This window comes from Dama dama, chromosome 11 (assembly GCF_033118175.1).
Source record: "Dama dama isolate Ldn47 chromosome 11, ASM3311817v1, whole genome shotgun sequence".
Lineage (NCBI taxonomy): Eukaryota > Metazoa > Chordata > Mammalia > Artiodactyla > Cervidae > Dama > Dama dama.
The window spans coordinates 17158045-17230133 of NC_083691.1; positions in this window are offsets into that span (position 1 = coordinate 17158045).

Consider the following 72089-nt stretch of genomic DNA (forward strand, 5'->3'; position numbering starts at 1 on the left):
CAGCCTCCGTCCTCCGGCCGCTCCCCGCCCAGGGCTTGTTTACTGGGGAGCGATGAGGAACCGCAGACCCCAGGCAGACTTCAGGAGGCACCTCGGAGCCGAGCATCAGGGCCGGCTCTGATACCAAATAAGGCCGCTCAGGCCCCTGCAGCTGGTCCACAAGGCCGCAGGCTTGAGCCCCGCGCTCCCTGGAGCGCGCATATCACTGGGCCCGTGGCTCAGTGCGCCCCCAGGAACGCCCCTGCGCTCTGGGATATCTCACCGCCGGGTCATCCATCACCGGCCCGGTGCTCCGACAGGACAGCTCTCTGGGATGCTCAGGAGGCACTCCTGTTTGCTGTCAGATAGCGGCGCCTCCCTGCTGGACTGCTTTCCTCCCTTGAGCGCCGCGATGTCCCCCTGGAACCGGCTACATCCGTGCGAAGGCGGATGGCGGGTGGGGGGCTCACCGCCCACGCCCGCAGCTGCCTCTGGACTTAGGGCGTGGGTTTTCCCTCTGTTCCCTGGGCAGGTAGAACGTGTTTATTGAATAAAATCAAGTCTGCTCGGAGTGATTTTAAAAGTGCCAAAAGCACCATACCACAAATACCTATCACACACACACATGCACATACACACCACATACAATATATGCATCACACACACACATAGGACTTCCCTGATGGCTCAGTGGTAAAGAATCTGGCTGCTGATGTAGGAGACTCAGGTCTGATCCCTGGGTCAGGAAGATCCCCTGGAGAAGGAAATGGCCACCCACTCCAGTATTCTTGCCTAGAGAATCCTATGGACAGAGGAGCGTGGTGAGCTATAGTCCATGGGGTCGAAAAGAGTGGAAGACAAATTAGCAACTGAACAACAAATCTCTCTCTCTCTCTCTCTCTCTCTCTCTCTCACACACACACACACACACACACACACAGAGGCATGGATAAGCACCTCCTTGCCCATCATCACCCCACACAAGGCAGGAGCAATGGAGCTCCAAGATTAGGAAGAGTACTCAGTTCAAAGGGAGAAGAATGTCCCCATGTTATATTTTACTCATGCATGTGCATCCTAAGGTGCATCAATCGTGTCTGACTCTTTGTGACCCTATGGACTGTAGCCCGCCAGGCTCCTCCATCAATGGGATTCTCCAGGCAAGAATACTGCAGTGGGTTGCCATTTCCTCTTCCAGGGGATCTTCCCCACCCAGGGATCGAACCTGTGTCTCCTGTGTCTCCTGCATTGGCAGGTGGATTCTTTACCACTAGCACCACCTGTGAAGCCCCATATTTACATCAGTGGGGCTCAACAACCAGCAGGAGGTGAGGAGCCCACTTGGTCAGAGCTGACCCCGAGATGGTGTCTGACTCTCAGATCACCTTGCCAATTGTCCCCGGATGGCATTTACTGTGAACTCTGCATCAGACAGCCTGCTCAGCAGTGTTCTTCGGTACGTATTGGGTTGGTTGTTGTCTATGTTAAACGGAAGGATGACTTGATGACCAGATGAGCAAATGACTGGATGAATACTTTTCAGGGAGAATAGTTAAGGAGAAGACGGAGCTTTGATCAGTTTGCCTGTCATTGTTTTCATTGGCTCAGGGAGAAAGCTACAGAACCCAACCAAATACCCTTGCAAGAAACATGGAGATCTCAAATTAATTCCCCGAAAAGCAAACCATCAATGACGTGTCAACTTTCAAGGCCAAAGGGAAGACACCTGCACAGAAACAGATGTGACCTTAACTTGGCGGTGGCTGGGTGAGGTGTGGTCCTGAGTCTGTCAGCTGTTTTTTTTTTTTGCTCAAAGATGGAGAAATAGACAGAAGGCCCATTGTGAAAAAGTGAGAAAAGTCAGCTGGATGACAAAAAGCTAAAACCTCAGATTGTGTACTAGTTTCCCTTATATATTGGTGTTGCTGCTGCTGCCAATGTACAAGACTACCTGTAAACATTTTGCATTTAGACATCACTCAAATTTAGCTTGCAAGGGAAAAATTAATTATGTCAGTGACATTTTTAAAGTGACAAAAAAAAAAAAAAAATGAAGAGCTGTGTAAGAGGATGAGGGAAAATGTGGTTACTGCCCAAAGGACTTGTGCTTTTTCTCTCAAATGCTATATTGAAAACAATAGAAAGAAACAGAGACTTGAAAGGTAGGGGAGAACTGAGATTTCCCATTAAAGCATCCTGGCAGCGGGTGAGAATGTTATTCCAGAGCACTCACTGTAGCCTGTCCATTTGCAATCGGATAGGTGAGCCAGCTCCTGCAGAGTCAACTGTCTTAAGAAATGAGCAGGAGCCAAGACTCCAGTCCCCCTGTCCCTGATCCAAGCCCCCTGATCCTCGAGCTCCTGGCCTCTGCCTTGGGAAGGTGGGGAGGGAGACTATTAGAGGTAGAAACCTGCTCACCTTGCAGCCCTTTTGCAGCATCCTCATTCCTCCTCCATAACAACTCCTTTCAGGTTATTCCAAAGTTTACTATGTCATAATTCATATCCTTTGGCCACCTGATGCAAAGATCTGACTCATTGGAAAAGACCCTGATGCTGGGAAAGATTGAAGGTGGGAGAAGAAGGGGTTGACAGAGGATGAGATGGTTGGATGGCATCACTGACTCAATGGACATGAGTTTGAGTAGACTCCAGGAATTGGCGATGGACAGGGAGGCCTGGTGTGCTGCAGTCCATGGAGTCGCAAAGGGTCAGACACAACTGAGTGACTAAACTGAACTGAACCGACGTCATATTGACATTTTACTAAGTTATGTATAACTCATAAAGAAAAATAATAGAATTGTTAGCTCTGTATGGTGCCAAGCATTGTATTGGAAACCACAGCCAGTGCCTTCACTGTGCACATCAATTCTGCTGTATCATTCTTGTTTTGTCATTCAGCCGCTCAGTTATATCCGACTCTTTGCGACCCCATAGGACTGTACACTGCCAGGCTCCTTTGTCCATGGAATTCTCCAGGTAAGAATACTGAAGTGGGTTGCCATTTCCTTCTCCAGAGGATCCTCCTGACCCAGGGATTGAACTCAAGGCTCTTGTGCCTCCTGCCTTGGCAGGCAGATTCTTAACCACAGTGCCACCTGGGAAGCCCTCAACTTTTATGACAGGCTTTAAATAAATCATAGACATTTATTTCACAGATGAAGTTCAGAGAGGCTGGTGGTCTTGCACAAGGTCATCTAACAGGAATTGACCCAGCCAGGATTTACACCTAAACCTGTTGAACTCCAAAGTTGATGTTTTCTCCACTTCCAGTGTGCTTTTTCTAAGAGTTAAACAGTTAGGACATCTCACTTACCCACCAGTATCTGAAAATGAGAAGTTTCCACACCATAGGAATTCTCTCTATAACTGAATTTTATAGTAACAAACACAATATACCTGAAATTTCATTTTGTTGATTTGTTTAGTGAAAAATACAAAGTGCTTCATTAACTACTAGGCTGTTTTTTTTCTTTTTATTTAGTAAACAATATTCTATATCATGTGCCATTCTAGGCATTTTACATACATCAGTGCCTTTTATCTCATTAACAGCTAAATAATATAAGCATTATCATTATTCCCATTTTATTATGAAGATATTGAGACCTAAAGAAACCTAGTAAATTATCTGAGAATGTACTGCTAGTAAGTTGTAGAACCAGAGTCTGGGCTTTTACCCATCAGCCCATAAACCCTTTGTCATTCTATAGAAATCTTAATAGCCTAGGGTAAACATAGCTTAGGGGCTTCCCTGGTGGCTACACCAGTAAAATATCTGCCTGCAATGCAGGAGACCTGGGTCAGGAAGATCCCCTGGAGAAGGGAATGGCAACCCACTCCAGTAGTCTTGCCTGGAGAATCCCATGGACAGAGGAGCCCAGTGGGCTACAGTCCATGAGGTTGCAAAGAGTCAAAAATGGCTGAGCCACTCACACTTTCACTTCCTCTCACTTTCCATAGCTTTGCCTAATTAAATTGAGAACGGTGGACCTTATTGAGCCTTCCCCCCTTTTAAAAACGTATTTATTTGTACTGCTCTGCCAGGTTCTGTTTACAGCATGCAGGATCCTCAGTTGCAGCTTGTGAAATCTAGTTTCCCAACCAGGGATTGGACCTGGGCTCCTGCATTGGAAACATAGAATCTTAGCCTCTGGACCACCAGGGAAGTCCTAAGCCTTCTCCTTAGCATTCCAGGTCATGTAATTGAACTTACAGTATACATCCATTAGAATATGCTTAGTAGTATCCCCAGAGAAAGTAAGTTGCAAAGAATAATCTCCCCCTAGACTGACCCAAAATCACTGCTCTACAAAGCTCTTTCTGATCTGTATTGCTCTCCTATTTATTTATCCTGCTATTTTCTGTCACTTCCTATGGCTATTAATGCATTGGAATATACTATTCATAACCTTGTTCTATACATAATCATCTGGTTGTATATCTCTGCAAGATTCTCTTTACACAGTAAAGCGCAAGAGTTTTGGGACCGAGATGTATCTCCTTTATTTATTTATTTTTGATAGCTTCAGTGGCAGATCTCAATGAGATGTGATGGTATGAGGACACAGCATCACTGAAGAATCTGCTACCCGGGGTCAGAGCCACCCTGACTCAGAGCCCTGGAGGAGAGAAACGGCAGCCTCCTGGTGGAGGAGGTTGCAGGGAGCTTTGCTGACAGAGGAAGTCGCCACACTCACAGACGCGGCATTGTGGCATCCTCCAGATCACAGTCATCTCATTATTGTGGAATGTCCCTCCCTGCCAAGCCCCAAACACTATAGCAGCTGAAATTTTCACATCAGGAGGAGCAAGGTCCCCCACAGAAGAGGGAGGCAGGGCCAGGGTTTGATGCAGGCTTTTGACACTTCAAATTGGGCAAAGGTTTTGGTTTCAGCAACACGGCTGAAAACCACATTTTCCACCGTCTGCCTGAACTTTGACTCAGAGCCTAAATAGCTGGCAGAGGTGTGGCTGGCTCTGAGGTTTCTCTTGGCAGCAGCTCCACTAACCACTGGGCCGGCAGCCTGTCATCCTTTTAGGTGTAGGGTTTCAGGCCTGGGGTGAAGAATCACCAGAAACCCCTCTCCTTTTCTCTGGGTCAGAGTACAGGGGTGGTTCTCAAAGTGGAGTCCCCTGACCAACTGGAGCAGAATCATGTGGGAATCTGTTCAAAATGCAAGTTCTCAGGTCCCATCCCAGACCCTATGAGCCAGAAACTCTGGTGATAGGCCCAGCAAGATGAGCTTTATCAAGTGCTGCAGGGGACTCGGAAGCACCCTGGACTTGAGAACCACTGCGTGCGTGCATGCTGAGTCACTTCAGTTGTGTCCCAACTCTTTGCGACCCCATGAACTGTAGCCCACCAGCCTCCTCTGTCCAAGCGATTCTCCAGGCAAGAATACTGGAGTGGGTAGTCGTGCCCTTCTCCAGGAGATCTTCCCAATCCAGGGATCGAACCTGAATTTCCTGAATTGCAGGCAGATTCTTTACCATCTGAGCCACCAGGGAAGCCCAAGCAGTTCAAGGCAAACCTCCCTTCATGCTGCTTCACTTTACTGTGCTTTGCAGATACTTCAGTGTTTTGCCAATTGAAAGTACAAATTGAACCCTGCATTGATGAAGTCTATAAGCACCATTTTCCAACAGCATTTGTTGACTTAGTATCTGTCACATTTTGATAATTCTCATAGTATTCCAAACTTCTTAAAATCCTTACTATACTAAAATGAACTGTGATCAGTGATCTTTGATGTTCCTGTTGTAGTTCTTCTGGGGTGTCATAAATTGAACCCATATGGTGAGCAGAATAAATGTGTGTGTTCTAACTGATCCCCTAACCAACCATTAACTCGCCTCTGGCTTTCTGTGCAAGCCTCACAATTTCCTCAGACACAATAATATTGAAATCAGGCCAGTTAATAACCCTACAGTGGCCTGTAAGCATTCACGTGAAACAAAGAATCACATTCCTCTCACTTTAAATCCAAAGTTAGAAATGATTAAGCTCAGTTGAGGAAGGCATGTAAAATCCTAGATGGGCCCAAATCAGGCCTCTTTCACCAGACAGTTAGCCAAGTTGTGAAAGCAAAGGAAAAGTTCTTGAATGAAACCAAAAGTGCTACTCCAGTGTACACTGAATAATCAGAAATCTAAACAGCCTTATTGCTGATACGGAGAAAGTTTGAGTGGTCCGGATAGATCAAACCAGCTAACACGTTCACTTAAGCCAAAAGTAATCCAGAGCAAGTCCCTAACTCTCTTCATTTCTATGAAGTCTAAGAGAGGTGAGGAAATTGCAGAGTGAAAACAAGAAGCTGTGTGTGCACGCTTAGCCGCTCAGTCATGTCCAACTCTTTGTGACCCCATGGACTGTAGTTTTTCAGGCTCCTCTGTCCTTGGGATTCTCCAGGAAAGAATACTGGAGTGGACTGCCATGTCCTCCTCCAGGGATCATGTCAATCCAGGGATCAAACCTGCCTGTCCTGGGGCTCCTGCTTTGCAGGCGGATTCTTTACCACTGAGTCACCAGGTAAGCCAAAATTATGAAGCTAAGAGAGATTAATTCATGAGGTTTAAGAACAGGGGTTGCCTCCATAACATAAACATACAAGGAGAAACAGTAAATGCTGATGTAGAAGCTGCAGCGAGTTATCCTGAAGATCTTGCTAAGATAATAATAATTTACAAAGGGGCCACACTAAACAACAGAATTTCAAAGTAGATGAAGCAGCATTTTATTGGAAGAAGATGTCATCTAGAAGTTTCATAGCTGGAGAGGAGAAGTCAGTCCCTGGCTTCAAACTTTAAATGATAGACTGACTCTCTTGTTAGGGGCTAATGCAGCTGGTGAATTGAAGTTGAAACCAATGTTTATTTACCATTCTGAAAATCCCATGGCCCTTAAGAATTATGTTAAATTTACTCTGTCTATGCTCTAGAAAGGGAACAAGAAAGTGTGCATGACAGCATATCCATTTATAATATAGTTTACTGACTAGTTTAAATCTACTGTTAATAGCTACTGCTATTAAGATCTTTCAAATATTGCTCATTGACTATATGTCTGGTCACTCGAGAACTCTGATGGAGAAGTACAAGATATTAATGTTGTTTTCATACCTGCTAACACAGCATCTATTGTACAGTCCATGGATCAAGGAGTAATTTCAAATTTCAACTCTTATTATTTAAGGAATACATTTTGTAAGGTTATAGCTGCCATGAAATTATAAAGAGAGGGGAAAACCAGATCACCTTACCTGCTTCCTGAGAAATCTATATGCAAGTCAAGAAACAACAGTTAGAACCAGACATGGAAAAAAGGACTGGTTCCAAATTGGGAAAGGAGTACGTCAAGGCTGTATATTGTCACCCTGTTTATTTAACTTATATGCAGAATACATCATGTGAAATGCTGGGCTGGATGAAGCACAAGCTGGAATCAAGATTGCCTGGAAAAATATCAATAGTCTCAGAGATGCAGATGACATCACCCTTATGGCTGAAAGCAGAGAAGAACTAAAGAACCTCTTGATAAAAGTGAAAGAAAAGATTTTAAAAGTTGGCTTAAAATTCAACATTCATAAAACTAAAATCATGGCATCCATTCCTATCACTTCATGCCAAATAAATGGGGAAACAATGGAAACAGTGAGGGACTTTATTTATGTATTTACTTTTGACTCCAATATCACTGCAGCCATGAAATTAAAAGACATTACTTCCTTGAACAAAAAGCTATGACCAACCTAGAGAGCATATTAAGAAACAGAGACATTACTTTGTTGATAAAGGTCCATCTAGTCAAAGCTATTGTTTTTCCATTAGTCATTTATGGGTGTGAGAGTTGGACCATAATGAAAGCTGAGTGCCGAAGAATTGATGCTTTTCAACTGTGGTATTGGAAAAGACTCTTGAGAGTCCCTTGGACTGAAGGAGATCAAACCTGTCAATCTTAAAGGAAATTAGTCCTAAAAAGACCCTGATGCTGGGAAAGACTGATGGCAAGAGGAGGGGTTGACAGAGGATGAGATAGTTGGGCATCACTGACTCGATGGATATGAATTTGAGCAAGCTCTGGGAGTTGGTGATGGACAGGGAAGCTTGGCGTGCTGCAGTCCATGGGGTCTCAAAGAGTCAGACAGGACTGAGTGATAGAACTGAACTGATAGCTGCCATAAACTGTGATTCTTCTGATGGATCTGATAAAGTCATCTGAAAACTTTCTGGAAAACATTCGCCATTCTAGATATAATTAAGGACTTTCATGAGTAATGGGAAGAGGTTAAAATATCCATATTAAAGGAATTTGGAAGAAGTTGATTCCAACCCTCATGGATGACTTGAGGGGTTCAAAACTTTTGTGGAGGAAGTGACTGCAGATGCCATAGAAATAGCAAAAGAACTAGACTTAATAGTGAAGCCTGATGTGATTGAACGGCTGCAATCTCATGGTAAAACTTTAATGGATGAATAGTTGACTCTTATTGATGAGTAAAGAAAGTTTTTGCTTTTGTTTTTTTTTAAGATGGAATCTTCTCCTGAGGAAACTGCCATGAAGATTGTTGAAATAACAAAGGATTTATAATATTACATAAATTGATGGCTAATCAAGGCAGGGCAGTCTCTGCTTTGTGTGTGTGTGTGTGTCTGTGTCTGTGTCTGTGTGTAAGTGCCCGTGTATGTATGTGAATTTTATTTTAATGAGGGAGATGTTAGAAAGTACACAAGAAAGAAATGCATCACAATGGTTATTCTGGTTGTCTTCAGGCCTTCCAACTGCAGGACTCATTTTTCTTGCATTTGCATATTTGAAAGTTTCCCTTTCAGAATTAGGAAAAGCAAATGTGATGTAAACTTTAAAATAAAAATGTATCCGGAGGGACTTGTCTTACAGCAGGCACAAAACCCACATCACTCTTGGCTGAATGTCCTCTTAGCAGGCACGAAGGTTCGTGTTCAGAGATAATTACATACTCGTAAGGCTAAATGCCTTTCTTTCATCCTGAACTCAGATATTCAGGAACAATAGCAGAGACTGAGGTTGCAAGGTCCTGCCCAGCTCAGCACATAGGCTCTTCAGGGCTTTCCTAGGATCTGTAACTGGGCAAGGCAGACTTTAGAATATGCTCACATTTTCTAAACCCTCCTGAGATGCCAAGCCCTAAGCTAAGTGTTTCACATATGATTTTCATTTAATTGTCACCGCAAACTAAAGGCTTCCCTAGTGACTAAGAAGGTAAAGAATCTGCCTGCAGAGCAGGAGACCCAGATTCAATCCCTGGGTCAGGAAGATCCCCTGGAAAAGGGAATGGCTACCCACTCCAGTATTCTTGCCTGGAGAACTCTATGGACAGAGCAGCCTTGTGGGCTGCAGTCTATGGGGTCGCAAAGTGTCAGACACAACTAAGCAACTAACACACAGACAAACTAAGGGGACAAATATCATAGTTTTCTTCCACTCAAAAGAAAACAGGTTCAGAAGGACAGAGTGATCTGGGGGATCTCACACAGTGGTCTAAATCCAGGTCTGTTTTGACCCAAACGGCCATCTCTCCCCTGGACTGACTTTATGGGGTAGGACACCTTCTTGCAGCCATTTTTGCATTGTCTTCATGGCCTGTCTCTCTGCAGAGCTTTGCGATAATGGGAGCACTTGTTTTAAATTAAGACAAGACTACTCCTCTAAGTACTTTCCTTGAGCATGAGGGTCGAGAGATTTACCGGATGGCTGGTTCTGTCTGTGTGGTTAGGAGTTCTGTCAGTGCATGGCTTAGAAGGATGCTGATGTTTTGCAGGTTTTATCTCTATTAAAGTCAACATGTTTGGCTCTTGTTTGAATTTTCATCCATGGTCAAATTTTCAAAAGGAGTTTTCAACTAGTAATAATTGGTAACCCTGCAAATCTGCTCTCCTGTGTTTTTGACTAAGACCCTGTCTTCACATTAGGCTCCTCGACCTGGAGCCTAATATGAAGACATGCCTCCCTCATCTTCCCACTGGTTTCATGGTGCTCATATGTTCCTCCCTGACACCGGGGCATCTGCTTGAGGCAGAGACTATCCAACTGAGTCCACTTCTCAGTTCTGACCAGGTCAGGATTCTGTGCCCCAGAGGGGCTGTGCCCCTGAGGACATTTCCGTGGAGGAGTTGGAGACTGCTGAGAAAGGGCTAGATGAAGAGGAGTCGAGCAGAGAAGTGTTCTATCTAGATTCTCTCTCTGGCCATCAGGAGGACAGAAGTCACTACAGTTTCTGTGCATAGTTTGAGTCCTAAGTTTTTAGAATATCTCAAAGTCAATTATGGAGATGAGGGTGGGGAGTTCATAGTGGTCCTTATCCTACTGGGGCTGCCTTCCATCCCACCCTCTGTGGAGGCCCAGAATCCCTAAAGCTCTGCTGTACTGGCCTTCCACCAGCCCCTTCATCCTGAATGTAGATCTCCCTTCTTACACACATCCCCCCAAAGCCTGCTTGTGGATCACTCAGCTCCCTGTACCCCGGAGCTATGAATCTGAGGCTCCTCTGGAGCCCCCCTCGGATTGCATTCACACCTTACTGCTATAACATGGATGCAGTCTCTGCTGCTTTTCTCATTTCCATCAATCCAATCCAATCTGTGTTCTATTTCCCAAGATACCTCAAACTATCTGGCCCACTGCTGGCTCCTTTCCTTATTTTGAAGCAGTTTCATGTTTTCTGCCAATTTGATGAGTATTTGAGGAAGAAGTAGTTACAATGTTCAGGCCACTTTCATGATCCAGAAACCTGGGCCATTTTCAAAGGCTCTGCATGTGGTTCTTAAATATTATGCTGAATCAACAAAGAACATGTTGCCAAACTGAAAATCTTGTGCAGTTGGCTGCTTCTCCACCATGGCTCAGAACTAGGGTACACAATAAAATGATAAGATATATAGAATATTTTTAAATCTTTTTTTTTTCTTCAAAGCATAACATACATTTAGAAAAGTTGTACAAAACCCACAGGACTCAACTGTAAAATTTCATAAACTGAACACACTCATGTATTTAACTAGCACCCAAATCAAGAAATCAACCCTGAATATTCATTGGAAGGACTGATGCTGGAGCTGAAGCTCCAGTACTTAGGCCACCTGATGCTTATTTTCCAATAAACCGACTCATTGGAAAAGGCCCTGATGCTGGGAAAGACTGAGGGTAAGAAAGGAAGGTGCAACAGAGGATGAGATGGTTGGATGACATCACCGACTCAGTGGACATGAGTGTGAGCAAACGCTGGTGAAGGACAGGGAAGCCTGGGGTGCTGCAGTTCATGGGGTCACAGAGTCGGACACAATGGAGCAACTAAACAACAACAAAAACAAAATCAAGAAATAAGATATTAAATAGGAAATCTAAAGACGCCCCGTCCTGTGCCTTCTCTCACTCCTCCCTCCCCTCAAAGGTAACATTTATCTTTATGACACAGATTAGTGTGTTTATGTAAATAGAATCAAACAATATGGGCTCTTCTGTGTCTGGCTTCTTTTTCAAAACATTATCTTTGTAAGACACACCCATTTCACATGCAAATTTGTTCATTCTCATTCCTGCATGGCATTTAATGTACAAATCAATCATAGTTTATCTCTTTTTTTAATGACTTTATTGAGATATAATTCACATACCATATGATTCATCCATTTAAAATATATAATTTGATATTTTTAGTATATTCACAGGGTCGTGGAACCAACACTATAATCTAATTTTAGAACATTTTTGTTATCACTGAAAGAAACTCAAACCATTACTACTCACTCCTCTTTCACCCTGCCCCCAGCTATCACTACTCTGCTTTCTGTCTGTAGATTTGCCTACTCAGGATTGTATAGAGATGTTATCATACAATATGTGATGTTTTGTGACTGGCTTTTTTCACTTAGTGATGTCAAAGATCATTGTTGAATGTATCAATTCTTCCTTTCTTTTTACCATTGAATAATATTCCATTGTATGGATATATCATTTTTATTTATTTATTCATTGGTTAGTGAACATTTGGGTTGTTTCTAATGCTGGATTTATTAGCTTAATAATAGATTGTCAGTGGATCCCTCAGATTTCCTATTTATAATATCATGTCAACTGAGGGGGAAAATAAAATGTGACTTCCTTTCCAATCTGGATGTCTTTTTTTTTTTCTTACAGACTTTAATTGTCTTGTCTAGAACTTCTAGTACAATGTAAAACAGAAATTGCAAGAATGAGCATCCTTGTCTTATTCCTGATATTTAGTTAAATTTAGGTTATTACACTTTTTACCTTTAATTGTTGATATTATCAAAATACTTTTCAAAGAAACTGTACCTATTATGCTCCCAATGTAGTCTACATATCAGTCTTTTGATAGGTAGTACTTTAGTGAAGTTAAACAGCTTGAAAATTTTAGATGCTCAGCTGTGAACCAAAATCCAGAAAGTGAATAAAATAATATACTTCTATTTTTTAACATATTCTATTTTGAAAGCAAAAAATAAAAAGGTTCTTACAGTTTCTACATACAGATTCAGTTCAGTTCAGTCATTCAGTCATGTCCGACTTTTTGTGACCCCATGGACTGCAGCACACCAGGCTTCCTTGTTCATCACCAACCCCCAGACCTTACTCAAACTCATATCCATTGAGTCAGTGATACCATCCAACCATCTCATCTTCTGTCATCCACTTCTCCTCCTGCCTTCAATCTTTCCCAGCATCAGGGTATTTTCTAATGAGTCAGTTCGTCGCATCAGGTGGCCAACGTGTTGGAGTTTCAGCTTCAGCATCAGTCCTTCCAATGAATATTCAGGACTGATTTCCTTTAGGATGGACTGGTTGGATCTCCTTACAGCCCAAGGGACTCTCAAGAGTCTCCAACACCACAGTTCAAAAGCATCAAATCTATGTGCAGATACCTATTTACATATATCCAACACAGAGTGAGTCTAGCCAAATAAATCCCCTTCAAAATTCAGCTGATGATAAAAACTATATATTTATTGAAAAATTTCCTGCAGAGTTCTCATGGCCTCACCACTTTTGCATCACGTAAGAATTTATTTAAAAAGAGCTGCTGCATCTCTCTCCCATGAGCTCAGGTCAATGGTCCTGGGCTCTTAAGCTTCTTCCAGGTCCTCTTCATTCTCTTCCACATTATTTCCTCCTTCCAGATTCTGAAAATTTGGCTTTTCATGTCTGAGCTATTTTTTTCTTCGGAGATGACAAGATCCACTTCCTCAGTTCTGACTCTTGGAGCTCCTGAGACATATATTAACATTCTGGTTCTTCCCACTCCTTGCTGTTATCCATGGAGAGTACTGTGGATGATTCTCCATTACCTATTCTTGTACTTTGTTGATGCAAAGTAAGTTGGAGAACTGAGGTCAGATCAAGCTATGGGAATGATTGTTCTAAGAGTAATTGCATTGCCTTTGGCAATTAATTAATTCATATTGGGCATATGACAAAATCTGGGCTAATGAATTATGAAGAAAAGGTTGCTGGAGGCTTTTTAAGAAAGTCTACACTCTCTATCTCTCTCTCTTTTTTTGCTATCTCTATCTCTCTCTCTCTACCACTGTATGTGAACAAAGCAAAAGAGCCCTGAGTGTTATTAGCAGCCCTGTTTAGAATGCAGTGGGTTGGGAGTTTGGGGTAAAGTCAGTAACATGGACAGCAGACCAGGGTGGCAAAAAACTTGAACCTTATTTGCAGTTGATGAAAACAGTAACATCCTACTCTGAAGTTTTTCTTCTCTCTGAAATTAGTTATTTGATTAAAAAAAAAATTGTTTTACTGTTTCATCTAATATGAACTGTCTTCTTATTGACTACAGCTGAAAGAATCCTCAAAGATTAGTTAACTTTTTTGTGTCTCTTTTTTTTTTTCCATAAGTGGAAAAGAAATAATGATTTCCTCATAGAAATTTTGTGAAAATTTCATTACATTTTACATGGGAATCGCTCGTGGAAATAGCTGGCACACAGTAAGTACATGTTAATTTTTGTTATATGAATGAATGAGGGGATGCACGAAAAATGCTGTTTTGCCAGAAGCAGAGGCAGAAATTCTGTTGGAATGTAATCTCAAAAGGTCAGGGGTCTAGTCAAGACTATTGTTTTTCCAGTAGTCATGTATGGATGTGAGAGTTGGATTATAAAGAAAGCTGAGCACCAAAGAATTGATACTTTTGAACTATGGTGTTGGAGAAGACTCTTGAGAGTCCCTTGGACTGCAAGGAGATCCAACCAGTCCATCCTAAAGGAAATCAGTCCTGGGTGTTCATTGGAAGGACTGATGTTGAAGCTGAAACTCCAATACTTTGGCCACATGATGCAAAGAGCTGGCTCATTTGAAAAGACCCTGATGCTGGGAAAGATTGAGGGCAGGAGGAGAAGGGGATGACAGAGGATGAGATAGTTGGATGGCATCACCAACTCAGTGGACAGGAGTTTGGGTGGACTTCAGGAGTTTTTGATGGACAGGGAGGCCTGGTGTGCTGTGGTTCATGGGGTTGCAAAGAATTGGACACAACTGAGTGACTGAACTGAACTGAAGCTTGTAAAATCAAGAATGAAGGGAAGTTTATTGATTCACCAAGTCCTAATGAGCACCTACTGTGTGGATGCAGTGATGAAGGAAAGAATCTTCACAAGCTTGTTCCTAAACATGTAAAGGTGAAGCAGACAGTAAGTTAGCAGGCGAGAGTACAGTGCAGAGTCACACAGGGAGTAGAGAGAGCATGAAGGAGGAAAAACCACACTATGCCCAAGGGACTGAAGAAGACAGCACAGACATGAGACCTGAAGGATGAACTGGACAAGCAGACGGAAGTGGAGGCTTTTGTGCATTTCAGGCAGAGAGGCCCTATGTCTATGATATCTGCTGGGTGGTTGTTTAATAGATGAGTTCCAAAGATGGTTCAAGCCAGTCTGAGGAGGGGCAGGAGGTGAAGAATGAGGAGTCACTAGAGACAAGATCAGGAATCGCAAGCCAGCGACTTAGCTTTTATCCTGTCAGAAATGTGGGAGGTTTTGAATAATTTCATAAATTCTCTGATGATCAGATCCACAGAGGCACATCTTTCCGGACTCTGCAGGCTCTCCCTGGGTGTGGGATCTTCGAGGAATAATTAGGGATCAATCTGAAGTAGTGCAAAATCAAAGCAAACTTGAACCCTCAACTTTGGTCTCAAAAAAAGGAGGAATTGAATCTTCTGTGGGTGAAGAAAGAACCAGAGGTGCTTCTTTCCTTTCAGATGCACCAGCAAGATTAGAACAGACTTCCCTGATGGCTCAGATGGTAAAGAATCTTCTTGCAACACTGGAGACCTGGGTTCTATCCCTGGGTTCCGAAGATACCCTGGAGAAGGGAATGGCATCTCACTCCAGTATTCCTGCCTGGAGAATTTCATGGACACAGGAGCCTGGCCAACTATTGTCCATGGGGTCATAGAAAGTTGGACATGACTGAGTGACTAACACACACAGCTAGCTTAGATAGTCCAATTTGACTCTCCAGATATGATATGCTAATATTCGCTTTATAATTTTTCATTAGAGCCACATGCCTGCCTCTCCAACTAAATTTTGAGTTTCTCTTAAAAAGGGGAAGGTTATTTTTAAATTATCCTAATCCCCATCTCTCTTAGCATAGAGCAGCGACTCCACTGAAAGTCAGTGCTTATTAAATTACTGATGAAGTAACATATGAGAAATTGGAAAGATGGAGTATTAACTTTCTAATGATTATTACCATATTTGGCATGCCATTTATATGCATTTACTGTCAAGACTTAGGAAATGCAAAGGTATGGTCTCAATCATGTGAAATGCTATTGTTAGACACATATGTTGTTGATAGACATTTATGCTGAAACAGACATTACTGTTTGATTCAGAACAATGTCTGGCTTTATTAAAATTGTTCATTACATTGTGCGTGTGTGCTAAGTAGCTTCAGCTTTGTTCAACTCTTCGCAACTCCACTGACTCTAGTCTACCAGGTTCCTCTGTCCGTGGGATTCTCCTGGCAAGAATACTGGAGTGGGTTGTCATTTCCTTCTCCAGGGGATCTTCCCAACCTAGGGATTGAACCCATATCTACTGCACTGGCAGGTAGATTCTTTACCACTAGAACTACCTGGGAAATAGTTAATTAATTTAGATGATACCAAATAGATAGTGAGGTCTTAAAGAGAAAAATCATATTTCCCAGCACCATTCAGAATGCCTGACACATAACAGGTGCTGATTTTTTGTTTATTTGTTCTTACTTAACAAGTAGAGTATTGAAGAGGTACCGAGTTGCGGCATCCCCATAGACTTATGATAGAACCTTAGTCAATGCTGAGTGCTCTAAAGGCCTAAGTGTTCAAACCTCTGCTTTCCAACTCTGGCCTCAGGATTCCTTGCATCCAGTGAGATAGTAAGAGTTGTCTAACCAAAAATGGCTGTCTTGTTGAATACTGAAGAAACATGAAGTGTGATATTTATGGTCTCCTTTCTTGCTGAGTAAATAAATGAAGATATGGTCCACCCACCCGTGGATATTTATACCTCAGTTCTATGACTACAAATGAACTCTTAGCAACATCCTCACTGGAACCTTCTTGTGGAATAATCTTATGGGATATAAAGATATTTGAGTTTGCCTCTAAGTTTGTCAGTTAAAAGTCATTCCAAGAGTAAGAGAAAGAAGAGAAAGATGGGAGGAGGGAGAACATGGCCAAATAGTTATTTGAGTAAAGGAAAGTCTCCCTGGTCTGGAGAGGGTTTCAAAAAGGAATACTCCTTTAAGGAATGAACAGGACATGCTTAGACTATAATCATCTATAGATTACATCTCCACGTGAAGAGAATGAGGGCAAGGGAGGCTGTGCTGGTGATTCAGGGTAAGGTTTCTAAAGCCCCCTGGGGAGGGAATGGATTCCCAAACTTATAGTATATTAGAATCCTCTAAGCCCTGTTTTGGCCAAGTCTTTCATTCACTTCTGAGCTCTAAATTTAGTGAATTTAAATGCACAAGGATTTTAGGTGGCTTTGAGCCGGGGCCAAGCTTAGGTTATCATACTGGAAGTGTTTGCACATACATTGTTGCTGCTGCTGCTAAGTCTCTTCAGACGTGTCTGATTTTGTGCGACCCCATAGATGGCGCCCACTAGTCTCCTCTGTCCCTGGGATTCTCCAGGCAAGAATACTGGAGCGTGTTGCCATTTCCTCCTCCAATGCATGCATGCATGCTAAGTCACTTCAGTCCTGGCCGACTCTGTGTGATCCCACGGACAGCAGCCCACCAGGCTCCTCTGTCCACAGAATTCTCTAGGCAAGAATACTGCAGTGGGTTGCCATTTCCTTATCCACAGATACATTAAAGTATCTTAAAGTATAAATGCATGAACTTCCAAGAGACCTAAATGGCTATATCTCATCCAGTTAGGGTCCATCATCCTCAAGGAGCCCATGTAATTCAGTCTCTCATCTCCATGTAGATTGCTTTCCAAACCATCCAGGGCTGAGTATCTTTAAAAGTCAGTTGGCATCAAAAGATAGAACTAAAACCTGCATCTTGGCACCTTTTCCGTTTTTGCTCTGAATAACGATATTGCCTTGCTTATCCCCTGGGACTCTGGGAGATGAAGGAATGTCCTCACTGAACTCCCTTCCGGCATCCTTATTTTCTCGCCTGTACATACCTGCTGATTTTTTTTTTCCTTCAGCCACTCTGCACAGCTGTGGGATCTCAGTTCTCAATCAAGAATTGATCCTGGGCCCCCTGCTGTGGAATCATGGAGTCCTAACCACTGGACCACTGGGGAAGTCCTCACATTTGCTGTCTTCATTTTCCCCCAACGCTTCCCTAAATTTACTCTTTACCTGTTACAAAGGGAAAAAGGCACAAAAATAATATTTACAAAATAGTGTCTTTCTGTTAAATAGATGGTAATAAGTTCAGTCCAATAAATATTTATGAAGTCTTTACTAAGTGTCTGACTCTAGAAGAATAAAAAAAAAATTGACAAGGCACAGCCCCTGCATGAAGACGAAAGCGGTAAGAACAAACATATAGAGACAACTAAAATAAGAACAAGAACTACAACATTTCTAATGGGAAAGAAGCCATGCATTTAGGCTGTGTTCCTCAAAGCTTGGCCCGCAGATCTTCTGAATCAGAATCATCTGAATGTTTATGCAGATAGATATTTTGGGGTCCACTCTAGGCTGCGCAAATCAGAATTTCTAGAAGCAGGACTCGGGGATCTGCATTCTTCCTAAGAGAAGAACCAGACAAAACTGAACTTACTGTTCTCAGAATCACCTGCAAGAGTCAGAGATCTGTCCTGAAGACAGGAGAATTAAGGATGTTTCAGATTTCAAAAGGCATTCTTTGCAGAAGAAACAGCAAGGCAAAGGAGACATGAAATGCCTTGGGGAACACATTAGAGAAGAATCCAATCAGTGAGGGCACAGGATGTGGGAAGAGGAACCACAGGTGATAAGCTGAAGCCTGAACTTTTGTCTCCTGTCGGAGTCAAGACCAATGCCGTTTGTTCGCAGCCTTCTAAAGAGAAATCCCCACTTCCGTTCATTTTGTTAAGCCTCTTATCTCATGAGGATATTTAATTTCTTTTCACTTACCTTGGTTTCCTGGCATGAATTTAGTGAAAACAACTTAAGCTTTTTTTTTTAATTAAATCAACCTTACTTAAATTCTGGCTCCATCACGTATTAGCTCTGTGACCTTGTGCTAAGCAGCTGTCACCTGTGAGCCTCAGTTTGTGCCCCAACAAAGAGGTGTAATACCTGAGCCCTGCTGGGAAGCTTTAGCAGGAGCAGGAGGGCCCAGCAGAGGGAACGGGTCGCCAAGCATGCAGTGGGTGACAGGAAGTGTTCTGAGTGTAACGGGGCTCCCAGGATGCTGGGAAACTGGTTTGCTTCTTCTTGACTTCTCCTGGGATTTAATAACTCAGGCTTTGATTCTAATCTCTAGCTTCAGCCGTCTACCTGGCATATTTACGATCCCACAGCATTTCACCTTGTGAAGCTCTTCTAAGGCACGTCAGCCTGGGACCGCGTTGGGGCCTTGTGTTAGGATGGCCGCGTGCCAAGGCAAATGTTTAGACTTGGCTGAGGACTTGGTGTTCAGTTAGCGCTCGATGTTTTAAAGAAAATGCAAACCGGGGAGCTTTTCTGGGGAACAGAGGGGATGGTTTCTCAGCTGGCGCCTCACGGCCACACAGGTGCACAGCCTCCCGGTGACAAGGGGCGAACGTTTGACCCAGGAGCCCAGTGCCACATCCCGGAGCGCCTGGGGCAAGTGCATCCCTGACTGCGGGGAGCCCTGTTTGACTTGGCTGCAGCCCCATGAACCTGGCAGCGGGCACAGCCCAGAGGAAAACAGCCTCAACATTGACTCTCATCACCGCGCTGCTCAGGGCCACCTGTGGGTTTCACAACCTACCTTCCCTTTCTCACAGCGTCCTAGCCAGTTTGTTTGCGTTCCTGGAAAAAAAAAAAGTGATCCCATTGCTCTCTTTGCTCCGAAGTTCAGAATCTGCTCAGGGTCACTGCCTTAAGGCACTCACCTGTGTGCACCTCTGAGCCCAGGCGCGGGGCCAGCTGCACCATCAGAAACCTCTGCGAATGCTGGGTCTCTCTCCTGCATCCAAGTGTCTATAAATATACAAGTTCTGCCGCAATGGGGAAGAAAGGAACATTCATTAAGCACCTGCTTCGAGCCAGGTGCTTTCACACACAGAACCTTGTTTAATCCTCCAAGCAGCTCCGTGAGAAAGGAGTTAATATGTTCAGGCATTGGGTAAAGACAGTCAGGTGACATGTTAGAGGAGCCAAGACGTGGACCTGGCCTTCTGACTCCAAGTTCATGGTCTTTCCGTCGATTGTTCCTTCTATCGTGTCTCTTGCTGGGTCCCAGAAAGAGCAGCCGGCAGGGACGAGACACGGATTCTAGCCCAGGCTCTGACAAGGCTGGCCAGTGACGAACCCTCCTGCCATCTCAGGAGGTCTCGGCCTCTGTAGGGATTGAGGGGCCGGGACAAGTGGCCTCTAAGGCCGCTCCAGGTTTAATATGTATCTTGGGCCTGCATATAGGACCAGAGACCACGGGTAGGGACGGGGTCCTTTGCTGCCTTGAATCAGTCCCAGCCAGAGGGAGCTCTGTGTATCCATGGACACAAGTGGTCTTGGCAGAAATCCATCCCCAAATGGTCACAGACTTGGGTAAGGACTAAGGCATGGATGGGTCCCTTTCTGTCTCAGATAGTCTTTACTAACTGTGACTTCTGCAAGGGGAAAAGGCAACACATCGATGTTTCCAAGAAAGGACCAGTGGCAGCTGATACATGCCTGACACCACTGTGTGCACTTTATGTCTATATATTGACCCGCATCACCTTCGTGACACTAGGAGAGAAATACAACTAACTTCCCCATTTTACACAGGGGAGGAAATGAAGGATCAGAGAATGTACACACAGCCAGTATGGGAGGGGCTGGGATTTGAACCCCATCGATCACTGTGAACCATTGCATCCCGTGGTCCTTTGGCAAAGGGAGACCGAAGGGACCTACTTGTTAAGGGCCTTGCTCTGTATTTTGAACAAAGGAATAAAACTAGTGGTCCTTGATCAACCGAGTCACCTGTGTCATTTCCCTTAATTCTCACGGTAGCATTTCAGATGGGTGACACCTCCAGGGAACCAAGAGCAAGAAGCGAGAGTGTGTCCATGAAGACCCAGGCAGAGTTTCTGACTCCCATCACCTTTCTGACCACGTACCTGTGTTTCTTTCACTGCCACACTGCTTGAAGCCCAGCAGGGCCTTGGGCTAACACTCCCTCCTGCCCTGCATCAGCCTCCTTGTTCCTCATAGGAAATGAGGAGGATGTAGAATGGACTGCTTACCAGTGCAATTTGGCCTGCATGCTAAGTTGCTTCAGTCCTGTCTGACTCTTTGCAACCCCGTGGGTTGTAGCCGGCCAGGCTCCTCCGTCCACAGGCTTCTCCAGGCAAGAATACTGGAGTGGGTTGCATGCCCTCCTCCAGGGGATCTCCCCAACCCAGGGATCAAATGCACGTCTCCTGCATCTCTTGCATTGTAGGCGGATTCTTTACCACTGAGCCTCCAGGGAAGCCCACGGTCTTTCCTACACATTCTTACTTGAGGAGGGTCCTTCGCTTGCATAATAGAAATAAAGAATGTTAAAACTAATCCTGTAGCACTTATACTACACGTTTTAATCATTCCTTTACAGATCAGTTTCTCCATTAACCTATGAGGTGCTTGAGTACACGAACCACAGCTCTCGGACCATGGTGTGCAGGTCACTGCCCCAGGCCCGAGGTCACATTTCCTTCTTCTGCGTTGCGAGCAGGTGCTCATGATGCCCCAGGTTAAACATGAGAAAGCAGAACAGAAACTCGGTTCCTGCTGCCAGGGGGGAGTCGCAGGCTTTGATCCTTCTCCCCGAGACCATTCCGAATAGAGGGGACTATTGACCCAAAGGCTGTGGGGAAAGCTCTAGAGCTGGAGGTCCGGTAGCACCGTCTGTTTTTAAATATATTAAGGAACCAGAAAAGCGGACTAAGTGAAGTTTCTGAACATACCGTCAGACAGCCTTGTGGTGTGGGTCTCATTTATGGAATCATCTTGCTAATTAAGCGAAACTGACTTAACTAACACAATTGCAGCTTAAATTGTTAAGGTAACCAGCAAGGCAGAGGGAGAGAGAGGCTGTTCAAAACGAGGACACGTCTCTCAGCCTTCCTACCTTCCCTCCCTAGGTGCGCAGAAATGGCTCACGTCTGCTGTTTAAACCTCTTTTTATACACGCTTTGTCGCCTCGTTTCATGGAATCGCATGCGTCTCTAACCTCTACTTACGTACTAAAATGCATGACAATCTGTTCAGAGTTAATCCCACTTGAAAATTAGGCAATTGCCCAATTGTTTCAGCCTGGGAGAAAGGGACAAACTCATCTTCTGGGCTGTCGGTGGGCCTTGACTCAGGACACCAAATTCCATCAGAAACGATTCACCTTCTTAAGTCAGCAAGCCATAAACAGACAACACAAACTGGAAAATGCCAAGCACTGGAGTTGAAACTGAGGCCTCACGTTTCTCACTGATGTAAGCAAGCACAACACGTTTTTGGAAATTGCCAGAACACAGGTGCACAGGAAAGCCAGCGGCTCTCACTCACCTTCTGGCTCCTTCCCAGGTCCTGTGTCAGCAGGGACTGTGGCTGCCCCGCCAGTGAGGGGCCTTATGATTTTAATGAAACATGCAGAAGAGATAAGTTTGGGATGGGGGCCTCCTGAAATACCAAGTACCCTCAAGAAGGGTCACTTTAATTACACGTACATTGCTTTTCCCATAAATATGGAAACCCAAGATATAAGGAAAGAGGAAGCTTAATGGCGTGTGTTTGTGTGTTAGTGTGTGTTGCCCCAGAGCTGTGTGTAGGAGGCAGGATCAGGTTATTGACTTGGAAGGACTCAGCCTCTAACTCCGAGATGCCCTTATGTTGGCCCGTGGAGTCCATGCTGCCTCTTGAAGCCTGACTTGCTTCCTAGAATCATGCTCCTGGGTCCCTCTTCTGATTTATAAAATCAGAAACTCCAAGGACTGCAGCCATGAAATTAAAAGATGCTTGCTCCTTGGAAGGAAAGCTACAACAAACCTAGACAGCATATTAAAAAACAGAGATGTTAGTTTACCAAAAAAGGTGCATAAGCCAAAGCTATGGTTTTTCCAGTAGTCATGGGCAGATGTGGATGTGAGAGTTGGACCATAAAAAAGGCTGAGTGGTGAAGAATTAATGCTTTTGAATTGTGGTGTTGAAGAAGACTCTAGAGAGTCTTGGACAGCAAAGAGATCAAAGCAGTCAATCCTGAAGGAAACCAACCCTTGATATTCATTAGAAGGACTGATGCTAAAGCTCCAATACTTTGGCCACCTGATATGAAGAATTGACTCATTGGAAAAGACCCTGATGCTGGGAAAGATTGAAGGCAGGAGGAGAAAGGGACAACAGAGGGTGAGATGGTTGGATGGCATAACGGACTCAATGGACAATGGTTTGAACAGACTCCGGGAGATGATGAAAGACAGAGAAGCCTGGCGCGCGGTCATTCACGGGGTTGCCAAGACTCGGAGACGACTTAGCGACTGAGCAACAACAACAAGGATATATTTCAGAATCAATGTTTCTAAAGAGCTGCCCAGGTTATTTTGGTTCTTGTCTTGGTTTAGCAACTCTTTATTTAAATCCTTTATTTTATAAATGAAAAGAGTAAGATGTTAGAGACTTTTGCAGAAGTTGCCCCAGGCCACCCATCTGGTGAGCGGTGGAGTCCCATCCCTCCCCACCCAGGCCTCCTGATTCCGGCCGCAGCTGCCTCCCTGGTGCCCTGAGGACCTCGGAGGACACAGACACGTGGTCTGCCTGACTCAGGTTTCACTTTGAAAGCCTTTTGTTTATGAAGAAGGAATCTCTTTTCCCCTGGCAGGCTGCCTTCTCTTCCACCACAAATAATGATTCCTTTCAAACAAAGCTAAGCTTTTCTAAAGCTTGGAAAATCCATCCTAATCACAGTTTAGTTTCCTTCTAGTAAGTTCTCTGAAGAGCTTAGGCAGTCTCTTTGCTGGGCTGTATGGAAGGGAAGTTGTTCCACATCTCGTTGTCATTGTGGAGTATTGATGGGGTAGTTTTATGGGCATTAATCCACTTAATTTCCTTCATTTGTCTGAAACTGTAAAGAATGTTATGATGACCTAGGGCAGGGCCTGGCAAATTTGTTCTTTAAAGGTCAGGGAGTAAGTGTTTTCTTGGCCCAATGGTCTCTGGAGACTACTCGTTGCCGCTGTTGGCGGGCAGCCATGGGCAGCACCTGAGCAAATGGGTGTGACTGAGTGCCAATAAAACTTTATTTACAAAATCAGGTGACAGGTGGGATCTGACCTGCAGAGCATAGTGTGCTGACCTTTGGTCTAGGAAATCCAAAGTGGGGGAAAAAACCAAAAAACAGAAAAACAAAATGATTTGTCTTAGTAACTCAGAGTCTAGGTTAGATGGAAGACCTGAATTTGAAGTAAACAATACAGAAGTTCAAAAGAACTGCCTAGTTTTCATGTTAAAAGGGTCATGCAAAGGTCACTGTCAGGCCAAGGTCCAGAGGTGGCTGCGGGAAGGCAGGAAGTGCTGGGGACCAGGCCAGGGGTTTCGGTTTCTGACCTCTCCTGGGGGTCCTTATATCCACATGGCCAAAGCAAACTCCCCCTCAGGAAATTTCTGGAAGCCTCCTCTATACAGTGTTCCTCCAAGCCCTCTACAGAGAAGGCTCACATGGGGCTGACTTCAAAAGGAACACAGAGGAATTCTCCCAGTACCACAGAGCATGTATTGAAAAGGTGCATTTGGATTCCGGAAGCAATAATTTGGTAGCAGGGCCCTGTTTCAGAGAGTCTTGTTAATTTTATCGATCATTATTGTTCTGTTTCCTTTTTCTTATTGAAGCAATTTTCTAATAACTTGGAAAAAGACTCATTTCATGTGATCTCCATGCTTCTTTCATTTATGATTTTGTTGGTGGTTTTCAGTTGATAAGTCACGCCTGACTCTTTGCAACCCCATAGACTGCTTCCCTGTCCTTCATCCTCTCCCAGAGTTTTCTCAGATTCATGTGCATTGAGTCAGTGATGCCATCCAACCATCTCATTCTCTGCCGCCCCCTTCTCCCATGGCCCTCAATCTTTCCCAGCATCAGGGTTTTTTCATCTTTGCATCAAGTGGCCAGAGTATTGGAGCTTTAGCTCCAGCAACAGTCTTTTCAATTACTATTAATACAGTTTTCAATTAATAAGTTCTATTAATGTAAGCATTAATGCCTTGCATAAAATCATCTTATAATCCATTTAATCTTTGCACATGCTGCCTCTCACAAGCTGCCTTTCCACCAGGAGCCACCTGCTTACCAGCCTCCCCTCGCTGATCCTCCAGACACCCAGACCTGACTCCTTCAGAACCGCCCAGCAGCATCCAGGCTCAGGGCCTTTGCACTGCTGTCTGCTCTGCTTGGAACCCACTCCCTGCATACATCTGCGTATTCCTCCAGTCAATTTTCTCCAAGTCTTTTCTCAAAGTCCACTAATCAGAGAGAACATGCCCACCTAACCTGATCAGAATAGCATCCACAAGACTGTCTCTCTCTTTACACTGCTTTATTGTAATCCTCAGCATTGATCAAGCCCTGACATGATGCATACATTCTTTTTTATTGTTTTATCTCAGCTACCTCCCATTACTAGGCAGTATGCTAAGAAGAGTAGGGACTTAGCTTCTATTTCCTGTTGTATCCTTGGCACCTAGAACAGTGGCTGACATGTAGTAGACTGGAAATCCATTTTTGTAGTTGAACCTGTTATGACAGTAGAAGCAAGTGACAGATTTTCTTTACCTGGGCTCCAAAATCACTGCGGATGGTGACTGCAGCCTTGAAAGTAAAAGGTGCTTGTTTCTTGGAAGGAAAACCATGACAGACCTAGACAGTACATTAAAAAGCAAAGATAAAACTTTGCTGGCAAAGGTCCATCTAGTCAAGGCTATGGTTTTTCCAATAGTCAGGTCGGATGTGAGAGCTGGACCTTAAAAAAGGCTGAATGCCAAAGAATTGGTGCTTTCAAATTGTGGTGTGGGAGAAGACTCTTGAGAATCCCTTGGACAGAAAACAGATCAAACTAGTCAACCCTAAAGGAAATCAACCCTGAATACTCTGTGGGAGGACTAACGCTGAAGGATAAGAATGGTTAGATAGCATCACCGATGCAATGGACATGAACTTGAGCAAACTACAGGAAATAGCGGAGGACAGGGAAGCCTGGAGTGCTGCAGTCCATGGGGTCACAAAGAGTGGGACATGACTTAGTGACTGATAAATGAACAACTGTTGTGACAATGTGGAGTTGGAGCCACTTAATAATATTCGATGAAGTTAATGGCCTGGGGAAATTCATGAAGAATAGCAGGCCTAAGATTTTACATGAGAAACCGTCCTAATTTTGCTGGTAAAGGGTAAGCATCTCAGGCAAGGACTCGGCATTACTGGTTGTCCGTCCCTTAGTAAAACCTTAACACGCAGCCATGCATTTTCCCACCCTCTTGCAATCCTCTCCCGTGTTTGGGCACATGGCAACATAACGTGGGGATCGCTGGTCTGTCCTCCCAGCCCCTGAGTTTTGAGTTCCTCACCTTCCTTTCCCTCTTGCTGGCTCCCAAGCCCACAGGACACCCTCTCACCTGTGCGGAGTCTTCTCCGCTGTGTCCCCAATCCTTGTTTACCTCTCGTAGTGATGACTTAGCTTTTCTCTCCAAATACCTGTGGAGCAACATGGGATAAAAGTGAGTAGTCTGTTGTTGATAACAGTAGTCTGTTACCCTTCAGGTAACTTCCCTGGTGGCTCAGACAGTAAAGCGTCTGCCTGCAATGCGGGAGACCCGGGTTCAATCCCTGGGTCGGGAAGATCCCCTAGAGAAGGAAATGGCAACCCACTCCAGTACTCTTGCCTGGAAAATCCCATGGATGGAGGAACCTGGTAGGCTACAGTCCATGGGTTCACAAAGAATTGGACACGACTGAGGAACTTCATTTTCACTTTTAAGTCTGTTGTTGAGGGTCCTTGGTGTGGGGGGAATCTTCAGAGTCCACGCGGGTATAATTTACCCGCTGATGGTCGCTCACCGAGCCCTCCAGCCTGCAATGAGTGTAGCAGCATCAGAACATGGAGACCTCCTGGCAGGTGGAGAATGTATGACACGAGTCAGATGGGGTGTGAGTAATGTAACATCAGCGTCAGGAAGGCAACGCTCACTGGAACATTTCTCCTGGCCTTCCCTCCACAACCACCCAAGGCTTCAACTAATGTGATTTTGGAAGATGTTCTTGTTTCACAGTCCAAAATACTTGGGGGAAAAAAAAGGCATAAAATTGACGTGGCGGCTTGTTTTTTTCTCCCCCGCCCCCCAGGAGATTCCACTTTAAAAACTTACATATGTTCCCTTTTATTATTTTACTTGCAAAGAAGGAAATTTGAACCTATGGAATTATTATAATTGCACATCAAGCAAACCCAACTCTGAGAACTATTTCTGTACACACGTTAAACTAATTTATACACTGAAAGGCCTGACCAATGGGCTGACAGAAGGGCCTAGAGAAATACTGATCATTCCCACTTCAACTATCCTCTATCTAGAATATTTCTGTTTTCTTGTAGGCAAAATAATTCTGGGGAAAAAAGAATCAACCCTATTTCCCAGATCTTGTTAGTCAATCATACCTAGTTTTGCTATGTCTCTTTCCATCTTTTTAGAAACATGATACAGCTCCTGAAAAACATCTATTTCTGCTTTATTGACTACGCCAAAGCTTTTAACTGCGTGGATCATAATAAACTGTGGAAAATTCTGAAAGAGATGGGAATACCAGACCACCTGACCTGCCTCTTGAGAAACCTGTATGCAGGTCAGGAAGCAACAGTTAGAACTGGACATGGAACAACAGACTGGTTCCAAATAGGAAAAGGAGTATGTCAAGGCTGTATATTGTCACCCTGCTTATTTAACTTGTATGCAGAGTACATCATGAGAAACGCTGGGCTGGAAGAAGCACAAGCTGGAATCAAGATTGCTGGGAGAAATATCAATAACCTCACATTTGCAGATGACACCACCCTTACGGAAGAAAGTGAAGAACTAAAGAGCCTCTCGATGAAAGTGAAAGAGGAGAGTGAAAAAGTTGGCTTAAAGCTCAACATTCAGAAAACTAAGATCATGGCATCTGGTCCCATCACTTCATGGGAAATAGATGGGGAAACAGTGACTGACTTTATTTTTGGGGGCTCCAAAATCACTGCAGATGGTGATTGCAGTCATGAAATTAAAAGACGCTTACTCCTTGGAAGGAAAGTTATGACCAACCTAGACAGTATATTAAAAAGCAGAGACATTACTTTGCCAACAAAGGTCCATCTAGTCAAGGCTATGGTTTTTCCAGTAGTCACATATGGATGTGAGAGTTGGACTATAAAGGTGAGCACTAAAGAATTGATGTTTTTGGACTGTGGTGTTGGAGAAGACTCTTGAGAGTCCCTTGGACTGCAAGGAGATCCAACCAGTCCATCCTAAAGGAGATCAGTCCTGGGTGTTCATTGGAAGGACTGATGTTGAAGCTGAAACTCCAATACTTTGGCCACATGATGCCAAGAGCTGACTCATTTGAAAAGACCCTGATGTTGGGAAAGATTGAAGGCAGGAGGAGAAGGGGATGACAGAGGATGAGATGGTTGGATGGCATCACCGACTCAATGGACATGGGTTTGGGTAGATTCCGGGAGTTGGTGATGGACAGGGAGGCCTGGCATGTGGCGGTTTATGGGGTTGCAAAGAGTCAGACAGAACTGAGCGACTGAACTGAACTGAATTGATACACCTATGAAGTTTATCAGCATCAAAAAATTGCCCAGTGAGTCAAAAATCGTCTATATCAAGGTTGGATGGCATCATTGAGTCAACGGACATGAGTTTGAACAAACTCCAGGAGATAGTGAAGGACCAGGAAGCCTGGCATGCTGCAGTCCAAGAGTTGGACCCAATGAATGAGTGAGCACCAGTGCATGCACTCTTTACATTTTTAGCCAAATGGTTTTACTTTGTTCTTCAGATCTACAGGAGACTCCCAGGAGCCTGAGTTGGGCATAAGTGTTGGGGAGTTGGGGAGGGGTGCATGGGAGGCAGGCATGGTTGGTCTGCATGGCTGAGAACTGAGGGTCACTCAGGAACAAACCCAACAACCAAGTGCATGGAGCCTGATCCCTGCCTGTTAAGGAACCAACTTCATGAGAGGCTCTGCTTGGGCTGCTTTCAGTGAAGCTGGACCTGCAGTTACCTAGCACTGGGCTGCAGGGGTAAAAGCAGGGCTCAGATCCCCCCATGAGCCCACATGAAGCACACACACACACACACACAGACTCCTCTTCGCCTCCTCTCTGTTCTATCCACTGCCCTCCACCTCCTCTCCAGAGGACTCCTTCTGGCCTTCTGGCCTTCTAACCCTAACCCTAACCCTAATTTTCTCGATGTTGCTACAAAGGAAGGGTGCTGAGCAGTGGAGATACGTCAGCCTAGAGCTCAATGGACAGTGAACTTGCCTTGGTAGTTTTGGCAGAGGGAGGGATTCTGTGGTCGAGAGATTCAGAGAGAGGGGGCAGGAGGCAGGGTCCAGTGTGGAGGTGAGTGCAGAGGGGTGTGAGGATGGGAGAACAGCAGCGGGAACGAGGGTCATCAGATCCATCCTCCCAGCCTGACGACCAAAGGGTAACCTCCCTCCCGGTAGGCAGAGGCTGCTGGTCCTCCCTTACCTGCTGGAAGGCAGCAGGAAGGTCTGGGGTCAAAGGCTCTCAACCACGTGCTCAGTTCCCTGGCTCCTCTGCAAAATGCTGCAGGAGCTGGAAGGGCTGAGAAGAGACGCCCGCATGCCTCCTCCTGCTGCTGGATCCATGGGACGTGCCGGGAGTCAAGGGCATGGCCCTCAGGGCAGTCAGAGTCTGCACTGGAAACAAGGACACCGGATCTAAGCCCAGGGATCCTCTGGTGTGCAGAGCACTTCCTACAAAGCAGACTCTGAGGACAGCAGGGCTGCTGCTCAGAGAAGTCAATCCGCCAGCCCAAGGAACCACAGCTGGGCAGTAGAGACCTGGATCCCACAGGTGTTAGAAGTGATGGGCAGTGACTGGGGAGGCTCCCTGGGGACACAGTGGTGAAGAACCCGCCTGCAATGCAGGAGACATGGTTCAATCCCTGGGTCCAAGAGATCCCCTGGAGGAGGAAATGACAACTCACTCCAGTATTCCTGCCTGGAGAATTCCTTTGACAGAGGAGCCTGGTGGTCTGCAGTCCATGGGGTCACAAAGAGTCAGACACAACTGAGCGACTGAACAGTGAGCAACTATCAGATGCGGGAAAATTATTTTTAATTTTGAAAACAATAAAGAGTGCTAAATATAAATTGTAACACAAAAATATAGACTCTGAACACTGACAGGTGGAGAACTGGACAAATACAGGAATGGAGGAAAATGGAGGTATAAACAGAGTTTTAGGATGAAAGGGCTTTTTAAGCAGTGAGCAGAAGGATGATGCATGTGATAAATTATGTCAGGACAAAAGACCATCAAACTGGGGAAAATGTCACACTCTTGCTTCATGTTGTACTCAATTTTAGGTACAAAGAGAGATGAAATTGTTGCAATCTCCCAAAAGATGATTGTACTCATGCTTTTGAACTTTTTATACTTTTTATTACTTCTTTGTTTCAAGCAGCTAGTGACTCAGTCAAATGGCAGTGATAAGACTTCACTTGATTGATTTTTAGCTTCTAGTGTCCCCCCATTCACTGATCTTTAACTTGAGATACTTGTCATCATTTAAGAAAATATCTCCCTATTCCAATTCATTAGTGTGTTGATAAGGACTTGTAAGGTTTATAACATTTCTTTTTAGTTTATATAAAAATCCCCTATAAAAAAATGTGTTGGGCCCTTAGAGTATATCTGTTTTTAAGACTTTTGAAATGTATTATCAGATTATCTTCCAGAATCCTTACCTCGCATTTAGAGTCTCGCCAAGGGTACACACCCTTGGCACAGTCTAACTGCGTAATAGTCTTGCATCTAACTATTTTAGAGTTCTGAAGCTTATTAGAAGTTTATGTTATGGTGTATATACTCTTCTACCCGCTCGCCCACACAAGATCAAGTGACCATGAAATATCCCAGGTATTCTTCCAGGGTTTCTTTAAGCACAAAGAATTCAAATTTAAACTTATTTCCTTTCTTTTGTGCACGAGAGTTAAACGTGTTTGAAATATTTCTGTACATACCTGTAGAGCACTGTCATTATGTTTCCTAACAGCTAGATAGGATTTCATGAATAGAGGCAGCACCAATTATTCAAATAGTAGTCTATTGATGGGCACTTAGCTAGTTTTCAGCACTCTGCTATCACCTCAGTGCTGGGGAGCATAATGCTATAAATCCATCACTTCACATACCTGCAAACATATCCACAGAAACTCCAAACTGCACAGACCTTGTTCAAGGCTATCTGAACCTGTAATGCTCAGTGCTATTGCTGAATTTTCCTTCAAAAGGATTTCAATGACAAATAATCCCATCCTGCATGTCTGACTGGCCACTGACACAGACTGCCAATAACGTTGTGACATTCCTGATCTTTGCTGATCCCAGAGGTGAAAAACTGCACCTTGTTGTGTTTTATCACTCGTTTCCTACTGTGAGAGAAGATGAGCATCTTTTCCTATGGGTAAGAGCCATTTGCATTTCTTCTCTTGTGCATTCATCTATTCTTTACTCAGGTTTCCATTGTTTTGTTTGCCATTTCATTAAAAATTTTCTGGAGTTCTTTAGGTAAGACTGATCTCAGTCCTTTTTGTGATGGGAACTATAAATACAGTTTTCTTGCTTATGACTTTGCTTATATGATTATTTTTATGCACAAGGGTTTTTTGTAGCTTATTTTTCACTTAGTCAACTTTATCATTATCTTCCCATGTGACTTTTTAATTGTGAGCTGTATTACAATGGTCTTTCTGAATGTGTGTGTGTGCGCTCTCAGTCATATCTGACTCTTTGCAACCCCGTGGACTACAGCCCACCAAGCTCCTCTGTCCATGGAATTTTCCAGGCAAGAATACTGGAGTATATTGCAAGTTCCTTCTTCAGGGAATCTTCCAGACCCAGGGATCGAACTCACTTCTCTTGTGCCTTCTGCATTGGCAGGTGGGTTCTTTACCAGTTGAGTCAACTGGGGAAACCCATTTTCCTGTACAAAGTTATAATGTCATGTCCCTGTGCTTCTTTTAGAATGTTTGTGCTTTTACTTTTTAAATTCTTTTTCATTTTTTGTATGTAAATGTTTGATCATATATTTAGATCAATGATAGATCATTGATCTCTCTTTAATTATTTTCATCAGAAATACGTTGAAGTTTTTGCTCTGTAACAACCTGGAGGGAAAGGGTGGGAAGGGGGGGTCAGGAGGGAGGAAAAATATATGTATCAGTTCAGTTCAGTTCAGTTCAGTCGCTCAGTCGTGTCCGACCCGTGTCCGACTCTGCGACCCCATGAATCTCAGCACGCCAGGCCTCCCTGTCCATCACCAACTCCCGGAGTTTACTCAAACTCATGCCCAAATATATGTATACCCATGGCCAATTCATGCTGATGTATGGGAAAAACCATCACAGTTTTGTAAAGTAATTATCCACCAATTAAAATTTAAAAAATAAAAAGAGAAATATGTTGAAGAGATTTTTCAAATTTAAAGATATTTTCCTAGTTATTATTTTAATAACTTTAACGCATTGTAGGTAAAGATGTTGTCTTTTACTATTATTCACTTTGAAATGCACTGAGTTTTATTTTGACCTAATATATGACTACTTGTCATGAATCCTGGAAAAGCTCCATAAGGGAGCAGAGATTGATCTACAGGAATCAAATGCACTCTGTCTGTGAAGTCTTCTGTAGTCATACTGGGCATAAACCGGTGGGTTTTTTTCAGTTCCATCGACCGCCTCCTTCCTCTCTTGTCAGTGCTCCGTTCAGATTAGTTCTTGTCCTCACAAACAGGGCTGATGGGAGTACAATGAAGGGGTGAAATGCAGTGCATGTATGATGGGCAGCAGCCTTGACGAAGTGAAGGGCTCAGGATGAAAGGTTCTGCAGGTGGTACCTGCCTTCCCGGGTGGCCCCTGACTCCCTGGATGATGTAACCTGGGAAGCCAGGTGACTGGGCTCCTGTAGGTGGATTCTGACCACTTGAAGTCTGGCAGGGAGATTCCTCTCTTTTCTCACCTTACAAGAACTTTCTGAGGTATAATTTCTCCTTGAAAAATCTACCCCAGAAACATCCTACACTGAAAGAACACAATTGCCCAAACCCCTGAGAGGCCGGCCCTGAACCATGGCCTATTGTATCTCCCCAAACCTCCCTTTAACTCCCTTCTTTTTTCCTGTTTCACAGCCTTGGGCTTGAGACTATGTCAGCATTTTAATCCATGCTTTACTATGTTTTTTCCTAGGAGACCCAGGCAAAGGAAATAGTCGTATTTATTTTTTATTCACTTGATTAATGGCTGGAGAGAGATAAAGCAGAGACAGGAGTTAATATATTTTACTCCTATTATGTTTCTATTTCAGCATGTATCTCATAATTTCTTCTTTAAAATGTCACTGATATGTTATTTTGTGCATGAATTCTCACAACATTTCATATCATTATTCATAAAGTATTTATTGAAACCTACAAACTGTCAGGCCTTGACCTTGGATATAGCAATAAATGAAAGTAACTAAAATTCCTGCCCTCGAGTATTTAGATTCTAGTATTTATCCACTGTGGAGTTCAGCATTATAAAATAGTATCTTTAGGTCATTTTATGTTTATGGAGTGAATTCCATCTTGTCTGACATTAAGATCACTGCTTACTTAAGTCTTGCATGTGCCATGATGCTATGTCTATTGATTTAATTTCAACCTTCCTCAATTATTTTTGTTTTACATGTGTCTTTTTATACAGCATAAAGTAAGATTTGTTATTTTGTTTTGTGCTTCTTTCTGAAAATCTTTTTTATAACAGATAAGATTATCTGTTCATTGATTAGTAAGGCAGATATGCTTGAGCTTGGCTTTCATATAAGTCAAGGTTCAACTTGAGAAATAGAACCATTGGGTTATTTACATTTAAGTATTTATTGCAAGGGATTGACTAATAGAGTTGTGGGGGTCACGAAGTGAGCCCAGAATCTGGGAAGCAGTCCATCAGAAGAGGAAAGCTGGAACTCTGAAGCATGGAGCAAACCTGCTCTCCACAAGTCTGCCAATCCCTCCAAGCATAGACCTAACTAGAAGACAGCAAATGAACCACTTTTCCATGCAGAGGGTCTTTGTGGAGGAGGGCATTTGACAAGAGGGAGGGAGGCTGGCAGAGCCAAGATCCCCCCATGACAAATAAAAGGGATGAAGGCAGTGGAACATGGACTTTTTGTCCCTTAGATCCCCCAGAACCAACCTTTACAAACCTTCTCATGGGGTCAGGTCAGCAATGTGTGCTGACTGCACACGACTTGGCCTCTATCCTATCCTTACCTGTGACCAGTACCAACCTCGGCCCCCACCAAGCAGACGCCCTTGGAAACTTGTAGCTGGTGTGCTTGGCGGCTACTAGAGCCAGTTTGAGACAAGCAGATTTCAGCCACATCTGCAAACTGAGCTGAGGGGTTGAACATAAAGAGATTATGAAAGAAAACAATAAAGCAAAAATTGAAAGGCTCTTCAGACAGAGGAAAGAGCAAGCAAAGACTGAACATAGGTTATGTTTTCCTTCAGAGAGCTGCATAATCAGTGCAGACTTGAGTAGAAAGGTCCAGAAGCAGCCCTAGGAGAACACTCCCAACTGCAGCTCGTGAACTTGGTCACTTTTCTCTCCATTGCAGCTGTGACCTGAAAATTAGACTCTGGCACTGTGACTTTCAAGGGAAACTTTCATGTAGAGTTATTGGTCAACAGCTTTTGCCAGTGACCCAGCAGCACCCTGGGGTGGTCCTACCAAAGTGGGATTCTTTTATTTAATTAATATAATCTAAAAACTCCATGCACAATTCATTCATTCATTTACTCATTCTTTCATAAATTAGTTTCTTCTAAAATGCAATTTCACTGCTATGCTTCTAGAGACAGAATCAGGATCTGGTACATCTTAGGCATGTGACAAATATATTTTTGAATAAATGAGTAAACAAATTGAGCAGATTATTATTAAAATGTGTATTGAGACACAGACAATTCAAAAAGACTCCATTCCCAGCTGTCAGGACACTGTGTGAGGGAGGCAGTCACATCTACTGTATAACACAGAAGGTAAGTACCCTCCCTAGCAATGCTCTTCTCTTCAGTCTCTTTTTTCCCTCTTATGCTTTCAGTTAATGTGAATTTGCTGTCGCCTCTAAAATCTATATTAGAGAATGCCCTGGTGGTCCAGTGTTAGGACTCAATGATGTCATTGCTTAGGGTACAGGTTCAACCCTTGAATGGGTAACTAAGATCCAACAGACCTTGCAAACAAAATAAACAACCAATGTTCAATGTGAAATTATTTTTAAAAAATAAAGTCCATGTCAGAGCAGGAGTGGATCCTAAGTCAATTCAGTCATGTCCAACTCTTTGTGACACCACGCACGGTAGCCCACCAAGCTTCTTTGTCCATGGGATTCCCCAGGCAAGAATACTGGAGTGGGTTGCCATTTCCTTCTCCGAAGGATCTTCATGACTCAGGGATAGCACCCACATCTCTTCTGTCTCCTACACTGGCAGGCGGGTTTTTTACCACGAGTGCCACCTGGGAAACCCGTATCAGAGCACAGACTGCTTTTGAAATCTCAACCTGTGGTTCAAGTTTTCTACTGAATTCCTCCTCTCAGGAGGCCCTACAGGCTCATCAGACTAAGTGGGTAAAATCTAATGTGTACTCTCACCCCATCTCCTAACTAAGGTTAGTTAGTTCTATTTTGTTTAAATCACTCAGATCTTTATCCTTCTCTTCATCCCACAGATATTACCTTAGTTCAGCCTCTATTAAGTCAATTTAACAACTGTACCAACTGTTGATCAGAAGCTTCAGTGCTTTTCTTAGTTGTTTAGCTACAGATGGACTAAAATCTGTGTTCTTTCCATAGGACCTGTTGACCAGCCATGAAGGGCAAGAGAGGGTGACAACCTGAGAGTCTCTCAGGGGCTCTGGGTCTCGGGACTGGGCACTGCATGAGGGCAGGGCCTGCTTCTGGAAAACAAAGCTGAGGCCATTTTTTGCCCGACCAGAGTAGGAGGAAGGACTGCATGACCTCAGTGAGGCCGGGCCAGCCATGTCTGCGGTACAGGCGGGCTTCTGGTTGCATTTTCCGCTTCTGTCTCTCTTTGAGCCCCAGTCTCATCCTTTCTGCTCTTTGGAGGCCTCCTCATCGGCTGGGGGCATGAGATGCTGGTGGCGACAAGATTTTCTCTTTCAGGGCTGACCTGAGCCTGCAGAGACCATGTCTCTGGTTTCAGTCTCCCCCCACCTCCATCTGCTTCAGAACCACCAAGCAAGCACGGGGGGCCCAGGCCTCCTCAGGATGTATTTGAAGTGCATGCAGAGCCCCTTCTTCTCTGGGGCCTCGCTGCTTTCAGGAGGCAGGTTTGCATCACAGGGCGCTGTTTCCCTAAGAGGATCGGAGGGCAGCTGGGGGACCAGCCACCTGTGCAGAGAACACGTGGCGGGAAGGTCCTGCTCTGCAAGCGTGGCCCCACCTGCTGCCGGGGACCTCGGTGCTCTCCTCGGCGGAACACGGGGGTGAAACTTGGGCCACCTCTGACAGCGCGCTGGGCATCGGATTCAGCTAAAAACGCAGTAAACTTTAAGCTTGAGATCCTGCATCCCTTCACGAGAAGCAAGAAGACACCAACATCTCATGCTAAAGTCACACCCAGCCCACTTCCTCCCTGTCCTCCCACGCGAGATCCTCTCGTCCCATATGCCTGCATGCTGCACCAGCCCCCACCCACACCGCAACCAGACCTTACTTCCCAACGGCCGTTAGTCTCTCTTACATAGACGGAGGATATGTAGATATATATATATAAAACAAATAAATATCTGTCTTAGGTATCTAATGCATAAATATGTATAATTCATTAAAATAGATATCATATATGCACATATTTTAAGGGAACCGAGAATGGGAGAAAGGAGACCACTTTGAGGTAGGAGATAGCAGATGAATCAGCATTACATTTTATACTGACAGACACTCATAAGTGGGCTTCCCAGACTGCTCAGTGGAAAAGAACCCACCTGACGACGCAAGAGACACAGGTCCAATCCCTGGGTGGGGAAGATCCCCTGGAGAAAGAAACAACAACCCGCTCCAGTATTCTTGCCTAGAGAATCCTATAGACAGAGAAGTCTGGCGGGCTAGAGTCCATAGGGTCACAAAGAGTTGTACGTGACTGAGCACGCACACACACAAACTCATAAGTATATATAAGAATATGCGTATTTATGTTTTATTACATACAGAGTATTTTCATGATCTCTTTGATAATTAAAACATCTTTTGAAGGAGGTGACAGTATTATCCCAATTTTAAAAATAAATAAATCTGCAATTTCACAGAGCTTAGAATTTGCCCATGATCACAAAGCCATTCGATGATAAATTGAAGTAAAAATGTAAATCTTTTATGTTTTACATTTTAAAGAGGCCCAAGCCCTCTTTATCCCTCTGACACTATGCTGCATAATGTTCAATTCTTTAAATCATTAAGTTTTCTAAAATTAATCTTGAAGTGTCTGGTGGAATATTTTTCAAATCCATTTCTGTGGAAGAAATGGGTTACAGTAGGATGAGATTAACCAGGACCAAAGGACCGTTAAACCTCATTCCAGACTGCAAATATCAGTTCTCTTCTATGAGCCTGGTTGTGGCAAATTTTTTCCAACGTGGAACATGCCCCAAAACTCATTGACTAGACATTAAAACTCCAGAAATTCCCATGCTATCTACTATCAGTGGTTTTGTCAGCAAAAAAATAAACACTATTGTCATGCTAAGATGATGCATTTTTAGCCAAAAGGAAATATATTTGAGCCTCATTATTCACAGATTCTATGTCTGTGAATTCACCTACTAGCTGAAGCATATTTGTAACCCAATGTTATTGGGTTATTCAATAACCCACCCATTGGGTTATTGATTAACCCATGGTTATTCACCATGGTTATTCAAGGGCGTGTGGAAGGCACTGAAGGGCCTCTGAGTCAGTCCACGCGCAAATTCCCCTCTGAAGTCAAGTACAGCAAGCCTCTGCTTTCTTGTCCCAGCTCTCACACTGTAAACAAGCGTCCTTTTCACGGTCTATTTTATGACATGTTTTTCACATTCGTGTGCTTTTTGTTGATGATTGTGCCACTTAACATGGTCCAGAGCGACACCAAAGTGCTATCTAGTGCTCCTGACGGCAGGACGACGGTGACGTGCTTTATGGAGAAAACAAGCGTGTGAGGCCAGCTTCAATCCACCGTGAGGGATGCTGCTGTTTAGTTAAATGTTAATGAATAAAAAATTTGTATCAAATAAGGCTTCTCTTGTACTTTCCTGGTGGCTTAGATGGTAAAGGAGCTGCCTGTAATGCAGGAGACATCGCTCCATCCCTGGGTCGGGAAGTTCCCCTACAGAAGGAAACGACAGACCACTCCAGTATTCTTCCTGGAAAGTTCCATGGACGGAGGAGCCTGGCGGGCCACAGTCCATGGGGTTGCATAGTCGGACAGGGCTGAGCGACTAACACTTTCACTTTCTTCTCAAAGTTCATTTAAACAGAAGCACACATCCAATAACATTATATATTGACCAGCTGGCAAAATTGTGCCCAGAGGTTTTTAGGACCCTAACTCTGCATAATTCCCCAGAAGCAGTGGCTCCGTGTTCACTAATTTAGCCTTGGAGGGAACTTTGTAGATTGTAATTATTGCAAATCATGAGAACCAACTACGAGTCATTCTGTGTTCTTTTTTTGTCAGTCTGTGTTGCTTTATCATGAGCTATTTCTGAGAGGCAGCATAACAAATGTTTAATAAAATCTGAGTTTTGTTATTTCTATTCAATGTTTTCAAAAACTAAAAGAATTACTCCACGGACTTCCAGTGGCAACCTCAGTTGCCTTATAAGCACCAAGCATGCAGGTTCCATGTAGGTTCTGTGTAGGTGGAAATGCCAGATTTCATCACTGTTCTCTGTGGTGAACCTCCTTGTGAGGGCAGCAAACTCTAACAAGGAATCACACAATAAATAAAAGGAATTAAGCCATGCTAAGAGTCAAAAGAAAGAACAAGAAGGGATAGAAATCACTGAGAAAGGGCTACTTCAAACATGAGTTGGGGGAGAAGGCTCTTGAAGTTAAGCTATCAGTTGATCAGGCAAGAATGACAAGAGATCAGGCGTGTCACCTGTGAGGTGAGGGGGACTGTTTCAGGCAGAGAAAACTGGCAAGTGCAAATGTTGTAGGACTAGAAAGAAATGCAGTTGGTTCAAGTGAGTGAATGACTCCAGGAAGGCAAAAACAGAGATCCATGTGTGAATGTATGAGATCTCTCAGTATTCCTGGCTATAAGTACTAATGCGTGTTCAACTGATGTGCCCACACTTTATCATAAATGTTATATTTCCCTTTATTTGCCTCCACCGCAGAGGAAAGTACCGCTCCAGTGCACACACCAAGAATTTGAAAAGCTCTCCTTCCTGTCTGACATCAAGTCAGGGGCAGCCAGAGCGTGGGTGCTGCCTCTATGCCGTGGGTGTTCCCAGCATTTAGAGACAGTATTTGGGAAACTGTGTTTTTATTTGTGGCTAATACAAAGGCCCTCCAGCTTTCTGAGTAGTTCTGTAATCTTACTCTTCTTTTCTTTGATATTATTTCTCTTTGAGTCATAGAACAAAAAAAAAAAAAAAATCACTTTGGTGTAGTCTTTTCAGTTGACCAGTTAGCTCTATTTCTGTTACAATAGTGTCTGCCTTACTGAACTATTTGATGAAAGAAGAAGCTGCCAGACACCAGGCAGCACGGCCCAGGGCCCATAACTCTGTGTCTGTGTGTGTGTGAGAGCTGCTACGTTATATAGGCTTATTGTGTGTCAGGCATTATAGTAATCACCTTTATACATTCTGTCTAACCCATACTTGTACCTTTGTATATACATTATGTACCTGTATAATAATATCATGTCTAATTTATATAAGGTTTTGTTACGCACATTCCAGAAACTGAGGTTTATTTAGTAACAAACTTGACGAAGAGTAAGTGGCTGAGAAGATTTGGCAATAAAACCCCACACCCTGCTCTATCCCTCTTAAGATGCACTCCTTTGCACTGACAGATAGACACTGTTGATCACAATAAACAAATATCCATCTATTGATATTCTAGGAAGAGTTTGGGGTATTATCATAGGACAATCTTAGCACAAGCTGAGTTGTCTAAAGCGACAGAAATTTATTCTCTCACATTCTCAAGGCCAGATGGTGTTGTCAGGACTCTACTTCCTCCAAAGTCTTTAGGGAAAATTCTCTTCCTTTATGTCCTCCAGCTCCCCTTGGCCACATTGCTCCAGTTTCTGCCTCTGTGGTCACGTGACCTCTTTCTCTTGGGTCTGTATGTCTTCTGTGTACTTCTTAGAAGGACGCCTGCCATTGGCTTTAGGGACAACCCAGATAATCCAGGGTGATCCCATCTCAAGATCCTTAACTGCTTTCCATCTTTAAAGACCCTTCTTCCAAACAAGATCACATTCCCGTTTTTCAAGGATGAGGAATGGACCACGATTCAACCCACTAGATTTTTAGATGTTTTTCAACCTTTTAAAAATTCCTTCCATTTGTGTTGGTCTATTTAGATTAATTGCCTTCTCAAATCAATTTAAATCTATATTATCTTAGAAAACCAATTTCTAGTTGTTCAGAAATATTAAAACAAGATACTCACACACACATAACATTTCTTGCAATTAGTTTTGTCCTTAGACCATGTTGTTATATTCCTATAAGACTTATTTTTTTCTTCTCTTTATTATTTTACTGGCTAAATATATAGATTTCATATTAGAAGTTTTTTGTGACTTTTCTATTCTATATTGTATTCTTTTTGACATTTCCTAAACTACCTTTTCACAAAATACTGTATTTTAAGGTGATTTTCTTATTTAGGGTTAGTAAATAAGCAAGGAATACCATTCCTCTATAATTTTACTATATTTCTCAGTTAAATTTACTGTAAAAAATTAATACTCTTTAAAATAGAATTTGCAAGAAATGAAATTTGTTTTCTTCCTTTGAACTTGGAGCCCCAGTCCAGCCCCATGCAGTCACAGGAATATCTATTTCTGCCTTTAACCTTCTCACCTCCTCATCACACCAGGGGCATCGCTAACATCTCCCTTTAAAAATTTCCAGTAACAATCCAGAACCCCATCAGCATAATAAGCACCTCCTATCTGCACTGAGGGGTCTTCTCATCATAGGCTGAGAACTAGCTTCTGTGCCAGAAAGTCTACAGGAATAATTAGAATGGACATGTGCGTCCCTCAGCGTGATGTTCTTCCTGCCACGGGGTATCATTAACAGGTGGTACAAACTTGGCTGTTGTCACCTCTGCACAAACTAGATCCTACGTCTCTGAATTTTGGACAACAGGCCCCATGTAGAGGGCTTCCCAGGTGGCAAAGGGGTAAACAATCCACGGCCAGTGAAGGAGATGCAAGAGAGGTAGGTTCAGTTCCTGATTGGGAAGACCCCTGGAGAAGGAAATGGCTACACACTCCAGTATCCTTGCCTGGAAAATCCCAAGGACAGAGAAGCCTAGTGGACTATCATCCATGGGGTTCCAAAGTGTCAGACATGACTGAGGAACTGAGCACATTATACTTCATGTAGTTATCACCTAAGAATTTTAGCTCAAAAGCACTTCTTCTGGTCATCATCCCCTGATAAGTCTGTTTTCTATGCTCCCCCAGAATCCCAGTCATTTTATTTGTCTGTATTATGCATCTGTTAGTATGAACATTTAATTAGTTCTCTTTCACTCTGTACAAGTTCCATAAAGATGTGGACAGTATCTGGTTTTGGTCTCTGTTCAACTCAAACCTGACCAATTATAAGAATGTAATAAATATTGATTAAATTATTATACTCCAATAATAGCATCTGATTTTTAAAAGATGTCAGGGATTTTTTTTTTCATCACTTGGTGTCACTGAGTCATATCAAACAGCTCAGAACATATATGTTATAAAATACTGAAAGTGGGACTAGTGGGTTGGGGAAATGGGGTGGGGGTGTTGGGAGTCAGTTTCACATTGTTTCTGAAATAGGTACTGGAAAAATACATGATAGAATGAAATTTAGAGACAACTCGACTCATCAAATCTCATCACTACGTAACAGTGTTCCTCTCTAAGCTTCAGTTACTGCCTCTATAAAATGGAGCTAAAACTATAAGAATTAAATGACCAGCAACACTGGTTTGTATCTAATAGGAATATAGTTAGTGCAGACATTACGATTATTAAAATTCTGGGAAAGGCTGAATCAGACCCATGATCCCTTATCTTCAGTACAACACACGTTCTTGTGCTCAGTTGCTTCTGAATAAAAGACACTTCTTTTCACCCTTGTATCTAAAGCTTAACTTACTCTTACTCTCAGATACAGTAAATGGGAAATCTTGTCTCTAAAATGTAACCTATCGATCTCTTCACTTTTATTTAAAACTGAAACTTTTGCTTTTGATTTCTCCTTCTCAGTAAGTGGTTTCTTTAAAAATATCTACTTTTCCTTTTAAGGCCAACTCAGCTTTTTTATCTATCCAAAATGAGCTGTGACTTTTGCCCTTTCTGAAGAGTGCATTCAATATAAAATCTGTCTTATTTAGGAAAATCAAGTGGAACTTGTGCATTCATTATAAATTCTTGGTTTGACAGCTTCAAAATAGCTTCTTTAAAATATATGTAAAAGCTTTTTATCTTTCAGTTGTAGACTTGATTTAGAATATAAGTGAAATAGCGCCTAAGAGGTATTGCTACTCAAAATACTCTTCTCAGATTTTTTTCTTTTCTTTTGATACAGAAAGTAGTGAACTACAATTTAAAGTAAAAAGTTAATTTCAAAAATTCTAGCATCATTTTGAAAGTCAGCTGATCTACTGTTAGCACTATTGCGGGAGCTGGTCTAAATTACTTAAGATGAATGCAGAATAATCCATCATTTTTAATAATCATGTACTCCCCTATGAGAAAAATGAACCAACTCTGTAAACATTAACACCTAAAATTGTCCATATACTTCAAATAAAGAGACACACAGTCATTGGACAATGACTCCACATGGTTAAAAGATTTGTCCAACTGGGAAGACAGAGGTGAAAACATGTACACTCAAAATGATAATACATGAGGTGCTCATTTCATACTCAGAATGTGTCAATAAATTCCCACCTGGGCTGAGCTAAGCCACAGCATGTGTGACCTGAAGCCCTACTGTGTGCATAGCACATAGCCCTGTTGGCTGGCAGCCCACACTGGTCTCCTGAACGTCCCTGAGTGACCAGTACACAGAGAGCCTGTTTAAGTTTGGGCAGATGTGAGAGAAGGTTAGTAAGGGAGGACGACTACAGGCATCTGTTAGTCAGAGAGCCGCATGAGCTGGGAAAGACACAGGACAGTCAGGCAGGACCCTGACCCAGGAGCCAGTGCAAGGGCTGGGATGGGTGTCCTGCAAAGTGCACAGTAAACCTGCGGGACAGACACCAAGCAGGGGAGGCAGAGGGGCCAGGCTTGTCCCAACACGGAACGTGTTTGACCAGGTTAGATCCCAGGGATCACTGAGGTCTCCTGGGACAAAAATGGAAGTGTGTGTCAGGACGAAGGACAGCATTTCAGTTGAGGGAGGCAGGTTGTGTGGCTCACAGCCCAGTGATGCACCATGAATGTGTCTGAAACTCACACAGACCTGAGATGGGAACACAAGGGGTGACATCAACGTGCTGAGCTGGATGCTCTACTCAAAGGGGCAAAAGGAAAACGTCCTGTGTCAGGTCGGTACCCAGGCCCAAGTCATGCCTGAGAGGGAGCAGCCACACGGCCATCAAAGCCCAGCAGAACCTCGGCTATGCCTGAAGAACGCGCCAATGCAGCAGGAGAGAGACGGTACCTGATGCAGGACAAGGACGTGGTCCAGGATAATCTCAAGCAGAGGGAAGAAGCAGGGTCTGTTGTCAGAGGCCAGCACTGATTCAACAGTGGAATTTCAGGAATGCTGGAGTCAATAAGGAGACTGAAAGAGAAACACAGAGGCTTTAAATAATTGGAGAAGAAAATATTTGGAGAAATATACATGCCACTCTCACACCTTTCTTAGCAATATTTTTAGATGCTCTTCAAGGGGAATTTCATGAGCGGTGGTGTGCCAGTTCCAACACTTGCTCCCCCCACATGCAGGAAATGAGCAGCATAAGGTCCCCATCAACTGTCTGATTACTTTTCTCAGTGGAGTTGAATGTCCTAGTCCTCACCTAAATGTGTCTAGCATGAGTGATCAGTATTCTATTTTGCTAAAACAAGAAAATGCATATTTCCTATATCTGCTTTCTTAAATAATACTAAGTGTTTGCTATGGTCTGAGGTTGTAAACAGCCATGTGGATCTAGGTCAATATTTCTTTCAGTCACCTGCAAGGCTGGAGTTGGAAATTCCTGACTCCCACCCCAGACATAATGGGTCAGAATCTATCTAGGTGGGTCCACAATTAGCCACAATCCCCAGATGATTTTATATATTGGGTTTGGGAACTTCTGAGTATTATAATTATATGATATTAGAATATAAATTATAAACGCTTTAGTGATAACATGATATGGTATCAAATAATAGTAATATTTTCTGTATGTTTCATAACATATTTTCTATATATTTAACTCTGGTTAAAACAAGAGTCAGGCCCAGAAACTCCTACTTCTTGAGTGCAGGAATGGATCAGAATCTCAGCAAACTTGCATCCTCTCCACCAGGTGAGGATGCTTGGATCTAGAAGAATAAGAGCTCTTCTCTGACTCCAACATCAGGGAGAAGGAGAGAAGATAGAAACTTACAAGCTTGAGAACGTTCACTGAGCCCTGTTTCTAGGTGAAGAACAGGAGCCCAGGGGACTTAAAAATTCCATTATTGGAGGAATGACAACTTTACTTCCTGTTGGCTGTCTCCCTCTCCCTTAAATTGACCTTCCTTCATCATGGAGAGGTGAGAAGTCAAGTCCAATGTTGGGAGTGGACTTGGGGAAAAACAGAGTCTGTCTTGACCTTACGTCTAATAAAGCAAAAAGAAATCTCTTCATGCCACTGTAAATCAGTAGGTGTTTGAAGCCTCATCCGATCATCAAACTTGCTCATTTTTGGTGCCAGATCAGATGGACCAGTAGAAGGGCCCGCAGAACTGAGGCTAGGACCCCGTATCCCTATCTCTTCACTGAGCTGTGTTCTTTGTGAGCTCACTCTTAGAGGTTGGTGTGGAGGGATACAGGAGGAAGCCTGACACCTGTGTAACCTCAGCCTGACTCAGTGAGTGGACCTGACATGACTCGTGACTTCCAATAACAGGCACCTTCAAACTGTGAGCTCATAGGATACCAGGGTCACTGACAATCACCGCTAGGGTTTCATAGCCTGGAGAAGATAATTGCTGTTCACCGTGCCCATTGAGCGGACAAATTTGCTAGCAGACAATGAATGGCATATAGACCTTGGACTTGATTATACTTATAATGCTATTTTTTTCTTTTTAATTATAGTAGTCTTCATTGAGCCACACGTGGCACTTGTGTTATTATCCTGCAGGAGGGCCCTCTGAGTCACCTTCCAGGACAAGGCCTCTCACTGTGCAACCACCCCCCTCCCCCATGAGGGGATTGCTCTGTGCATCCAGTCTCAAGTTCTCTGCCAGCACCAGCAGTGAGGCTCTGTGCAAACCTTGTTCAATTTGCTAAACCAGGACAGCATGGACTGAGTTAGAGGGCAGCAAGTGTTTTCAGAGACAAACAAAAGATGATGGTCAAGCGTGGATGTTCCCATGCATTATCTTCAATGCAACTAGACAGGGTAGCAAAGATTGATCTCTCTTTTCTCTTTTTCCTTGTGTGAATGCACACATGCACACACACACACACACACACACAGGAAGCAGTATTAAAGACCACACCTAAGAAGCAATATTAAAATTTCTAGACAGTCTTATACTAATTTCTGCCACATGCTCTGAAGCTTAAGGTCATTATATTCATCAGGAGAAGGGGACGACAGAGGACGAGATGGTTGGATGGCATCACCGACTCATTGGACATGAGTTTGAGCACTCTCTGGGAGTTGGTGATGGACAGGGAAGCCTGGCGTGCTGCAGTCCATGGGGTCGCAAAGAGTCGGACATGACTGAGCGACTGAACTGAACTGAACTTATCCCACAGATATTTCATTCTTTTTCTCTTACATATAATTTCAGCATGTATATTTTATGTACACCTATGTGCATTTCTCTTTAAATTCCCTCAACAATCCTGTGTGTGTGTGTGTGTGTGTGTGTGTGTGTGTGTGTGTGTGTGCGCGCGCGCGCGCGCTCATTCGCTGAGTCATGTCTTCGTGTCTGACTCTTTGTGAACCTGTGAGCCATAAAACCACAAAGCTCCTCTGTCCATAGGATTCTCCAGGCAAGAATACTGGACTGGGTTGCCATGCCCTCCTCCAGGGGATCTTCCTGACCCAGGGTCCAAACCCACCTCAGATTTGGCAGGTGGCTTCTTCACCACTGAACCACTTGAGAAACTCTCAACAATCCTGAGAGGCATTATTCTTTCCATTTTAAAGAGTCAAAAAAAGGCTTCAACATCCCTAACGTTGCATAGCTCATAGGTGACTATCCTAGCATTCAAATTTGGTGCTTTTCCACAGCTGCCTGTCACAGAAAATTTCTGTACCCTCTGTTTTAAAATCTCTGTGCCCATGACACTCCGTAAAACCTTGCAAATGCAGGTTTCCATGAAGACAAATGTCTCCAGCCCAACAATCCTACCGTCTCCAGACAGCTCCTTTAAAAATGCACATCCCTCCTTAGCAACAATGATGGGTTTGCAGCCTCAGCATCTGCATTTTCCCCTGCATGTGTCCAACTTCACCTGTAAATCCTCAAACACACCTGGCCCTAAAAGCGAAGACACCTCCCTCACCTAGAGAAGTCACAGGCCTGAGTGGGCACCAACATGATCACTGACCTTGTGTCTGGGGTGGCCACATTATTTATTATCTAGAATAGGGCTCTGGATAATGAAGAGTCTCTATAAATCTTAGTACTAGGACAACAGGTAAAAATTGTAATGTTCATGATCAGGTAGGAAAACAGGATCATCTTCATCATAAACTTAGTCTTCTCTTCAACATCACTTTAGTCTAAGCCATGGCTTTAGAGCCTTCAAAGAGAGGATCATCGCCTTCTGGTGATCGTCCCTCATGTTTTCCCTTTGTCCACTGAAAAGTAAGATGATGGTGGTTTAGTTGCTAAGTTGTGTCCAACTCTTGCGACTCCATGGACTGTAGCCCACCAGGCTCCTCTATCCATTGGATTTTCCATGCAAAAATATTGGAGTGGGTTACCATTTCCTTCCCCAGGGGATCTTCCTGACCCAGGGATGGAACCTGGGTCTCCTGCCTTGCAGGCAGATTCTTTACTGACTGAGCTAAGACTAAACTTCAAGTGATGTTGATCTAAGGACAAAGGACATTTCTACTGATCCAGTCAAAATTTATATATGTGCCCATACATGTATACACACACACACACATACACACAGGCACTTGACTTTTCAAATCACCTTCAAGTTTAAGAAAAGTGCTATATATGTGGCAGTTGGTTTGGATTTAAAAGTCATCCAGGATGGGGAACACATGTAAATCCACGGCTGATGCATGTCAATGTATGGCAAAAACCACTACAATATTGTAAAGTAATTAGCTTCCAACTAATAAAAATAAATGGAAAAAAATAAAATAAGATAAAAAATAAATAATAGCAAAAAAAATGTCATCAATAAAATAAATGGTCAGGGAATGATTTTAGGTTTTGTCCATTGAGGAAATTACACATTACTTTGTGATTCCAAGACCTACAGTTGGAGTTTAAGTTTTAGTCATGCTCTGAGGGCACCTTTAAAGACTCCAGATGCCCTGTGTCTGGGACACATTGGGAAAGGTTTCCTTGCATACCATTTGTGATTCTGTCTTTGAATATAGGAATAAACGGGCCAAGCCCAAATATCAATGATTTCTTTGAAAGATTTTGCTTTCAAAAAATGCATTGACTTATTAGAAAGAGTTTTGGCAGTGATGTAACAAGAGTAAACTTTTTTATATACATTGCATGGAGAAAACCAAAATGAATATAATTAGCTTTGTCAGTTCAAAAACATATTTCAACAAAATCAAGTTGAAATGTTTTTCCATAATATTTAAAAAGAGTGTGATACTAGCACAGGAATGGAAAATAGGCTAGTTCCCAAGATAGAGTCCAGATAGACTCCATAAGTTTTAGTATGTGATCGTCTGTGAGAAAAATAGAAGGCCTCTATAAATGATGTTTAGAAAGGATAGGTTTCAATTTGGAAAAAAAAGTTGAGTTACATTCCTCTCCCCCATCCTCCCCATCTCCTCCTGGTCCTGCCTTTAGTAAGTAGTGACGTGGGCGCTCACTGTTCTGATAGAATCTGCTCATGGTCTGAAGAGGTTCTCAGGGCAGATCAAGGGTGTGGAATTCATACTGAGTGACCCCTCCCAAGGGTCCTCCAGGACACTCAGCCCTTCCTCTGCCTGGAGCGAGGAGCACATGGTGTTCACACAAAGACAGTGAGGCTCAGGATTTCTAAATCAAAGGACATTAATGAGTCTGCTTTGGTTTCTTTCTTTCTATGACACTTGTTGACTTAAAAAAAAATTGCACAATGTGAGAGTTGTGAGTTCAGTTTTATTTGGGGGCAAAATGAGGACTGCAGCCCTAGAGACAGTGCTTCAGAGAGCTCCGAGAAACTGCAACAGGAGGTGCAGGGTCGGGGGAGCCAAGTTTTGCAACAAAAGACAGGTAGTCTGAACACCACAAGATTCTTGTTAATTAAAGGAAAACCAGATACCTCAGCTTAAGGAATTTAGTGCTTTTCTATGTATCAGTTCAGTTCAGTCACTCAGTTGTGTCTGACTCTTTGTGACCCCATGGACTGCAGCATGCCAGGCTTCTCTGTCCATCACCAACTCCTAGAGCTTACTCAAACTCATGCCCATAGACTCCGTGATGCCATCCAACTATCTTATCTTCTGTTGTCCCCTTTTCCTCCTGCCTTCAATCTTTCCCAACATCAGGGTCTTTTCCAATGAGTCGGTTCTTCAAATCAGGTGGCCAAAGTACTGGAGCTTCAGCTTCAGCATCAGTCCTTCCAATGAATATTCAGTACTGATTTACTTTAGGATGGACTGGTTTGATCTCCTTGCAGTCCAAGAGAGTCCAGACTCTCAAGAGTATTCTCCAACACCACAGTTCAAAAGCATCAATTCTTCAATGCTTAACTTTCTTTATGTTCCAGTTCTCACATCCATACATGACTACTGGAAAAACATAGCTTTTACTATAGGACCTCTGTCAGCAAAGTGATGTCTCTGTTTTTTAAAATGTTGTCTAGATCGATCATAGCTTTTCTTCCAAGGAGCAAGCATCTTTTAATTCATGGCTGCAGTCACCATCTGCAGTGATTCTGGAGCCCCCAAAAAATAAAGTCTGTCACTGTTTCCATTGTTTCCCCATCTATTTGCCATGAAGTGATGGGACCGGATGCCATGAACTTAATGTTGAGTTTTAAGCCAGCTTTTTCACTCTCCTCTTTCATTTTCATCAAGAGGCTCCTTAGTTCCTCTTCTGTGTATAGGAAAATGCAAGAGTCTGGGCTCACTGAAATCATTCCTATGGACTTCAGCTATCAGTTGTCAGGATTCTGAGTTTTCACATCCTGAATTTCCTCAGGGCTCACCCTAGTCAGTGGCTGCAGTCTGATGGCTGCTAGAGAGAAGTTATTCCTTCTTTCCTGAGTTCCCTCAAGGCTCACCAGCTCACTACCAGTGGTGGCTGCAATCACTGATGACTCTGACATCCTTTGCTTGCTGATATGGCAGGAGACATTCCACTCATAACCCAAACATCAACAATCCTCATAGCTCTATGAAGTTTATCCAGAATACAACCACATTTATCACCCCTGTTGCTTCTACTTAGATTTAAGTCTCCATCACCTGGACCCTGGCAACAGCCTCCTGGCCAGTCTCTCCACTGCTGTTCTTCCCGCCATTGATTCCTTTCATCCAGTCAATGACTTCCAGATTCAGAAGCTTCTCTTCACTTCCTATCTTACTCAAGCACCAGAGACCATCCTTAGAATGGCTATAGGCTCTTTCAGACAAGTCCCCACCCCACCATGAGCTCTCTCTCTCACCTCACCTCCAGAGTCTCCTCCTCACTCTAGTCCAGCCCCACTGGCCTCTGGCTATGTCTTGAACATCTCAGGAGCACCCCCAGAGATTGGGGCTTTTGTACCTGTTCTTTGCTCCAACATTTTAGCAAGAATGGCTCTCACATACCCCTCCACATCAGACCTCTTCTCTAACCGTGTGTGTGTGTAAGTGATCTGTGCATTTATTTGTGTCATTAGTTAAAACCATTCCCTCCTATCCCCCAAAAGATGCACAGAAATCTTGTATACAGTTTTACAGACTTCAGAGGACCCTGGAAACTGATGCATGTACCTTCAAAGTTTCAAACTGCTGCAGTAAAGCATTAGGTAGTCATAAAGACATCTATGCTCACAGAAACACATATAGGTTTTCTGCAAGGCTGCCTGAAACCTTGTCCAAAATTACACTACTTTCACCTTCATAATGAAAGTCCACAGGAAAAATCTCACTCCCCAGAAATTCTTCAGAAGTAACTTTTCTGAAATACTTGTATCAATAGCAACCTCCATGATGAGGTAATGTTTCTCAGTATAAGCCTACCTTGTTTCCGAAGAAATTGTCTTTTTTAGTAGCCCTCTGTGGCTGAGCAAATGCTAAGACCATTGGGGAAACCTATTACCTGGTGCTAATGGGGCTTGAAAAAGAAGCCAGCGCTGTTACTAATACCCTCATTCTGGACTTTGAGATAAGAGCCCTTTCTATGTGGAGCTTTGTTAGAAGTGAAATTGCGCATCCTGGCTGCAGATAAGGTGTCCCTGGTTGTTGAAAGCATTCTGGGCTTCCGTTGAACATGTTATGAATGGGGCAGTCTGTGCTGCAAACTCTGAGAAGCTGTTTATCACCCTCTTCCCCGACTCTCACTCACCTCTGGTTTTATTCCCATCCTCCCCAGGTCCCAAAACCACCTTGGTGATAACTCCTGCATGCTCCGTAAGCACAGCCCGTAGGGCAGGACCCTCAGGGTAAAGGTGCTCCCTATGGTGCCAATAAGACAAGGCTCCCTCCCTGGGGTCGTGCAAGAGAGTCAGGTCCAGTCTCTGTAGGATGCCCTCCAGCAGGGCCTCGCAGTGAAATGAGCAGCACCCAGACCAGGAAAGGGGACTTCAGGTGGCGCTAGTGGTAGAGAAGCCACCTCCAAATGCAGAAGATGTAAGAGACATGGGTTCCATCCCTGGGTCAGGAAGTTTCCCTGGATGAGGGCATGGCAACCCACTCCAGTATTCTTGCTAGAATACCACAGACAGAGGAGCCTGGTGGGCTACGGTCCATGGGGTCACAAAGAGTTGGACAAGACTGAAGTGACTGAGTATGCATGTACGCAGAGCAGAAAAAAAGTGACCATGAACTAAAGTTCTACCTGACTACAACACATAACAACAGTTCAGTTCAGTTCAGTTGCTCAGTCTTGTCTGACTCTTTGCGACCCCATGGACTGCAGCATGCCAGGCCTCCCTGTCCATCACCAACTCCTGGAGTTTACTCAAACTCATGTCCATTGAGTCAGTGATGCCATCCAACCATCTCATCCTCTGTCGTCCCCTTCTCCTCCTGCCTTCAATCTTTCCCAGCATCAGGGTTTTTTCACATAACGTAGAAGATGTAATTAGGCAGATAAAACTGGATCCCTTGGTGGGATCCATGCTGACTTTAGGAGAGTTGGTTTGTCATAAGAACAATATTCCCAAGGAGCAATTCTGTCCAAATGCAGTCTGATCTTTCGGCTCCTACACTCCATCCTGCCCCACAACCAGTGTCCTCTCAGCCTGTCTCCTGCCCCCTGTTTACAACCTTTCAAAAGTACCCACCACTCAGCTCCCAGTGTCAGCTTCCCTCCATGTCTCACAGCACGGCTTGTCGGCAGACAGCCACAAGATGGCCATGCGGGGCGGGGTCCGTGGTGACCCAGACTCCCTGCAGAGGCCCCTTCCGCTTCCTCTGGGTCTTTTGCTGGTGCATCTGCAGCCTGTACTTTATTATAGCCCTTCTCCTACTGCTCCGTGTTCACTTGTCACAGCCTCCACACACACCATTAGACGGAGAACGTCAAGGTTAGAGACCACCATTTTACCCAGAGGACCTACCTTTTCCATCAGTTTCTCCGCGATTGCCTATTGTGGGGCTGAATGCATGTTCAGTTTAGTAAACACAAGGAGGGAACAAGTATAAAAAGCTGGATTGCATTCTTCAGTCACTGCCATCAAGCAGACTCTGCCAGGTCTCAGTCATCTGTAAATATTTTAGGTGATTAAGAGTCAGCTATTTGAAAAAACCAAGGTTTCTAAACCAAACCTGCAAGCTGACATCTTCCTCTTCTCTCCAGACATCCCAACGCCCTGGGCCCTCTCCTCGGCAGCTAAGGGCTGCTCCTTTGTGGCCGTGCTGTGGGGTGTTCAGAGGCTTCTGCACGGCCAGGTCTGCCAGGCGGACTGGCAACCTAGGCTGATCTCAGGACAACTCTCTGTCTGCCACCTGCCCCCCTGAAGCCCTCAGAAGGCTGGGAGCTGCCCTCCAGTGGGGGACTGTGTCTGTGAAGGGAGCTGGTCACAGTGGGCAATGTGTGCTTCCCAGTGGCAACACTCACCTTTTGCCATGTCAGGCTTGTGAGGACAGGCCGCCCCCTGCTCCAGGCAATCCTGCCTTGTATGTCTGCAGATTCAGCCCCACCCATGCCTGCAAATCCTGCAGGCATGGCACAGAGGACAGGCAGGCCTCATTCTCCCGACTGGATATCCGTATTACAGAGGACACAGCTCTTGCCTTTTAAGTGCTTCCCCTCTGCTGGAGCACCAGGAGTTACACGGGCCATCATAGTACATTTTATGATGCATAAAATAAAGGATATAATAAATAGGAAATGCTTTGGGAGATCACAGAGGAGCATCTAACCATGATGGGGGTCTTGTCAGGACACTCTGGCTGCCAACATCTAGAGATACTTTGTACAGCGTGGCAATAACCACTTGCACCAACCCTAACCTCCAACCACACCCTCCCTTTCTCCTCAGCCTCCCCGGGGACCCCAAACCTCCCCAAAACCAACAATTAAAGCAACATTCCCAGTGGTGGGCCCTGGGGAGCCACACACCAGCACCAAGGCCATGGTCTCTCCAGATTACTCGGTTCCTGTGCCTAAGTGGCTGTAAAAGATTTTGGATGTCACCCTTGTACCTAACTATCTGAGAGGTTGAGTGTACTAGTTTTCTATTGCCACAGATCCAGCAGTTTAAACAACTTGTGCGCATTCTCACAGCTCTGTGGTTGAAAATCGAGGGTCAGTGTGGCTCTGCTTAGAACATCACAGCCTAAAAGTGAGGGTCACAGGGCCGCATCCCTTTAGGAGACTCTGGAGAAGAGTTTGCTCCCATGTTCTTTTGTTGTAGCCACGCGTTCTGGGAAGCAAACTCACTCAGAAGGACAATGCTGATAGTGGAGTGCAGTTTATTACACCGGCGGGTCCAAGGCAGAGTCTCCTCTTAGCCACGGACCCCGACCAGTTTTTGTGAAAACCTTATATATCCGAAGTGTACTTGCTCAAACCCACCTCCCCAGATTCCTTGAAACTAGTCTGAACAAGGTAAAAGAGAGATTCGATCAAAGTTAACCCACGATCCATGTGTCACAAGACTAGATAAACAGTGGACATTTATCAAGAGGACTGTGATCATATCCCGATAAACATAATGGAATCTATGATTTGTTCTGTTACAGAGATAATTAGCATATTCTTTTAGGCAACGGAGAGTCCAAGTCCTGAGGCTTTTTTATCCAGGGGTCTGGTTTCCCATTGGTATGCCATTTCTATAGACACCCAGCACAAAGTTCAGAGTCCATTGGGAGGGTGACCATGCGTGCAGCCTAATGTTCGCAGGCTGGCCTAAGATGGAGTCCAGCTCTGTCTGTTTCCTCCTTCACTTTAAGATTGTGGGCAGGATTCCATTCCACGTGGCTGAGGTTCTGGCTTCTTCGCTGGCTGTCCGCCGGGTCATTCTCCAGGAGCCACCCACAGTCCTCAGCTCATTGCCTCCATCTTCAGAGTCTGACACAGCAAGTCAAGTCTTCACACTTCAAATCGCTCTGCCCTCCCCCTGGTCTCGTCTTTTCCTGATGTCCTCATCCACCACATCTGACTCCAGTCAGAGAAATCTCTCAGCTTGGAAAGCACCAGTGATGAGTCGGAGCCCACCTAGCATATCCAGGCTAATCCCCCTACTTTAAATCTGTAACGTGAATGAAACTTGCCGAGACCCTTGGCAGCAGTAAATTTTTTTAGAATTCAGCTACAATAAGGGGTTCTTTCCAGAGGGCTACAGTTTCAGTTGAGATCCAAGGACAAGGAGGCGGGAGGAAGAGGTGAAAGAGGTGACTCAGATGAAGCCAGAGGAAGCCTACTCCACTTGCAGCTCTGACACTAGTTTAATAGAGGGGGCCATGTTGGGGGTGATGGACAGATGGAGGGACCCAGAGCAAAGGCCACTTTACAAAGAGCCCTGCACTCGCCTGGATGATGGACTCGTTATCCTGAGCCTTTCTCCATTGGTTTATTGCAGTCTTTTTTGTACACTTGGGACTGTTTTGTCTAGGTGTGTGATTTCAATGTATCAAGCACACAGTTAGAAATATTTGTTCCTCTCCTAATTTGGGGAAGATTTTTATTGGCAGAGCTGGAGCAAAGAGGTTTCTCTTAGTTCTCAGCCAAACAGGAAACCTCAAGTACCTTGAAAAGTAGCTTTGATTACTTTGATCACACCTAGAGGCAGTGCCCACTGTGGTTAATTCTATTAAGTTCTTGAATATTGGGGATTAACCACTCTTTTGAAAGGCCAAGAAAGGTGAGAGTTGCCTAATTTTACACAGGAAAAGAAAGTGAATTCCAGTTCCAATGGTCTTTTGTTATTGATGGGTGGACAGTAAATGACATGCATAATTGTCTTCTGATTTTTTTTTTTGCTTCTATTCTTATGCCTAATTGAATTCATTTATGTTTTCTTTCCCCTTGTTTTGCTTAATTAGATCAGACAGTGTTTTACACATTTTATAATTTTCTTTAAAGAAACAACTCTCAATATTTGTATGTTTCATGTTTCTTTTCCCTAATTTATTGTTGTCTGCCTTTGTCATAAATGTACTAATCTACTATCTTTTCATAAAGTTGATATTGTTGTCTTACTAATTACGTGGGTAAAATGTTTTATTTATTATCATTATGGCTTAATAAAAATACTTTGGACTATAAATCTAACTTGGCTTAAAGTATGTATGCTTCTCAGATAATATACTCAATGCTATAATTTTTAAATTAGTCTGTAATTGTTTCTTAAATTCCCTCTTTGAATCAGGACTTGTTTCAGGGCCTATTTCCATATTTTAAAATATCTAAATGGTTAAGACTTTACTCTTTTGCTATTAATATTTTAATTTCCCCATTTTTGAATTATTTATTTCTATTCATCTTTAGTTGGCTAGGATATGCCTTTAGATTACTTTTTCAAAAAGAATTTCTGAGCAATTTATCTGCTAGATGTTTCTCATTTCTACTATTGCTTTTATACTTCCCTGTGTTGGTTTTCTGTTTGGGGATAAGACATAATCACAAAGATGGTGGCTTAAAACAGGAATCACTTACCATCTCACAGTCCCTGAAGGCCAGGAGTCTGGACCTGGCTTCATCCAGGGTCTCAGGAAGTTGCAGTCAGGCCAGGGGCTCATCTGAGACTGGGGGGTCTACTCCAGGTCCACATGACTGTTGCCAGAATGCATTTCCTTACATCTGCAGAACCTGCTTCTTTAAGGCCAGTGGGAGAAACTCTCTAGAAAGAGAATAATCCTTTTTTAAAGGTCTTCATTTGATTACTTCAGGCCACCTGGGCAATCTCCCTTTTGATTAACTCAAAAATCAGCATGTCTATATCTGCAAAATTCCTTCACCTTTGACATATATTGTAGTCTAATCACTGGCAGAACATTCAGTAGTACTCCTACCCTCCCCACACTCAAAGGGAGGGATAACACTGGGCGTGTACACCAGGGAGCAAGGATCTTGAGTCACCTTAGAGTTCTGACTTCCTATTCCCTTTGAGTTTGTCTTTGATTTTTCAGCTTAGTCTGGTCTGTCCTTTGGTGTTTTGCTTCATCTTTATAGAGTCCATAACATCTCCCTGAAGGTCAGAGAGAGTCCTTAGCCTTCATTAAGACACCGTCTCTCTTCTGACCCCACCTGGGTCCCCTGTCTCTCACAGTCCCCCTGATTCCAGCCTATGCTTTCTAAGTTGTTCTTATTCACACATGATCTATGGAAAATAATCTTTCATGTTTTAGACTTTATCATACTCTTTCAAGATAATCTTTGGTTACTGCTTATAAAGCACTCAAAGTTCCCTTTAACTACTATTACAGGTTTACTTTTTAGGTTACACATAAATATGAGGTCATTTCTAGTAGTATAAGCAGAGAGGTGAGCTCCCTAGCAGTGCTTCTGCTATAAGCTTCTGCTATAAGTTCCCTAGCAGTTATAAGGGAAGTATATCACTACAGCAAATTCTGCCACATGTTCAATGTTTTATTATACAGGCATGGAGCAGCATTATTGCCTATGCTCTAAACTCAATGGAGTCCCAGCTCTCTGTCTATTTTGTGCTCCACTGATACCTTACATTAAACATCTATATGACACAAAAGCAACAATATTCTAACAATAGGAATGGCCTAGCAGGTATTAAATAAAAAAAGATACAATAAAAGGTTCTGATAAGGAGATATACAATATCCATAGACTGGAAGACTCAACATTTTAAAGATGACAATTTTCCTCCAAAAATCTGAAAATTCCCAACCAAAATTCAATCAGGATTTATTGTGGAACTTGAAAAGCCAATTCCAAAACATACATGACGATGCAATTGGCTAAGAATAGGCAAAGCACTACTGAAGAACGAAATGGACTTACTTTAATGTCACAATGTATTATACATTCACAGTAATTAAACCAGGGTGGTATTGGCACAAGGGACTTGAAAAGCACACCCAGAAATAACCTGTACATACATGGATGCTTGATTTACGTTAGAGGGGAAACTATGGAGCAGAGGGGAAAAAAAAGTCATTTCAATAAACAGTCCCTGGGCCATTTCTAACACCAAATAAAACACTATTTTTTTTCCATGCCATACCTAAAATAACTAAATTCAACAGTTAAAGCAGAAAAACTTCTAAAAGATTATCTGTGCTGTGCTCAGCAGTATCTGACTCTTTGTGACCCCGTGGATTGTAGCCCACCAGGCTCCTCTGTCCATGGGATTCCCCGGTTAAGAATACTGGAGTGGGTTGCCATTCCCTTCTCCAGGAGATCATCCTGATGCCGGGATCGAACTGGAGTCCCCTGCATTGCCGGTGGATTCTTTACCATCTGAGCCACAGGGGAAGCCTAATCATGAAAGACTTCATATTCATCAGGTAGAGAGACTTCTACAAATCTGTGAGAGGAGGGAAGACTGTGGGGTGTAAAGAAGGTCAAAGGACTGAGGAGCAAGGCTGGTCCTACTTGCTCCTTTTAACATCATTCAAGTGCCCACTGACAGCGATTTTAAACCCTCTATTGCTTCTGGTTACCAGTCTGCCACGCTCTGGAACCTTCTTTCTTAGATCTTTCTCATCGTCTGTCTTCTTAACACCCTGGGACCTGCTGAAAGCCCCATTAACTCTTCCTTCCCCTCTCATCTCCAGCCCTGCATTTCACTCCATGGGACATTTTCTAGCTTTGACTCTCAAGCAAAATTCCAGTTGCAAGCATGTTTCTAGCAAAGCTTTTTCTCTCTTGAAATGCTATTGTCTTGCTGTCGAATTTTAAAAGTCTGGTATGAAATATGAAGCTGAGTAAAGGCTCTAGGTGGTCTTCGTTGTCTGGGGCAGTCAGCCAAGACTTCTGGCTTAGCGCTCGTGACAAAACGACCGAGGGGAAATAACATGCCATAATATTTCAAATTACCGTGGTGCTACACTTGTTCCATGGACTATGTTCTATAAAATGTCATTGGCCTCTTTTATATCCAGGCTGAAAAATGGCAGAGTTTGTCCTTATTTTCCCAACTCTTGTCAATTGCAAAGTCCATGCAAGGAATGAGGCACAAGCCACAGAAGTTAGCAGACAGAGTTTTCATCTTGGCTTGGCCCTTGCTGTATGTATGACAAGTATATGTGTGTTTGTGTGTGTGTGTGTGTGTGTGTGTGTGTGTGTGTGTGTGTGTGTGTGTGTGCGCACATGCACTTCCTTGCTTGCTCGCTTGCTTGCTAAGTCCCTTCAGTCCTATCTGACTCTGTGACTCTATGGACTGTAGCCCTCCAGGTTCCTCTGTCCATGGGATTCTCTAGGCAAGAATACTGGAGTAGGTTGCCATTTCCTACATCTTTCCAATCCAGGGATTGAACCAGTGTCTCATATATCTCCTGTATTGGCAGGCATGTTCTTTACCACTAGCTTAACTTGGGAAGTCCATACACACACATACACACACGCACGCATAGTAAATAGTGCCTTTATAAACACAGGAGCGCATGTATTTTTTCAAACTATGGGTTTATGTGAATGTATGCCCAAGAGAGGGATTGCTGGATCATATGGCAACTATATTTTTAGATTTTTGAGAAGCCTCCATACTGTTTTCCCTAGTAGCTATACCAATTTACCTTCCCACCAATAGTGTAGGAAAGTTTCCTTTTCTCCACACCCTCTCCAGCATTTGCAGCTTGTAGACTTTTTAATGATGGCCATTCTAATCTGTATGAGGTAGTGCCTCATGGTATTTTTGATTTGCATTTCTCCAATAAATAGCAATGTTGAGCATCTTTTCATGTGCCTATTGGCCATCTGTATGAAAGACAGATTTCTTTTTAAATGGAGCTTAATATCACATGTAGCCCACCGTACCATTCTCCCCACGTATCACGTTCCAGTAGCCAACAGCTTCATGCACAAACCAACCCCTCCCAACCCTGCCTTCCCACACTGTTGACAGCATACCTTATGGTCAGTCAGAAAAAAATAATGCAAAATCTGAAAATAAGGCAAACAGTTGGGTACCATGACTTCTTAATGTCATATTGGGGCAGAAGCCACTCAAAACTTATCTAGAAGATTGTGCTGAATTTCATTGCTCCCCATCAATCAAAAGCTTCAAACTAGTGAAATCACATTATAAATGCTTGCTAATAAGAGATGTTGATGGTTTCTCTCTGCTGGAACATGTAACCCCAATGGCTGTGGCCTTGCTGGTCATTAACCACTTTTGTGCTCTAGCTTCACCTGCTTAAATACTCTTTGTATCTGGTATAACATCTTATTGGCTCACCCATTAATTAATGGGTTAATAAAATCTTTAACCTGTGCTTATCTGTTATTTACTTAAGACCTATGACTTCACCTTTTTGAAAATTTTATTTCATTATCCTTTACTTAACATAAATTTTAAAAAAAGAAAAACTTGAAATTAGCCTTTCCACCTTTATTTCTAAAAAAGCAGTTCCTCAACCCACTATATTGTCCTTAAAAATAGCCCTTACTGATTCCAGCTCCCTTTGGGGGGTCTTCAGGGCTTAGATAGTTAAGGGGGGAGTTTTCTCATGATCTTATTGTGATCTGACTATTTTCTCTGCCATATTGGTGAGTCCTGCAACAGTAAACTTTTCTTTTTCCTTTTCTAAACTCTCTTGTTCCCTGGGCTTGGTCCTCCCTTACCGTTTTTTCCTTTCTAAACTGAGGTGTTGCCTGTCCACTCCTCTCTCTCACACCTGTCCACTCACCTTTCCATTCTTGCTTTTTGACTTACACATTGCCAGGTGGCCTTGGTAACACATAGGGTCACTCATGTCATGTTGAAGGCAGATAAGGCCCACCCTTGACTAGAAAGAGCTTCTCAAAACAGCCTGAGTCCTTGACCTCCAGCTGACAGGAATCCAACTCCTAGGAAACAATGGGACACATGGGGCCAGGTGAAATTGCCAGAATACAGTCAGTAGTTACAGCAAAAAGACCTAAATCCAAGGAACACTTGGGTACCGGTGGGGATTGCCCGTACCCTACAGTATGTGTGTGTGTGTGAACTTCGTAACCTGGGGCTAGGGTAGGGGTAAAATGAGTTTTGTGGTGAGGTTCAGTCTATTTCTTCAAACATACTGAATGATAATTAGCTTTGATTTTTTCCATCTATTCATAATGATAGCAGAGGGCAATGCACAACAGAAAGGGGGTTGCAAGCTTTCCACTTAGCAATTAATTCTATTATTAAATGCTAAGAAAAAAATAAGTGCCTGCCAGCTGTAGCTTTATTATGTTTTCCCAGAAATAATAATGAGAAGGCTGTGGAAGTATATTATTTATTTCTTCTTTTTTCCCCCATCCTCGTAGGAGAAGGAAAAAAAAAAAAAAACCATGGGTGGTTGCTCCTTCCTTGTGAAAATAAAATGATTCTGCTGTGAGAAGGTGGCTTGGACAGAGCAGAAAGAAGGGGCTTGGTATGTAATGGAAAGTTTCTTTGTTTTGTCTTTTTTTATTTGTTTTTGAAATGGAACATCTAACTCTGGGCCAGAACCCATGCTAAGCAAGATGGGGATTGAAAAACAGGGAGTACTTGGAGCTTCCTCGGCACAGACACTGAAAAAAGTGAAAGCGTTAGTCACTCAGTTGTGTCTGACTCTTTGAGACCCTATGGACTGTAATAGCCCACCAGGCTCCTCTGTCCATGGAATTCTCCAGGCAAGAATACTGGAGTGGGTAGCAATTTCCTTCTCCGAGGGGTGGGGTCTTCCCAATCCAGAGATTGAACCCAGGTCTCCTGCATTGCAGATGGATTCTTTACTATCTGAGTCACCAGGGAAGCCATGTACACACTTGAATTAAACCAAAATACGGCAAAAGTCACAGTTGTGAAATAAACAGTGCTCTGGGAGCATAAAGAGAGGGTGGCTATGGGCAATAGCATCAGAATTTTGGTGGAGATATTCATCATAAGTCAAAATGTTCCTGTTAAGTAACTTATGGCTTCCCTGGTGGCTCAGCTGGTAAAGAATCCACCTGCAATGTGGGAGACCTCGGTTCGATCCCAGGGTTGGGAAGATCCCCTGGAGAAGAGAACTGCTACCCACTCTAGTATTCTGGCCTGGAGAATTCTGGTCTACATCCCATGGATTTGCAAAGAGTTGGACCTAACTCAGCAACTTTCACTTTCACTTTATAGGAATATTATGAAATTAAGTAACATGTGGAAGAACGTCTGATGTATTATAAGTCTTCAGCAACAAGTTTTTAAAGACGTGCGTTGCTATTGTGGTGAATGAAACTTGGCTTTTCCTTCCCAAGTCCTTCTTATCTGTGAGATCAGTTGTATGGGTGCTGCAAAAAATTGTGTTCAGTGAGGAAACTTAGGCATCCACACCTTAAATCCCATTATTGGGAATATTTCCTCCTCCAGCTGCCCCAACCCAATGCCAGTCATGAAAGCTTGTAAGGAGTCAAAAATGTCTGATTCTCTCTAATTCTGATTCATACTCCATTTCCCTGAATGATGTGTCGGCATTCCTGTGACTAGTTCCCTAAGAAGACTTTTCTAAACCAGGGCTTGCGAGCTGCTAAAAGTGTTAGTTGCTTGGTTGTGTCCAACTCTTTGGGACCCCAGGGACTGTAGCCCACCAGGCTCCTTTGTCCATGGGATTTCCTGGCAAGAATACTGGAGTGGGTTGCCATTCCGTTCTCTAGGGAACTTCTCAACCCCGGGATCGGACGCAGGTCTCCTGCATTGCAAACAGATTCTTCACCATCTGAGTCACCAGGGAAGCCCTGCAAGCTAGTGAGCCCTGGGCAAAATTTGCTCTGGAGCGTTTTTTATTTCCTTTGGGGCAGGGGGTGCCGCAGTTTTGCTTTGTTCCAGACTAAATGTGCATGTCCTTGTGTGGGGGGGAGTGTATTCTTCACTCTGCTGCAGACTCCTCGCCCTCTGTGTCTCAGACCAGGTTTGCCTGATGTAGGATGTCCCTCACTGCCAACCATGATTCCAATCACATGACCATGATTCTACATTCTGCCCACATACAGTCTGGGTGATACAGGAGCCTGTTCCTATGGGTTGCAGAGCAAAGAGAGTTTCCCACTAACCTCTTTGCCCCAAGTCACTCTCCCTTTACTTCTCCCTTCTCCCTGAAAGTGATAGATCCTTCAGAAGGGTTTTTGTGGCTTATATAGATTTTCTACTTAAAATCCTTCTCAAGCTGTTCATCAGCCACAGTTCAGTCTCCTCATCCACCTTCAAGCTCTACTATTATACTTTTATACTAATAATATACTATTATATATTTTCCATTTGCAAATATACCCTCAACATGCACAGTTGCATGCTTTCGCAAATTGTCTTTCTTCTGATTGGAATGCCTTTCTCAGACTTTTCCAGTGGACACATGTCCCTGAAGGCACAGTCATAAACATTGCAGTGCTTCTCATTCGAGAGACGAAGAAGCCAATGACCCCATCCTCTGAGTTCTCAGAAGAGTTCTTGCTCCCTGTGAGGACTGTTTTTACTCTGCATCCTCTCTGTGCAATACGTTCCTTGAGAGGAGATACCTCTGAAGCCTTCTGTAGCAAAGGGCCTGGAACCCATGGGCCTCTGGCAGACAGAGCTAAATGCCCATCCACTCTCTACTCTCCCTCTCCTCCTTCCTAACAGAGTCCAGTTTTACTCAAAAACTGGATGTGAGCTCTACTATCATTGTGGCCAGTTAATGTTCTGGCTAAAGAATTATGGACAGAAAACATGTGTCAAGTAAGAAGGCAAAACCTTCTTATGAAATTACTAGTACTAGTTTAGTCACTAAGCTGTGTCTGATTCTTTGTGACCCCGCAAACTAGCCTGCCAGGCTCCTCTGTCCATTGGATTATCCAGGCAAGAACACTGGAGTGGGTTGCCATTTCCTCCAGGGGATCTTCCTGACTCAAGAATCAAACCTGGGTCTCCTCCACTGCAGGCAGATTCTTTATCACCTGAGTTATGAGGGAAGCCCTCTTACGAGAGAGCCATCTGTATTGTGGTTTGCAGTGCAAGTTCGCTTGCTTGGCAAGGCGGCAGTCAACCTGCAGTCACAAGACAGAACTAGGGACAGAAAGGCAAGGAGTGGGGCCCCCAGACTCTTGAGGAGTTACAATAGGCTTAGCCACTGACCTTCAAATTTCTTATTATTTGATAAAATATTTAACTATTTGTCTAAAAGAGTTATAGTTGAGATTTCAGTTACTTGTAGCCAAATATTTTCCCCACTGATCTTAATACAATGGGCAGTACCTTATACTGAAGAAATGATTTATCTGATTACTCATTCAACAAATATTTATTAACTATCTGTCATTCTTGGGGTTCTAAGTAAGACCAAGTTCCCTTCTTCATGGAGTTGATATTCAAGTTGAGGGTGCACTATGGCTATTAAACAGTAATGGGTGGATGGACAGATGGATGGCTAAATACTGATATATTTTCTAACTTAAAAAAAAAAAATGGTGCATCTTATAATTTGCGTCAGTAAATCAAATGACTTCGCCAAGCAAGGAACCCCCAAATCATCAAACCACATTTTCAAACAAAGAAGTTTCAAAAGAAGAATCTTCTGACTTAAATCTTTTAAGGGATTTCTAAAACAGACAAATATTCTGTTTCCCAAGTCTCAACTTCATCTCTTCCAACAGGGAGTATAAAGATATAGATGGGAAGGAGAGAAGGGTGATGGGAATGGAATTACACACAAAATTAAATTTGAAAAGAAAAGTGTATTGAGACTTCAGGGTGAAGTGATATCTTTTGATTGTTATTCTCAGTGGAATACTGTACAGTTGGATGTAATGCCAATATATTTCCCTAACAGAGCTCTGAAAAAAATTACAGAGGAAAACAGACCAAATTAGCATTTTATGATTATTTCCAAGAGTGAGAAAAGTTATGCTATTATGGCTTCCTGGAATAAATGAAAAGTGTTTATTGAGTTTTAAGAAGATTTGTGTTTCAAAATAACTTTGAATTCATGGGAAAGTTGGGAAATAGACAGTTTTGTACAGGCAGGAAAATTGCTTTTGATTAATCAATCGTTAAGTGTAAGCCGAAGGGAATTTCTCAAACTTTTAATGACTTTATTGAGAAAAATATCTAGATAAACTCAACACATTTGAAACAGTTGGCTACACACGGTGGTAGTCAAGTCACAATTACTCAAGTAAATTCAAATCCCAACTCTCTCACACTGAGTTATCCTTCATAATTCTTTGAATTTCAGGTTGTTGCTGCTGTTCAGTCACCCAGTCCTGCCTGACTCTTTGTGGCCCCGTGGACTGCAGCGTGCTAGGCCTCCCTGCCCCTCACCGTCTCCCAAAGTTTTCTCAAGTTCATGTTCATTGCATCGTGATGCCATCCAGCCATCTTATCCTCTGACCCGCTTTTCTGCTTCTGCCCTCAATCTTTCCCAGCATCAGGGACTTTTCCAATGAGTCAGCTGTTTGCATCAGATGACCAAAATACTGGAGTTTCAGCTTCAACATCGGGCCTTCCGATGAGTATTCAGGGTTGATTTCTCTTAAGACTGACTAGTTTGATCTTGCTGTCCAAGGGACTCTCAGGAGTCCTCCCAGCACCACAGTTTGAAGACATCAATTCTTCGGTGCTCTGCCTTCTTTATGGTCGAGCTCTCACAACCATAGGTGAATTACAGGTTACTGATTTGCAAAGTGAAATGAATATTAGCATAATAGATTTTTATGAAGGTTTATAGAGTTTACCTATGCAAAGCACCTAGCAGACAGTAGTATTTTATAAGGACCCCAAAACTACTACTTTATCCCATTTATCTTTCTTTTCTTTACCTCTGTAATTCTACCACCAGAAGATCTGTTGATGTAAATAGAGAATGGTTTCTGTCAAACACATATTTTTTTCCATTTGTATAGGAGTAACACACTGTATTACATATGTAAGATCTTATCTACATGGGTTTGATTACAGAAACTAATATTCTTGAAATTACAAAAAAAGAAATACAATAAAAAATGTTTTATCAGTCTGCTTCCCTAAAAATCAATTTTATCTTCATAAACTTCACATACACACACACACACACTCTAAAGCACCCATGGCACTTCCTCCCTTTTCAGATAATTACTCTGACAAAAGGAAAGCTTTTTTTTTCTCTGTTTGACTATGTGACTTTGATTTCTGATCATATTTTACCCTGGATGGTGACTTACTGACATTACACTGAAAACATGAAAACTCATTCTGCTTTGACTTCCGCTATGTGATCAGGAATCCATTTCTAATGACTGCTGCCAGCTTTCCAGGCTCACTTTCCCCTTCGCCCTTTGCCCCATATCTGGGGAAATTGATAACCAACATCTGTGTCCTTCGTCACTTGACTGATGGACATTTCAAACAATATAAGTACCAGCCTCGGAGGGTACCTCGACTCCAGGTCCAACCCCATCAACAGTAAAAACCCAAAGCTGGACTCCTCTTCCCTTGTCCTGTTTTACTCTTGTCCTTCCCTTTTTCTGTTTACTGTGTGAACAGTAATCTTTATTTTACAACCTTTGGGGCCATTGTGTCATTTATCCCACTGCCATAAAACCCTGGGGCAGTGGGTTGCCCAGTGAATGGCAGGTAATGGTAAGTGCCTCTCCTACCTTGCCAATAAACGTTCTGGTATTCATGCTTCCATTAATTAATCACTAAGCATCTTTCCTCCCAATACAGGGTTTTTACACACGCTGTTGCCAATATTCTGCCACTTGAGAACCCTGCCTCCCGTGACTCTTTTTTTCAGATGAACTTGACCTTCTTTATGGAAAATGTACTTGACTTCACCAGTCCAGATCAAATTCCTTTGAAGAAGCGCTCAAGGAGCTTTTTTGCACTGAGATTACAATAAGATAAATTGTAACTATGTCTTAGTGAGGGCTTTTGATTATTTTTCCCTCCAACATTTGATTATCAGCTCCTGACTGTAGGGGACACCTCCCATCATGTTCACCATCATCATCTCATGATCATTTACCAGCATCCGACATAGTACCCAGCATGCGGACAAATGAGCAAATCCTTTTAAAAAATTTTTAAATTTATTGTTTTTGTTTTTAGCTGCGCTGGATGCTTGCTGCTATGTATGGGCTTTCTCTAGTTGTGGTGTGTGGGGACTACTCTCTAGTTGTGGTGCACAGGCTTCTCGTGGCGTTGGTTTCTTTTGCTGACTTTTTGCGACCCCATGGACTGTAGCCCACCAGGCTCCTCTTTCAGTGGGAATTCAGAGCACTGGCTCTAGGGCGTGCAGGCTTCAGGAGTTGCAGCTCGAGTGCTTTAGAGCATGTGCTCAGTGGTCCGAAAACACGTATGATCTTCCAGACTGGGGTTTGAACCTGGCAGACAGATTCTTAACCGTTGGACCAGCAGGGAAGTCCATACTTTTTGCATTAAGAATCAGAATACCTCAATGTCTTGGCTAGACATTGTCCCTGTCCTCTCTGTGTGTTGGGGTATGTTACATGTACCTGCACACACACACACACACACGCAGGCACACATACAATAAATCACAATGAATTTAATATTGCTCACTGTTTTGCACAGAGCTCTTATGCTTTCATCAGATGAGCTTCAGGCTGCCCCTAGGAACTGAAGAATCAGAGATAATTTAAAAAATTTTGGGTTTCAGAGGCAGATAATTGATGTGATTCCTTATTTAGCTCTTTACAGGTTGGGTGATTCTGAGCAAGTCACTTAACCTTGGTGAGAAGCAGTTTCTCATCTATAAAACAGCAAATATAAAGTGACTTGGCAGTGTTGAGGAGGACCTGAAACTATATATGTAAAGCACTTGCTAATAAAACCTATGAAACATGTTTTTAGTAAATTGTGCCTGTTTTAATTACAACGTGCTTCACTGGGTTAACTTGAATAGCAGCCCTGAGCCATTAAAGAGGACTTTGATAAGCAGGCTCTAAGGGGTTGAATTGAATAAAAGATTCACCTTTTTGGAACCCAGGCTCCCCTTCAGACATCCTTTTAACTTACATGTGAAACTTCTTAAAGCTCTGTCCTCTTTCAAGCACATACAAACTTCATCTCTTTACTAATGTTATTTGAAATTTACTGCTGCTGCTGCTAAGTCACCTCACTTGTGTCTGAATCTTTGTGACCCCATGGACTGTGGAGCCCTGCAGGCTCCAGGCAGGAATACTGGAGTGTGTTACCATTTCCTCTTCAAGGGCATCTTCCCAACCCAGGGATCGAACCCATGTCCCTTATGTCTCCTTCACTGGCAGGCAGGTTCTTCACCACTAGTGCCACCTGGGAAGCCAAATGTTCAGGTCAAATGTTCAAGTCATGCACTCTTCAGAAATTCAGGTAAGTTGGCCCTATGGTCTGCACATGCCTCCCTTCCACACTCTCTGAATTTCTGCACTGAACTCAAGGTGCTTTTCCATGATGATCGCCTGAATGTGCCCATGCGTGGGGAGAAGAGCCAACACATCACTGACGGCATTTCCAAGTGGGCTGTGTGGGCACCAGTGAGACAATCCCCCAAATGCAGTCACTCCACACTCAACTTCCACCCTCTGTCCTCACAATCCTTGACCTTAGATCCCGTGGGCCTTCCCTTGTTCCACATCCCCATCACCAGCCATCTGTGAGCTCCAGGCTGACCTCAAACCTCCTACGCTTTCCTGAAGACCTTCTTCCAGCAACGGTCTGGTGAGCTCCACTGCCTGGGGACTGGGAGCTGGGGCACATGTGACCTTGCCCTGGACCTGTGTCTCAGAATCACCTCGGAGTGTGTGGTTTTGCTGTGAGTACAACCGTATGTGATTTGGAAGCCAGAAGATGCAGCCGCCTGTGGGGTTGGCGTGAGACCTGGGGCTGTGGCATCTCTGCCCATCCTTGTTCACCCACAGGTTCACCTTGTGGGGCTGGGTAGAGGCCAGGCTTCCAGCTCCTTCTTTCCCTCCTGCCCCTCCCCTCTAGCTTCTCTGGAGGCTGAGCAGGGCTCCTACCCGTTGGGAAGAAGGGTTCTGAGGCTCAAGACTGGAAACCACTGCTGCTCTGTGGCTTGAAATCTCTCACAGATGCCTTTGGGAAGCTGGTCAAGGCAGTGGTCCATCTCCCCAAGCATGTGTCCATACAACTCCCACAAACACGAAGGTTACCTCTGGCAATATTCTGACTTGGGCTCTTCTTTTGCAGTGATGCCGTTAGACTTTGTTGCCTCTCACCTGAGCTCCTGGAAGAACACCCAGACCAGGCTCCTCACTCAGTATATCGGCAGGTCTGTCTGCCTCCTCTCCATCCTGTGCCTCAGATAGCGCCCCACTTAATATCAATCCCTGGGCCGGGAAGATCCACTGGAGAAGGGATAGGCTACCCACTCCAGTGTTCTTGGGCTTCCCTGCTGGCTCGGCTGGTAAAGAATCTGCCTGCAGTGCGGGAGACCTGGGTTCGATCCCTGGGTTAGGAAGATCCCTGGAGAAGGGAAAGGCTACCAACTCCAGTATTCTGGCCTAGAGAATTCCACGGACTGTAAAGTCTATGGGGTTGCAAAAAGTTGGACAGGACTGAGCAACTTTCACTTTCACTTTAATATTCTTTAAATGATCCCTCGTCATGCCTATCAAGTTCCATAAACTTTGATACACCTTATTATGTACCCGGTCCAGGAAGATCCCCTGGAGGAAGGCATGGCAACCCACTCCAGGACTCTTGCCTGAGAATCCCCACTGAAAGAGGAGCCTGGTGGGCTACAGTCCATGGGGTCGCAAAAAGTCAGACATGGCTTACTTAGCACGTGAGTCAGAGTCACAAGACTTAGCTAAGAGTTGGACAAAACTAAACAACAATGATGCCACAATTCTTGAGGTAGCTTGATCTGTCTCAACCTTTATTTCCAGCCTCTGCTCTAAGCACATCTTTCTAGCAAGCTTTCTGTATCAAATTGAATCTGGTGTGGCCTTTGCCTAGGAGAGCTCTGTGTCCATATTTCTCCATGACCTAAGCTTACTTGTTCTTCGAGGACAAACACAGATGACTCCTCTAAGTAAATTCACCTAATTCATAAGGCCAGACCCCATTTTCTGAAAATCCATGGTATTTTATCATTTCAAAATTGTATTGCTGTTACACATTGCATTTTTAAGTAATTGTTATTGGAATATAGATGCTTTACAATGATGTGTTAATTTCTACTCTACAGAAAATGAATCAGCCACACATATACATAGACACGCTCCCTTTTGGACTTCCTTCTCATTCAGGTCCTTCTCATTCTCATTCCTTCTCACACAGAGCATTAAGTTGAGCACCCTGTGCTATACAGTATATATTGTATTTGTATATTGTGCTTATTGGACTATGACTGCCTTGAAACCAGGGCCTTATGGCACTCAGCTCAGTCCTTGGCACTCCATAGCTGTTCGCTGAATACACGAAATTATGTAGCATCATTTCTCCAGCTAGTTGTTACCGTAGGGCTCAGGGCATCTGTTATCTTAGGGAAAATGAAGCCATTTTTGTCTTATTTCACTTTGGTGTTTTTGAAAACAATATTGGTATCCCCCTGGACAATAAACCCAACATCTTCTGTATACTAAACCCAACACTCTCTATACAACAAAACCTGAATGACCCTAGTGTGTTATGTTGTGTTAGTTGCTCAGCCATGTCCAACTCTTTGTGACCCCACAGACTGTAGCCCACCAGGCTCCTCTGTCCATGGAGCTCTCCAGGCAAGAATGCTGGAGTGGGTTGCCATTTCCTTCTCCAGGGGCCCTACCCAAATGACCTTAGGCTATAGTCAATTTGATGTCCATAGACCATTGTTATAAAAGGAGACTAGGTTAAACACAAAGTCTTAATGAGCCAGTCAGTTGTTGAGCTATATCAACTTGAGACATTTCAGTGGACAAGGGGCAAGGGCACTTGTTAGCTATTTCAGTTACCCTCGTATGGTATGACTTCTGAAACGTGCTTTCCTCTCATTTACTCTCCTCCATCCTTTGAGTCCTAGTCAAGTTCCACCTCCAAGAATCATTCCCTGTTGAAGACAGATACGAATAGTTGAGGCTATCCTTCAAATATCAAAGTACATGATCAATTTTTTTTCATTTTTTACTTGCTACCATTTTGTAGCAAATAATATCTGTCAGTTACTCATTCCACTAATTACTATGGAGAAATGATTATGTGCCAAGGACTTGAAGACTAGTGGAAGGAGCAAATGAGTGATCATATTTACTAAGCATTGTGCCAAATGTTACAAAAGAATGTGCACAGAAAAGTACAGGGTTGAAGAAGTAGATGCTATATCAGTCTTAGAGTGAGAGATCACAGATGAATTTGCTTTACCAAATTTACTATAATTAGTTGAATAAATGCCTTAATGTCAAAATAATATAAGGATGTCATTTTTGGTACTTTGAAGTTTACATCATGAGTACACTTTACTTCTATTTAGATCAAACTTAGTCATTGATATATTATTTGCCCTTCTAGTAACTAACACAGCACATGACAATTAATAATGGTCTGGAATGAGAAGCTGACATTAGAAATTCCACTGCGGAGATATTATGAATTCCACTTTGGAGATATTATAATATATATTATATATAATTATATATATATATAATTTATACATCTATATATTTATGTTATATATAATTATTATGTGATTAATTATATATGTAAATCATATATATTATATATAAATTATATATATATAATTTTCCTACAACTAAGGAATACAATAAAATTCAAAGAAAGTGACAGTTTGTGTTATCATCAGAGACACAGCTCAATGGAGGAAAAATTGTTGAAATTTTGCCATCAACTTTCTTTTAGCAAATCCTTTGGTTCTACATTAATATGCCTTTTCTCAATCTGTTCCCATTCTTGTACTTTAACCATTCTTTAAGGTTTTATGTCCCTTTCATGTCTAAACTGCTCTAAAAAAATATACTGGTATGTGTCATGTTTCAGGAGAGTGGAGATATTTTATGTGTTGTATTTGACCTTAGGAAAATGTGTGAGGTGAAATGCAAGAGACAGTTGGGGAAGTATTTGGAGGGATCAACAGACATTTGGTTTCCTTGAAGCTATACCCCAAGAGTATAATTCCTATGTATAATCAATCCTGTGAGAACATTTCTGTAGGTTGAATTGTTCTCTGAAAAGTGATGTTCAAGCTCTAACCCCTGGCATATGTGAATGCGAACTTGTTTAGAAATAAATGTCTTTGCGGATGTAGCCAGTTAAGATGAGGTCATACTAGAGTAGGTTGGACCCTAAATCCAGTGTGGTTGGTGTCCTTACAAGAGGAGAGAAGATATACAGACACGGTGAGAGGTCACTGAAGATAGAGGTAGAGAATGGAGTGACTTGTGTACAAGCCTTGATTTGAGTCATTTAACTTCCAAAACAGTGAGACAATAAGTGTTTACTATTTTAAACCATCTAGTCTCTGGTAATTTGTTGCAGCAGCTCAAAGAAACTGATACAAATATCAACTGTCAAGTATAAACCGTAAACTTGACCTGCTCCATCCCAGTTAACTGAAAAGAGCCCTTGCCATCACCTCACTGTGACCTCTGACAGCTGGTGTCAAAATGGAAAGAACATCTGGGCATACTGAAAATTACAGTTTCACGCCCTCAGCACACTGACCTCCTGAATAATCCTTTTCAAAAGAAATTCACTCACTCTTTGATTCATTCATTTGACAAATATTTACTGAATGCATATTTTATACCGGCACTGTTCTAAGCACCGAAAATAAATCAGTGAAC